Genomic DNA, 71298 nt, shown 5'->3' with positions numbered 1-71298 from the left:
GCGCAAAATAATGATTCCTCCACCTGACATCTGGGACCCCCTAAAGGGCCTCTGTATTTCGCGAAAAAAACATTACCGCCGTGTCAGGACCGGATTTTTGGGATATTAATTTCCCAGAAAACGGCCTTTGTGCTTACCAGCCCCAGGATTACTGTTAGCTGATGAGGCACCAACTTGATACAAGAATTCCAAGCAAAGTACAAAATATGTAGTACAAGACCATTGTGGCCTAGGAGTACAACAGTTGGTTTCTTAGTGGTTGATGGCGGAAGCGGTTTGTGGTACATCTGCGTCTATGGGACTCCATTTCCCACAAGAACAGCTGACCAGGATAACTCCTAACTTCGCGAGGCTGCTGACATCATTGCGTAGGTTCCGGGGCTGTCATCGCAATGGTTATCTCCATGCGCGAAATCTGGCCAAGACAATAGCCAGGGACAAGCCAGTGAGTATGTTTGAATGTACTCGCAAACATTATGAACACGGGTAGAATATAATAAGGGATCATCACGCTCCGAAATATTTTATGATCACAACGTCTATCACGAGATAAATGAAATCCATGATGCTCGCAAGCAGGTAAAAATATGAATATGCGATACGGGAGTAGAAATAGAATGCACTGATCGAGTGTCTGAAATGACTCCTCGAAAGGGTGCAAATAAATTAACAATGCCGCAGTCGGGCGTCTGAGCGACACCACTTAAAGGGCTTATAAAGAATAATTAAATAACAAGCATGCCGCAGTCGGGCGTCTGAGCGACACCACATAAAGGGCTTATAAAGAATAATTCAATAACAAGCATGCCGCAGTCGGGCGTCTGAGCGACACCACAGAGAGGGCGTATATAAGAATAATCACAGTGAATATCCAGGAGATAGAACCGTCCTAGGGATAGTCAATAATTCAAATAGTGTAAATGGTTAGTCCATAATAATAATAAACATAATCCTCATACGTCACAGGTCGTAAACAATATCTAGTTTAGCCGTTTCTCCATCCGAAGGCCGTCAGTAACATTCGTTTCTCCATCCGAACACCGTTACTATGATCCAGTTTATCCGTTTCTCCATCCGAACACCGTTACTATGGTCCATCTCAGACTGAAGTCCTTACCCATGGACATGGCTATCCGAATAGATATAACATCTGCAGAGGGTGTACTTTTTACCCACGAGTAACGGATTTATTTAGTCCATCGGGACTAATTCCGCCTACGGCCTTTTAATTGAAAACGCGCCTGACCTGCACACACCAGCTTAACTAACCGGTGTCTGGAATCACCCACGACACCTGCCAAGCAAAACTCTAAGTGGGGAGGCTACAACCTCGACGTAGCATGGGATCAATTATACCGCGCGCTCTAAGGGGTGCCCCCCTCTCGGTCCCAACCGGAAACACCCATGCCCCCGGACTAGGTGGCATTACTACCGGATGCATCCGGTATCTTCCACCATGGCCTCTCTGTACGGTGTGTGCTTTGGTAAGGGGTTGACAACTTACTGAACCATACCCTACCTGCGGCAGGGACAAGTGGTAGTACAAAACAAGGAGGGGAAGTTACTGAACAAGACTCGACCTACAGCCGACTCAGGAGGTCCAAGTATTCACCGAATGATTGCATAACCAAAATGTTCCATTAACAGACAGAATCACCGCTCATCAAACTCATCATGCCATACCGGACACACTCGTCTCGACGAGGAACTAGGGACAAGCTCGTGTCTACCCAAGACCACGACTCTCCCGGCTTCTTGCCGGTATGCATGAAAAGCTCGCCGAGGATGATTACTATCACCAGCATATCCATTTCTAACAGTAAAGCATCTCCGATATGCACTCATGCGTGTGACTTTATCGTTACATAGAAATAACGCATGTTCCAAGTCAAGGTGGTGTTGTAACTGTATCAAAACACCTCACGAAAATATTATGCCAGAGTTCAGAATGCTTGCCTTCAAGAGTATGCAAGGGGGATGCACTTTTTGAAAGTTTGCTTCTCTCTCCATTTCCTATTTTGAAAAATATTCAAATAACAAATATTTCAAAAATAGTACAAAAAGTTGTCCCAAATATTTTGAAATAAATCTTAAAATAAACTAGATGAAATTTGAGAGAGTTAGGAAAAAGAATCAACTCATTTGGAGTTTTATTTTTAAAGATATAGCCAGTCAAAGTTTGGTCAAAGTTCTATTTTTAATAAAACCAGAAAAAGGAAAACACTTCGATACAGAATACGCTTTCGGGGTAGGGGATACGTACTCGAGGATATATGCTTCCACTTAAGCCAGCGTGGGTGGCGCGGGGGTCACTGACAGTGGGTCCAGGGGGCCCACTGGTCAGGTTCGACTAGTCCCCCTCTCCCTCCTCTCTCTCTGCCCGAGCGGAGGCGGGACTCCGGCGATCACCGTCGACGAACGGCAGCTCCCCACGGGTATCCGAGGGCGGGGGTGGACCTGCCAGACCGGGGCGGTCCTCCCGGTGGTCGTTGGGTTGACGGTGGTGGGAGGAGTCGCCGGCGGCGAGCTCCGCGGCGGAGGGGGCTACGGGAGTGAATGGGGTTTGGGCTCCGGTGGTTTCCGATCGAGGCTGAGGCGCTGGGCAGCTCCGCAAGAACATGGGGAAGCGGGTGGTGGCGTTGGATGGGCGGGGGGATAGTCTGGTTGCGACGAACGGCACCGGAAGGCAGCGGCGGCCGAACCGGCCGGAGGTGGGGGAGATGGCCTCTTCCGGTCAATCCACGGCTAGGGGAGCACTAGGGGGAAGGGCCTGAGGTCGCCTCAGCGCTCGGATGGGCTCGGGGCCTCCTTTTATAGGCGTTCAAGGATGGTCCCGCGGCGGCCGTGGATAAGAACGCCGGCGACCGCCGTGCTGTAGCTGCAGGGCGACGTGGTGGCGACGAGCGCGTGCCGATGGGTTCCAGGATAAGCTCGAGCGGCTCCAGGGGCAGCTGGCGCGCTGGTGTGGCTTGGGCGGCGCCGTCCGTGGCAGGAGCTCACTGCCGACGCCGGCGTGCCGCCAAAGGACCTGACGGCGGCGCTGTAGGGCGCCAGGGCGGCTCTGCGACGCGGGAGGGGGCGGGCGTGCTGGCTGCGAGTGGGGAAGGCCAGAGCGGGCGCGGGGGAGGCGGCCGTGCGACGCGGCGGCTCGGGCGCCCACACGTGCAAAACATGCGCTCTGGGCGCGCCCAGAGCACGCACGGGACGTGTCGACGAAATGCCAGGGCAACCTAGAGTGCTAGAGGGAGGCCGGTAAATAACAAGACAGGGATAGGGATAACTAGGAGCTTAGTGGACAAGGTTGCTGGGTCAGTGGAACAAGATCATAATGCAAACTAGAAAACATGCCAAAACTGTCCATGAACACAAGGTGTTCGACATAATGCTAAGTGTACTTAGGCAACTCTTGGAGTGGCCAAAAACTCCATACCAGTGTCTCCCTAGATGTAGATGATGATGGCAAGATCATTTGGGCAAAACCAGAAACTTGCTAGTGCAAGTTTTGCAAAACTCAGTTTTGGACAGAAAGAAAAAGGTCTCATTGCATGCACTTAAAATCCTCCAATGGGTCCAATCTCCTGGACTTAAGGGTTTTGCAGGGAGGGCTACAAGTAGAAAAAGGCTCATGGGCACTAGAGCAAAATAAAATAGGGTTGTAGTACAAATCACCAAACTGGACCAGAATGAAAAAGAGGTTGATTCACTCAAAATTCCAAAGAGCATCCCTGCGTTTTAGCATAAAGCTGAATCATATGCATCTACTGACATCTCCAAACACTTGGAAGAATTTTTTAAGGGAATATTTAAATAGGTTGTAGTGCAAAAATGACTACTGTACCAGATTTGAAAAGTTGATGTAGAGCTCAAAATCTCCAATAACCAAAAGATATTTTTGTATAAAAGTGATGTGGAAACATCACATGACATCCCCAAATTTTGGTGAAATTTTTAAAAGCATTTATCAAATGGTTGCAGTGCAATAGAGACTCCAAATTCATGAAAAATTATTTTAAAAGAATAAAGCTCAAGAAAAAGCAAACCTTGCAATTAAATCCACTGATAAAGAATTGTTTCATAGAGAGAGCATACAAGTACAATAATACTTTAGGAAAGTTTTCCACTTGAGGTAAAAACCCACAATATCAAAAGGGTAAATCTTGACAAATGGAAAAGTTTAATTTCCTGGCAAAAGTTTTAATTAATAAAACAAGGTCAAAATTTTGGGGTGTCACAACACTACCCCCCTTAAGAAAAATCTCGTCCTCGAGATATGTTAAAAGCTGTTTTGAACAAACCTTGCTTTTATCAAAAGAAAACATTCTACTGTGCAATAAAAATGTGGCTACAGTGAGAGAGCAATAAGTGGTGTAAAACCACAGTGCGGTCTACTGGCGTTGCGCGGAAAAATCCATGGTTGGTGAAAAAGAGATATTTCTATGCGGATACAGTAATTTAAAAAAATTCTAAATTACTGAAATACGCTGGTCGTACCCGAGAGCACAGTGCTCTCTCTGGCTGACAGGTGGACCCGGGGCCCACTGTCGGCCTCTTCTTCTACCTCTGGCTCTCTCTTCTCTCTCGCGTGCTCTCCCGCGCTTCCTCCACCGGAGACGCCTAGCGCATAGGGCATCTAGGCCGTACTGCGGTAGTGCGCGGCGTGCTAGCTGCCGGTGCAGCGTGCACTCACCTCGCGGGCCAGTGCACTGTCGGCACTGCTCGCGGACTCGCCTCCGAACACCGGCGATCGAGCGACGAGTGGCGCTGGTGGACCTCGCCCACCGTACACCAATCTCGAGCTATAAAATGATCGCGGTGCTCCTCTCTTCTTCCTCACACCTGGCCTTGCTTCTACTTCTCCTCCCTTCTCCTCCATTGCTGTTAGCAGGAGCTCGAGACGAGGCTCTAATGGCGGAGGCGATGCCGGACTGGTACGTGGTCCTGGTGTGTGGAGGTTTGGCGGCGCTGCTGGGGCTCTCCATGCTCTTGTGCGCGATGATCCCGGATGATCGTCGTGATGCTGCCTCTCGAGTGTTAGCTCTTCGCGGTGGCGGCGATCACGAGGATTAGGTGCGGCATCGAGTGCTAACTGCTGTCGGTGTGCTGGGGCAACTCGCGCCCGAATGATTTCTCACAAATCTCTCTTACTGAGACTGTGGTGTCCTCGAGTGTGATCAGATAGGCGCAAAAATGTGTACGAGGATTTGTAATTGGCGCACGAGGTCGAGTGGTTGTAGTTATGAGTTTGTTGTTATGGTGCTGCGCGAATAAAAATCTATGCCGTGAAGATATATACGCTGCAGCCACTCGGGGAAAGAAATCTCATTACAAATCTTATCGCGAGTGAAAAAAATTTAGATAAAACAAAAAATTAACAGCAGTAAAACTGCTCACATAATCGAAACCAAAAATTTGATCCGTCGCACAAATTTTTGGATACCACGTACAAGTTACAGCACAAAATAAATACTGGGATAATAAACATAGCGGTGACGTCTACAAAGAAAACGGCAAAAGGACAGGGTCTTGAGAAAACGCCTCTGGTACTGGGGCACACTCCTCTTCTATCGGGGGAAGCGAGTTGACCAGTCGATGAATGCGCCTCTCCTGGTCAGGCCTCAGTGGTCTGCCAATAGCGATCCGAGGATTTAAATCAGCGAGGCTCTGGAGATAGCCCATTACCCGCTGAGTTAAACGCTCTTGAGCGACAACGTACTGGGCAAGGTTGGCCAGTACTGGATCTCTCTCAATTTGTCCACCAGGAAAAGATGCTACTTCTCCGGGTGCTGCACGACTCGGAAAATAATAATATCCTCGCTCGCTGGCATAGGGTACCGTGAATCGAAGACGAGCGAGCGCCTCGTACGCAGCAGCTTCTATGGCCATATGCGGAGTCGGCATGGATTTCCCCACGAAGGAGACTTCCGTTGGGTCTTGGTTTGGGTTTGAGGGAGGGATGTGCACCACTGCCCAATATTTCGAGGTGGAAGGGGTGATCCTCGATTTGAGCAACTCGTACTGGGGTGGATGGATGGCACTCATGGTACTGCAGGTAAAGTCCCACAATAATTTAACAAAACTACCCGGGGTGGCATCTGGGGTTCTCAGATAAATACTGGGGGTCGGCATGGCAAAGAAATGGCTGTGAGAGTTGTGCACAAGGTGAGGGGTACTTGGCAAGGTCACGAGGTGGCCTTTATATAGCATTGGGGCTGGGTTATCTACCGTGGTGAAGGGTAACTAGTTGTCGATCCTGTACTTGGGTCAAAGCCACAGATATACATATCTCCTAAATGTGACGCATTACTGTGGGCCCATCGGGGTTGGTCTTGGTAGTTGCGCCCGAAATTTAAAATTGCAACTGTACGCCAACGTACGCATGCATAGCTACTACTCCAAAATAGGGGCGCTCAAGCAGATAGCGTTTAATAAAAGCGGTACAGGACCACACAGTTACAAAGCGTAGGAATATTAAGGCTCGATACTACTTGAGCGACTTAGTCTACCACGTTAATGTCTAAGTGGGCTGGCCTGGTGGACGCCGAGGTTTCTCCACGGGTTTCACCGTCGGGATTTGCTGGTTGAGGTTGAGGGGCTGCAGGGTCGGGGTAGCGGTGATGACCATCGCGGGGGTTGCTGGCCACAATCCCGTTGGAACGGGTTCCCAAAAGGCGACGAAGCACTTCTGGGGACACCAAAGCACTCTGGTTGATGGCTGGGGCAGACCTCAAGGGATCGATCGGGTGTCCGAACAGCACGACTGGGTTGTCGGCGTCGGGCTCCACTTCTCCTCTCGCCGTGGCTCGGCGAACCAGTTCTCCACGAGCTGCGATCAGATCAAGGGTGATTTGATCGAACAGTTGCTCTAGTACGCTTACATAGCGCACCAGATGCAATAGTGCAAGATCTGTCTCGTGATCTCCGTTGGCAACCTGGGGCGGCCTACCATACCCGTCACGACTGGGGTAGTAGTAGAACGAGCGACAGTTAACTCTGGGCGACAAGTGCCGGAGTTGAACTATAGCTTCTCGAGCTGCCAGTTGGATGGCTTGTGGCTCAAAGGAAGTTGTCCTTCCAGTGAACCTGTAGGGGCGTTCTGGCGACAGACCCCTACCATAGATGTGCACAGTGGCCCAGTACTGTCGGCTCTCACCGTACATGGGTCCTTGGTACACAACATATTCAGGAGGCTCTTCTAATGCGTAGGCACGGCGGGTGAGGTTTGCGAGCACGGTCACAAAACCTCCAAGGTTGGTTGCTGTGGTCTCATTGTGAACAATGGGGCCAGGCATCGTGGCTTGGTTTGGGGAAAGAGGTTGTGCTGTGCTATGTTGAGGCTAGCGTGCCCTTTTTATAGGAAAAGGGGACGGAGTCTTCCTTCGCACGCCTGCGAATGAGACGTGTTAGGTATTGGTCACTGGCGCGCGATCGACGGGCTAGGCGGATAGGTTGGGCACCGTCTGCCGAAAGACGTCGGGTGTAACGCCCACGATGCGGCTATATCTCCCACGTGTTGAGGCACGACTTAGAGGCATAACCGCATAGTGGTCGTTACAAGTTGGTATCAGAGCCAGGCTCTACTTAGGAGCCCCCTGCTTGATCGAATCGCTGACGTTGTTGAGTCTAGAATAAAAATGTGTTGAGTCTTAGGGTTATATATATCGGAGAGTAGGATTCTTTTTACTTCTCAGTCCCTTCGTCGCTCTGGTGAGGTCTCCTGACGTAGAGTTTTGACTACCCTCTCCTCAAATTTCACTAAAAAAAAATTTAGGATCACGCGGGTATCTTGGAATCGTTCCGATCGATTTGTGACGAGAACATTGTTCTTGGTGCCTCCTGTCATTTAGGGGTTGTGGCAGTGTCCCGGGGAGTTGAGCTCCGAGGTGTTGTCGTCACAATTTTATCGTTGCAGTTCTGGAATACCTGAGTTTCGCCGACATCGAAATCTCTTTTATGCAGTTGTTGGTGAGATCACCTCGACGCCACCCAGTACTGGGGCGGGAGTTCGGGAGTATTGCCATAACTTGTATAACGGATGTTTTTCGAAGGTTGAGGTAAACGATTTCCGAAGGTTTCTTGGTTATGTGTTGACGGATGGATACAGCTGGATCTAGGGATTGTTAGTTTGGGTGATATATTTTGTGTCCCCTGTATCCCCTACACCAGATTGCATAACCAGAAAGTTTCGGGAGTTTATAAGTGGGAATTCTAGTAGCCTTAGGATATCTTTCCGACAGACGCATGATATGAGATTGGGGTTCGACGTCTAGTGGTCCGCCTGTATACGGTTGATTTTACAGTGGTCTCGTTGTGTCTTAAAGAGTCCATGGCTTTGCCGACTCGGGGACGCTTCGTATGTCATGTGCACAGCCTTGTACATGATGGTGCTGTACGATTGAGCCCGTGTGGGCCCCACCACGAAAACTTCGGACGAAATATCTATCATATGTTTGTTCCGGCTTATTCTGCAAGCCAATACTTTGTTTGTTTTGTATTGTGGTATTCGAGTTGCTTCGAATTCATATGTTCATTCCATATCTTTTTCAAGTGGCTTCTCAACTTATGGAAGTGTGATGATTTACTACGGAATTCATTCGTTCATCTTCGTTCGAATGTTTATTGTGAAGACTATATGTTGCAATTTCTATCCGTTGATTCTACTTATCTATTTGTCTATCAAGATGCTAACGGATGTCACCCTCTTCAGGATGGCTCCGCCAACGCGTCAGAATCCGGATCGCAATGAAGGGAGTCAAGCGAACCCTCCGCCACCACCTCCACCTCCGGAGGCATGGCAAGCAATCATGGCAGCCACCAACGCCAATGCTCAGATGATTCTGCAACTCTTGCAAGAACGTACTCAAGGGCAAGGCAATCAAGGCAATCAAGGTCAAGGCAACAATCAGTTTCACTTTGCCACTCTCAACCAGTTTCTCGCAAATCAGCCCAAGTCTTTCAGCTACTGTGCCGAGGCCACGGATGCCGATGATTGGCTCGTGGACATCAACAAGCATTTTGAATGTAGCAATGTCAGGCCTGAGGACTTTGTCAAGTTCGCTTCTTTCCAGCTCAAGGACCAAGCTGCTGATTGGTTTCAGCAATACAAAGATTCCAGAGGAGGTCGTGTGATCACTTGGACTGACTTCTGTCGGGACTTCAAAGCGCACCACATTCCACAAAGTGTTGTTGAGAGCAAGCGTGAGGAGTTCCGCAATCTCAAGCAAGGAAACATGTCTGTGTATCAATACAACATTCAGTTTCAGAAACTTGCTCGCTTCGCTAAACAAGACGTTCCTGATGAGAAGAGCATGATCTATCACTTCAGAGGTGGCCTTAAAGAGGATCTGCAGTTAGCTCTCGTTCTTGTTGAGCCTACTCAGTTTGATCAATTCTACAATATGGCACTGAAGCAAGAGGCTGCTCAGCTCAAGTGTGAGGCTTCTAAGAAGAGAGTCAGAGACGCAGTTCAGTCTTCTTCTTCCTCACTTGTGACAGCTAAGCAACAGAAGTTCTGGTTGCCTCCTCCTCCTCCGTTTCGTCAGCCTTACCAGCAGAAGAACAAAGGTGGCCATGGTTCTTCAAACTCTTCCAACTCTGGCTATCAGAACAAGTCTCAGAATCAAGCTCCAAAGTCCAATGCTCCTTATCACCGTCCACTCTCAGAGGTGACTTGCAACAAATGTCAGCAGAAAGGTCACTATGCTAACAAGTGCTTCAACCAGAGACGTCTTCCTCCTCCTCCTCCTGTCAGATCTTCCAGCAATGCAGTGGTCAAGCATAATCCAAAGTCTGCAAAGGTGAACATGATGAATGCAGCTCAAGCGGAGGAATCTACTGATGTGATAATGGGTAATCTTCCTGTTAACGATATTCCTGCAAAAGTTCTTTTTGATACTGGTGCATCGCTTTGTTTCATGTCAAGACCGTTTTTTGCCAAGCATGAATTCACTTGTTCTCATCTGAGTAAACCCATGGATGTCGTTTCTCCGGGTAAATGTTTGAGTTCTAGCATGATGGTTCCGGATGTTTCCATCAAGATGGGTGACTATAAATTCCAGTCTTCTCCAATTGTTCTTGGTGACTCGGATATTGATCTTATTCTCGGGATGGACTGGCTTTCTAAGCACAAGGCTCAACTTGATTGTGCTGCCAGGGAAATTCAATTGACACACTCGTCTGAGGATGTGATTATTTATGCCGCTCGTGATGAAACCATTCGGTTTTTCTCTCTCAATGAGAAGGGCGAATTGAATGCCATCTCTCAAATTCCAGTCGTTTGCGAGTATCAAGATGTCTTTCCAGAAGAGCTTCCGGGTATGCCTCCTCATCGGCCAGTTGAGTTCGTTATCGAACTAGAGCCTGGCACTGAACCCGTTTGCAAGCGTCCATACAAGCTTGGACCTAACGAGCTGAAGGAATTGAAGAAGCAGCTCGATGAACAAGAACGTCTGGGTTTGATCAGACCGAGTTCTTCTCCATGGGGTTGTGGTGTTCTTTTTGTCAAGAAGAAGGATGGCACGGACCGACTTTGTGTCGACTACCGTCCATTGAACAAGAAGACAATCAAGAACAAGTATCCACTTCCCAACATCAATGAGCTATTTGAGCAACTCAAAGGTGCTAAAGTATTCTCGAAGCTTGACCTTCGTATGGGTTATCATCAGATTCGCATTCGTGAAGAAGATATTCCCAAGACAGCATTCAGAACAAGCTTTGGTTCTTATGAATATACTGTCGTGTCTTTCGGCCTTGTCAATGCTCCTCCGGTGTTCTCTCGGATGATGAATTTCATCTTCAACCCCTATACCAATGAATTCGTTCTGGTGTATCTCGATGATATCTTGGTCTTCTCCAAGAATAAGCAGGATCATGCCAAACATTTGCGATTGGTGCTCGACAAGCTCAGAGAGTATCAATTCTATGCGAAGTTCTCCAAATGTGAGTTTTGGCTCGATGAAGTTCTTTTCCTTGGTCACATCATCTCTGCCAAAGGCATCGCTGTTAACCCCGAGAAGGTGTCCGCAGTTCTGGATTGGGAACCTCCTCAAAATGTCAAGCAGCTCCGCAGTTTTCTGGGTCTTGCAAGCTATTGCCGAAGATTCGTTGAGAATTTCTCCAAGATTGCAAAGCCTCTTTCCAACCTCCTACAGAAGCATGTGAAGTATGTCTGGTCTCCTGAGTGTGACGTTGCTTTCAACACTCTCAAACAGAAACTAGTCACAGCTCCTGTCTTGACTCCTCCTGATGAATCCAAGCCGTATGAAGTTTTCTGTGATGCTTCTCTCCAAGGTCTCGGTGCTGTGTTAATGCAAGAGAAGAAAGTTGTGGCCTATACCTCTCGGCAGTTGAAGCCCAACGAGAAGAACTACCCCACTCACGATCTTGAGTTGGCGGCAGTTGTCCATGCATTGATTACGTGGAGACATCTCTTGTTGGGAAGACAAGTGGACATTTTCACTGATCACAAGAGTCTCAAGTATATCTTCACTCAGCCCAACCTCAACCTCAGGCAGACTCGATGGGTCGAAATGATTCAAGAGTACAATCCGAGTATCGAATATACTCCAGGCAAGGCAAATGTCATTGCAGATGCTTTAAGCAGGAAAGCTTATTGCAACAGCTTAATTCTCAAGCCTTTCCAACCGGATCTTTGTGAAGCTTTCCGCAAGCTGAATCTCCAAGTTGTTCCTCAAGGCGTTCTTGCCAACCTCATAGTATCTCCTACTTTGGAAGATCAAATTCGTGAGGCACAACTCCTTGATGCCATGGTGAAGAAGGTGAAACGTGGTATCGACAAGGGTCTTTCCAAATACAAGTGCTATCGCATTGATGACAGAGACACTTTGTTCTTCGAGGACCGGATTGTGGTTCCTAAAGGTGATCTAAGGAAAGTCATAATGAACGAGGCGCACAATTCTCTCCTTTCCATTCATCCTGGAAGTACGAAGATGTATCATGACCTCAAGCAGTCGTATTGGTGGACTCGAATGAAGCGAGAAATTGCTCAATTCGTGAATGAATGTGATGTCTGCCGAAGAGTGAAAGCAGAACACCAACGACCAGCTGGTCTCCTCCAACCTCTTGCTATTCCGGAATGGAAGTTTGATCATATCGAAATGGACTTCGTGACTGGATTTCCCAAGTCCAAGCGCGGAAATGATGCTATCTTCGTTGTCATTGACAAGCTCTCTAAAGTGGCTCATTTCCTTCCAATCAAAGAATCCATCACAGCAGCTCAGCTGGCAGAGCTCTACACCTCCAGAATTGTCTCTTTGCACGGCATTCCACAATTGATTTCTTCTGATCGTGGAAGCATCTTCACCTCTAAGTTCTGGGACTCCTTCCAGAAGGCCATGGGCACAAACATTCGCTTCAGCACAGCTTTTCACCCTCAAACTAGTGGCCAAGTCGAGCGAGTCAATCAAATTCTTGAAGATATGCTCAGGGCTTGTGTCATTTCCTTTGGCATGAAATGGGAAGATTGTCTTCCATATGCTGAATTCTCCTACAACAACAGCTTCCAAGCGAGTTCGGGCAAGGCCCCATTCGAGATTCTCTATGGCAGAAAGTGTCGTACTCCTCTCAATTGGTCAGAGACTGGTGAACGCCAACTTCTTGGCAATGACTTAATCACTGAAGCTGAAGAAATGTGTAAAGTCATCCGTGATAATCTCAAAGCCGCGCAATCGCGTCAGAAGAGTTACTATGATAGTAAGCATCGTGATTTGGCTTTCGAGATCGGAGACCATGTCTACCTCCGCGTCTCTCCAATGAAAGGCACTCGTCGCTTCGGTATCAAAGGGAAGCTTGCCCCTAGATACGTGGGTCCTTTCAAGATCATTGGCAAAAGAGGCGACCTCGCCTATCAACTTGAGCTTCCTTCCAACTTCGCGAACGTGCACGATGTGTTCCACGTGTCACAGCTCCGCAAGTGCTTCAAGACGCCTGAGCGCACTATCAACTTCGAAGAGATTGACCTCCAAGAAGATTTGTCTTATCATGAGCACCCAGTTGCTATTCTTGAAGAAACTGAGCGCAAGACTCGCAACAAGTCTATCAAATTCCTGAAAGTGAAGTGGTCGCACCATTCCGACCGGGAAGCCACCTGGGAACGCGAGGACCATCTCCGTTCCGAATATCCGGAGTTCTTTCAGTCCTAGATCTCGGGACGAGATCCTCTCGTAGTGGTGGAGTGTTGTAACACCCCGCATGTAACTTGTCATATTTGTAACTCCGACTCTTGCCATTTCCGGCTATGTCATATGTTTTTCCCTCCGTTGTTGGGTTTTGTCTTTCGTTTTGTATTTTGTCATGTCATGCATTTTCATATCATGTCATCTTGTGCATTGCATTCGCATACGTGTTCGTCTCTTGCATCCGAGCATTTTCCCCGTTGTCCGTTTTCCAATCCGGCGCTCCTATCTCCTCCGGTGCACCCCTCTTGTTTTCGTTCGTGTGCGTGTGTCAAACTTTTTCGGAATGGACCGAGGCTTGTCAAGTGGTCTTAATATACCACCCGGAGTCTACCGGTCAAGTTTCGTTCCATTCGGAGGTCGTTTGGTACTCCAACGGTTAACCGGGCATCCGCAGAGTCCATTTGAGTATCCAGCAAAAAACCCCTCCAAAACCAGCCCAAAGCCCACCAAACTCTCTTCCATGCTCTAGGTCGTTCGATCACGATCGTGTGGGCGAAAACCGCACCTCATTTGGAGTTTCCTAGCTCCCTCTACCTATAAATGAGTGGGCATCCCGAAAAACGGAATCGCAGCCAAACCCTAGCGATTTTCCTACCGCGCCGCCGGACGCGTCCGTCCGCGCCGGACAACGTCCAACCGCCGCCGCCGCCGGCCCGCGGGCCCGTTCCCGGCCCCCGCTGCCCGAGCTGCGCCGCCGCCCGAGCCCGCGGCCGCCGCGCCTCCGCCGCCTCTCCCGCCGCCGGCCGGCCCACCGCCGCCGCCATCACCGCCGGCCGCCGCCGCGGCGCCCGTCCCCGCCGCCGCGCGCCCGTCGCCTGCCCCGCCGCAGGCCGCCGCCTCCGCCGCGCGCCTGCCCCGCCGCCGGCCGCCGCCTCCGGTCCGGCCCCGCCGCCGGCGACCGCCTCCGGCCCCCTCGCCCCTCGCCTCGCCGGCCCCTGCCTCGCCTCCGGTCGAGCCCGAGCTCGGGAGCTCGATCCAGATCTGTGAGCCCGTTGACTTCTCGCCCCTCTGTTTTTTTCTAAGTCTGAGAATTCTATCCGCAAGTACTCATGTTCCCGATGTGATAACTTTGTGCATGTAGCTCCGATTCGCGCGTATAATATGTCAAATTGTTTGTCTCGTGATGCTCTCCATTTTGTTCAATTGCACCATGTTCATTAGTGGTCATCTTGATACCCAAATCTTCGTTGGAAGAGGGCTAGTTGCTGTTAATCTCTGGTTCTTATCAGAACTTGGAGATTTGTCATTTTTGTATCATTTATTTTGTGCATCTTTTGAGCATGAGCTCTACATGTGTTTTGAAGTATGCCATGCCATCTTTCCAGTGGTATAGTCCATGTATTTTTGTGATCTCTGTGGTGACTAGCACAAGCATGCAAAGTAGGCCCCGCGATATTTCTGATTTCAGGGACTTAGTGATTTCTCCAAGTCTTTGTCTGCTGTAATTTTGTGCCATGTAAACTTGATGCTAAAGAGAGATCCATGCATATTTTGGAGATGTTCAGTAAGGATTTTTTGTAGCTATAGTTGTAATTGATCCATTCCTGCAATTGTTTGCAATTTTAGAGTACCATAGCATGACTCAATCTTGCTCTACTTTTGCTATAAAATATTTCTGGCAGATTCTTAACATGATATGCATTTTCGCCAAGCTTATTGTAGTTGATCCATACATGCTATGCTTTTGTTCTTGCCATTGATAGCTTCATAAACATGCCATATTGCTGTATGTATGCTTGTTTTGTCATGCATTGCTTTGTGGTGAGTGCATCAAGCTCACCAAGATGCCTTCATATTATTGTTTCTGCCATGCTCTGTTTTTCTGCCAAGTCTGAAACCTGTTAACGAAACTTGCTATGTTTACATGCTTGCCATCATATCTTTTGGTCCTTTTTGGCTTAAGGTCAGTAAGGGACTTTTGTCATGTGAATTTAGTAGAACACTACCATGCCTTGTTTTGCTATGTTAAGTTCCTGTAGCATGTTGACTTCATGCTCTGAACATTGCTACCTGATGCTGATCTCTGCCATGTCCAGTTTTTCACTAAGTCTGTGAACCTGTAATCTTTTGCACTTTTGCCATGCTTGTTTGAGCTTGATATGTTGTGAACTAGCTGTAGCTCAGTGTTCATCTTTTGTCAAGCATCTCCTGGAGATTACTTCCATGTGCTTTATTTCTATATTGGGGTGCTGTAGCTTTGTTACTTGTTGCATTTTAAGTGCTATCTTGCTGTTTATCGCAGTTTAGTGTCATCCTTGTTTTGCTTGCCATTTGCAAACCGTGCATCCGATTCCGGTGATCTTTATATCGATTTCGACCGAAATCATCCTATCTTTCCAGTGGCATGCTTGGTTTGCCAAGTTACTGCCATGTTCATCTTTTTCCTTCCGGAGCACGCATATGCATCACATATCATATCTTGCATATCATACATGTTTTGCATCATATTGCTTGCGCATTCCTCGTTGTTGATTGTGGTTTCGTTTGTTTGTGTTCTTGTCTTGGGTAGAGCCGGGAGACGAGTTCGTGAACGAGGAACCTGTCGAGTACGCTTACGAGGATCAAGCTTTCGACAACTCTGAGAATCTTGCAGGCAAGATGACCACCCCTTGAAATCACTTCTATCTTTGCTATGCTAGTTGTTCGCTCTATTGCCATGCTCGCTACCTATCACTTGCTATATCATGTCTCCCATTTTAGCCATGTCAGCTCTAACCAACCTTTCCTAGCAAACCGTTGTTTGGCTAAGTTACTGCTTTTGCTCGGCCCCTCTTATAGCGTTGCTAGTTGCAGGTGAAGTTGAAGTTTGTTCCATGTCGGAACATGGATATGTTGGGATATCACAATATCTCTTATTTAATTAATGCATCTATATATTTGGTAAAGGGTGGAAGGCTCGGCCTTATGCCTGGTGTTTTGTTCCACTCTTGCCGCCCTAGTTACTGTTATACCGGGATTATGTTCCTTGAGTTTGCGTTCCTTACGCGGTCGGGTGATTTATGGGACCCCCTCGACAGTTCGCCTTGAATAAAACTCCTCCAGCATGGCCCAACCTTGGTTTTACCAGTTGCTACCTAAGCCTTTTTCCCCCGGGTTTTCGCGAGCCCGAGGGTCATCTTATTTTAACCCCCCCCCCCCCGGCCAGTGCTCCTTCGAGTGTTGGTCCGAACCGAGCAGCCTGCGGGGCCACCTCGGGGATACACGAGGTCTGGTTTTACTCGTAGCTTGACTTATCCGGTGTGCCCTGAGAACGAGATATGTGCAGCTCCTATCGGGATTTGTCGGCACATTCGGGCGGCTTTGCTGGTCTTGTTTTACCATTGTCGAGATGTCTTGTAAACCGGGATCCCGAGACTGATCGGGTCTTTCCGGGAGAAGGTTTATCCTTCGTTGACCGTGAGAGCTTATGATGGGCTAAGTTGGGACACCCCTGCAGGGTATTATCTTTCGAAAGCCGTGCCTGCGGTTATGAGGCAGATGGGAATTTGTTAATGTCCGGTTGTAGATAACTTGTCACTTGACCCAATTAAAATACACCAAGTGCGTGTGTAACCGTGATGGTCTCTTCTCGGCGGAGTCCGGGAAGTGAACACGTCCTGTGTTATGTATGACGTAAGTAGGTGTTCAGGACCTCTTCTTGGTCATTGCTAGATGACGTCCGTTCCATTGCTTCTCTTCTCGCTCTCATTTGCGCAATGTAGCCACCATATATGCTTTTGCCGCTGCAGCTCCACCTCATTGCACCTCTTGTCCTATAAGCTTAAATAGTCTTGATCTCGCGGGTGTGAGATTGCTGAGTCCCCGTGACTCACAGATTCTACCAAAACAGTTGCAGGTGCCGACGATGCCAGTGCAGACGTTGGCGTCGATCTCAAGTGGGAGTTCGACGAGGAACGTGGTCGTTACTATGTGTCTTTTCCTGATGATCAGTAGTGGAGCCCAGTTGGGACGATCGGGGATCTAGCATTTGGGGTTGTCTTATTTTCATCTGGATTTTGACCGTAGTCGGTCTATATGATTGTATCTCGGATGATGTATGATGATATTTATGTATTGTGTGAAGTGGCGATTGTAAGCCAACTCTTTATCCCATTCTTGTTCATTACATGGGATTGTGTGAAGATGACCCTTCTTGCGACAAAACCACTATGCGGTTATGCCTCTAAGTCGTGCCTCGACACGTGGGAGATATAGCCGCATCGTGGGCGTTACATCGGGTCACTGTGGGACTATCTTACGCGAGAAGCTTGGCCGGGGTTAGGCTAAGGTCTGGTGGTTTGGTTAACCTAGGTTTTCTTTTGACCTGGCTAAGATAGGGTTAGCCAATGGTCAGCCTGGCTCTGATACCAAGTCTGTCAGGACCGGATTTTCGGGATATTAATTTCCCAGAAAACGGCCTTTGTGCTTACCAGCCCCAGGATTACTGTTAGCTGATGAGGCACCAACTTGATACAAGAATTCCAAGCAAAGTACAAAATATGTAGTACAAGACCATTGTGGCCTAGGAGTACAACAGTTGGTTTCTTAGTGGTTGATGGCGGAAGCGGTTTGTGGTACATCTGCATCTATAGGACTCCATTTCCCACAAGAACAGCTGACCAGGATAACTCCTATCTTCACGAGGCTGCTGACATCATTGCGTAGGTTCCGGGGCTGTCATCGCAATGGTTATCTCCATGCGCGAAATCTGGCCAAGACAATAGCCAGGGACAAGCCAATGAGTACGTTTGAATGTACTCGCAAACATTATGAACACGGGTAGAATATAATAAGGGATAATCACGCTCCGAAATATTTTATGATCACAACGTCTATCACGAAATAAATGAAATCCATGATGCTCGCAAGCAGGTAAAAATATGAATATGCAACGCGAAGTAGAAAATAGAAAGCACTATTCGAGTGTCTGAAGTGACGCCTCAAAAAAGGATAATAATATAAGTCATGCCTCAGTCGGGCGTCTGAGCGACACCACATAAAGGGCTTATGAATAATAAATAAATGACAAACATGCCGCAGTCGGGCGTCTGAGCGACACCACATAAAGGGCTTATAAGGAATAAATAAATAACAAGCATGCCGCAGTCGGGCGTCTGAGCGACACCACAGAGAGGGCTTATATAAGAATAAATAAATAACAAGCATGCCACAGTCGGGCGTCTGAGCGACACCACAGAGAGGGCTTATATAAGAATAATCACAGTGTGTATCCAGGAGGTAGAACCATCCCAGGGATACTCAAAAATTCAAATAATGTAAATGGTTAGTCCATAATAATAATAAACATAATCCTCATATGTCATAGGTCATAATCAAAATTCTAGTCTAGCCGTTTCTCCATCCGAAGACCGTTACTAGATTCTAGTTTAGCCGTTTCTCCATCCGAACACCGTTACTATGATCCAGTTTATCCGTTTCTCCATCCGAACACCGTTACTATGGTCCATCTCAGACTGAAGTCCTTACCCATGGACATGGCTATCCGAATAGATATAACCTCTGCAGAGGGTGTACTTTTTACCCACGAGTAACGGATTTATTTAGTCCATCGGGACTAATTCCGCCTACGACCTTTTAATTGAAAACGCGCCTGACCTGCACACACCAGCTTAACTAACCGGTGTCTGGAATCACCCACGACACCTGCCAAGCAAAACTCTAAGTGGGGAGGCTACAACCTCGACGTAGCATGGGATCAAATTTATACCGCGCGCTCTAAGGGGTGCCCCCCTCTCGGTCCCAACCGGAAACACCCATGCCCCCGGACCAGGTGGCATGCCTACCGGATGCATCCGGTATCTTCCACCATGGCCTCTCTGTACGGTGTGTGCTTTGGTAAGGGGTTGACAACTTACTGAACCATACCCTACCGGCAGGGACAAGTGGTAGTACAAAACAAATAGGGGAAATTACTAATCAAGACTCGACCTACGGCCGATTCAGGAGGTCCAAGTATTCTCCGAATGATTAGCATAACCAATATATTCACATGACAGACTGAATCACCGCTCATCAAACCTCATCATGCCATACCGGACACACTCGTCCCGACGAGGAACTAGGGACAAGCTCGTGTCTACCCAAGACCACGACTTTCCCGGCTTCCTGCCGGTATGCATGAAAAGCTCGCGAGAATGATCACTATCACTAGCATAACCATTTACTAACAGTGAAGCATCTTCAGAATGCACTCAGGTGTGTGACTTATCGTTACATAAAAATAACGTATGCTCCAAGTCCAGGTGTTGTAACCGTATCAAAACACCACACAAAAACATTATACCAGAGTTCAAAATGCTTGCCTTCAAGAGTATGCAAAGGGTGCACTTTTTGAAAGTTTTCTCCTCCCTCCATTTCCTATTTTGAAAAATATATTCAAATTTCAAACACAGTGCAAAAAGTTGTCCCAAATATTTTTGAAATAAATCTTAAAATAAACTAGATGAAATTTGAGAGAGGTAGGAAAAAGAATCAACTCATTTGGAGTTTTATTTTAAAAGATATAGCCAGTCAAAGTTCTGTTTTTAATAAAACCAGAAAAAGAAAATGTTTCGATACGGAATACGCTTTCGAGGCATTGGAGACGTACTCTAGGGTTTTACGCGACCATTTGAACTCGTGGAGGCGGGGCTGGGTCACTGACAGTGGGTCCAGGGGGCCCACTGGTCAGGTTTGACTATTCCCCCCTCTCCCTCCTCTCCTCTGCCCGAACGGGAGCGGGACTCCGGCGATCGCCGGCGACGAACGGCGGCTCCTTGAGGGCACCTGAGGGCAGGGATGGACCCGCCAGACCGGGGCGGTCCTCTCGGTGGTCGTTGGGTCGACGGTGGTGGGAGGAGTCGCCGGCGGCGAGCTCCGCGGCGGAGGGGGCTACGGGAGTGAAGTGGGTTTTGGGCTCCGGTGGTTTCCGATCGAGGCTGAGGCGCTGGGCAGCTCCGCAAGAACAAGGGGAAGCGAGTGGTGGCGCTGGATAGGCGGGGGAGTGTCTGGTTGCGGCGAATGGCACCGGAAGGCAGCGGCGGCCGAACCGGCCGGAGGTGGGGGAGATGGCCTCTTCCGGTCAATCCACGGCTAGGGGGGCACTAGGGGAAGGGCCTGAGGTCGCCTGAGCGCTCGGATGGGCTCGGGGTCTCCTTTTATAGGCGTTCGAGGCTGGTCCCGCGGCGGCCGAGGATAAGAACGCCGGCGACCGTCGCTCTGTAGCCGCAGGGCGACGTGGCGGTGACGAGCGCGTGCCGACGGGCTCCAGGATAAGCTTGAGCTGTTCACAGGGGCAGCTGGCGCGCGCGGGTGGCTTGGGCGGCGTCGACCATGGCAGGAGCTCACTGCCGACGCCGGCATGCCGCCAAAGGCCCTGACGGCGGCGCTGTAGGGCGCCAGGGGTGGCTTGGCTGGTACTGGCGAGTGGGCGAGGATAGTGCGGGGCTCTGCAGGCGAGCTAGGGCCAGGGACGGGACGCGGCGAGGGCGGCAGTGCGACGCGGCGGCTTGGTGCGCGCGCGTGCAAAACGTGCGCTCTGGGCGCGCCCAGAGCACGCATGGGACGTGCTCGACGAAATGCCAGGGCAGCCTAGAGTGAGAGAGGGAGGCTGGTAATTAACAGGACTAGGTTAGGAGCAGCTAGGGTCTTAGTGGACAAGGTTGCTGGGTCAGAGGATCAAGATCACAATGCAAACTAAAACTTATGTCAAAACTGACTGTGCACACCAAGTGTTCGACAGAATGCCAAGTGCACTTAGGCAACTCTTGGAGTGGCCAAAATCTCCAGATCAGGGTCTCTCTAGATGTAGGTGATGATGGCAAGATCATTTGGGCAAAACCAGAAACTTGCTAGTGCAAGTTTTGCAAAACTACAGTTTTGGACAGAAAGGAAAAGGTCTCATTGTATGCACTTAAAATCCTCCAATGGGTCCAATCTCCTGGACTTAAGGGTTTTGCAGGGAGGGCTACAAGCAGAAAAAGGCTCATGGGCACTAGAGCAGAATAAAATAGGGTTGCAGTACAAATCACCAAACTGGACCAGAATGAAAAAGAGGTTGATTCACTCAAAAATTCCAAAGAGCATCCCTGCGTTTTAGCATAAAGCTGAATCATATGCATCTACTGACATCTCCAAACACTTGGAAGAATTTTTAAGGGAATATTTAAATAGGTTGTAGTGCAAAAATGACTACTGGACCAGATTTGAAAAGTTGATGTAGAGCTCAAAATCTCCAATAACCAAAAGATATTTTTGCATAAAAGTGATGTGGAAACATCACATGACATCCCCAAATTTTGGTGAAATTTTTAAAAGCATTTATCAAATGGTTGTAGTGCAACAGAGACTCCAAATTCATGAAAAATTATTTTAAAAGAATAAAGCTCAAGAAAAAGCAAACCTTGCAATTAAATCCACTGATAAAGAATTGTTTCATAAAGAGAGCATACAAGTCCAATAATACTTTAGGAAAGTTTTCCACTTGAGGTAAAAACCCACAATATCAAAAGGGTAAATCTTCACAAATGGAAAAGTTTAATTTCCTGGCAAAAGTTTTAATTAATAAAACAAGGTCAAAATTTTGGGGTGTCACACGCCGCTGACAGCTCGGACCCTCCAGCTATATCTTCGCATGCAAGGAAGTGCGTCCTTATTACGCACAAAAAAATGAATACTCCCCCTGCTAGCTGGGACCCAGTATAATGGCAGGCTGACTTGTGGGCTTACTAAGTTGACGGGGGCGGAGGGCTTTGTCAACTTAGTCAATATGCACGATTCTAGCTCCAGTGACCGTACGATGTCCATCCAACGGCCGTAGTGCTTCTTCAACCTCTGGTCTTCTCGCTCCAGCCACCCAAACCAGCGCCGGTCGTGCCTCGTGCTCCTGCCTCCCGTGGCCGGCTGCGATGCGGCGGAGGCCTCACTGCCCCTACTACTCCCACCGCTGGCCAAGCCATCCCTCTACCCACCCACACCCCCTGTTATTCTGCGGCGACCACAGCCTCACACCGCAGCGAACCAGTGAACCCTCATACTCGTCTCCGTGTGGGCATCCACTGCTGCGTCTTCCCCGGCTCCGCATCGTCCCCTTCCTAGGCCTCGCCGTCATCCACTGCCCTGGTGCTCTCGGCGCGGCGTGGTCAACGTGGTCAAGGAACGACTTCCATCAGAAGAGTACTGTACGTGGAGAGGCTGACAGCTGGGTCCACGGCAGCCGCAAGGAAGTGCCTTCTTATTACGCAGAAAATAATTATTTCTCCACCTGACAGCAGGGACCTGACACGTCTCCAACGTATCTATAATTTTTTATTGTTCCATGCTATATTATATTCTGTTTTGGATGTTAATGGGCTTTATTATACACTTTTATATTATTTTTGGGACTAACCTATTAACCGGAGGCCCAGCCCAAATTGCTGTTTTTTGCCTATTTCAGTGTTTCGCAGAAAACGAATATCAAACGGAGTCCAAACGGAATGAAACCTTCGGGAACGTGATTTTCGGAACAAACGTGATCCAGAGGACTTGGACCCTACGTCAAGAAAGCAACCAGGAGGCCACGAGGTAGGGGGCGCGCCTACCCCCCGGGCGCGCCCTCCACCCTCGTGGGGCCCACGTTGCTCCACCGACGTACTTCTTCCTCCTATATATACCTACGTACCCCCAAACTACCAGATACGGAGCCAAAAACCTAATTTCACAGCCGCAACCTTCTGTACCCGTGAGATCCCATCTTGGGGCCTTTTCCGACGCTCCACCGGAGGGGGCATTGATCATGGAGGGCTTCTACATCAACACCATAGCCTCTCCGATGATGTGTGAGTAGTTTACCTCAGACCTTCGGGTCCATAGTTATTAGCTAGATGGCTTCTTCTATCTCTTTGGATCTCAATACAAAGTTCTCCACGATTCTCGTGGAGATCTAATCGATGTAATCTTCTTTTGCGGTGTGTTTGTTGAGATCGATGAATTGTGGGTTTATGATCAAGTTTATCTATGAACAATATTTGGATCTTCTCTGAATTCTTTTATGTATGATTGGTTATCTTTTCAAGTCTCTTCGAATTATCAGTTTGGTTTGGCCTACTAGATTGATCTTTCTTGCAATGGGAGAAGTGCATAGCTTTGGGTTCAATCTTGCGGTGTCCTTTCCCAGTGACAGCAGGGGCAGCAAGGCACGTATTGTATTGTTGCCATCAAGGATAACAAGATGGGGTTTATATCATATTGCATGAGTTTATCCCTCTACATCATGTCATCTTGCTTAAAGCGTTACTCTGTTCTTATGAACTTAATACTCTAGATGCATGCTGGATAGCGGTCGATGTGTGGAGTAATAGTAGTAGATGCAGGCAGGAGTCGGTCTACTTGTCGCGGATGTGATGCCTATATACATGATCATACCTAGATATTCTCATAACTATGCTCAATTCTATCAATTGCTCAACAGTAATTTGTTCACCCACCATAATACTTATGCTCTCGAGAGAAGCCACTAGTGAAACCTATGACCTGGCGGTTTACCGCCGGACGGGTCATGATGCCCAGATATATAGCCAGGGTTTATAACCAAGGCTGTAAAAAGATAATCAAATATGAAAATAATTGATACCTATGACCTTGAATCACAACGTTGGCTGACCAACGTTGGTAGTCAGGGTGATAACCCCAATCTTGAGGAATGATAACTCTTTTCATACCATGCCGGTTTATGATAAAACCGTGCCAAGTTGTGGTAACCACCAGTTTATTCAATGCTGGCTACTTAGAGTCGAAACTAGACTGGGTTAAGAAACTCCGGGTTATGAGTGATTACGTACTGACAACTCGTAGTTGACAGCCTAGCCGGGTTGATGAACACCGGTTCATCAAAAAATATCATAAGTCTTGTCAAAAGAGAGAAAACTTGGCAAAAAGCAAATGAAAACTTGTAGTCGAGGCTTTTCATGGGCTGCCAGGCCACTGAGTTAAACCATTTTACAAAGCCTTTTAAGATGGTCCTCAATCCTTAACCAATTGTCATTTTAACTTGACAAGTTCAGGGTCTTATCAGAGTAACTTGTCAAAGTTCGACGGGTCATACCAGGTTTACCTGGGCGGACTGACTTACTTAAGAAGGCAGGCTAACCCGGGGTTTTAGGTGTATACACCAGGCTTCCAAGCCGTGGCTTGATAGCCTATTACAAGTGTAGATTCTTTGTTCATTGCGACAGCAAAGAATCCCCAAGTAATATTTTGAGCTGTGCTCAGTGGGTGCCTATGTTTGAGTTGTTGGTGTGCAACACTCTCTTTGGCCCCGGAGTAATTTGGCTTTGAGCCGATCAAGAGGTGTGACTATGGTTCGAATACGACCAAGCCCCCAAGTGATATTGTGGCATTGCGCCGATCAAGTGGTGTAGCTATGGTTCAAATGCAACCAAGCCCCCAAGTGATTTTTATATAAAGCTTTAATAAGCTGAATCAAGGGGTAAACCGGACGCCGCTTTATGAACAGAAGCCCCCATGTAACCACACATGATATAAGAAAAACAACAAATACCCCGCTTTAGCTGAGGCTCCGGTTTATTATATTAATCATAATATATACATTGTCATAACTATGTACATGAGCAGAGCCTGTGGCTCAAGCATAGTAAGGCCGAAGATGAGCAATATTCCATGGCCGGTCGGTCTCCTCCTCCGATTTACGTGAGTCTTTGCGCTCTCGAACATCTATCAGGTAGTATGACCCGTTGTGCAGATTCTTGCTGACCTCAAAAGGTCCTTCCCAAGGTGGGGATAACTTGTGCATATCCGTCTGATCCTGGATGAGTCGGAGCACTAGATCGCCTTCTTGAAAAGTTCTGGTTCTAACCCAGCGGCTGTGATAACGCCGTAGATCTTGCTAATAAATCTCCGAACGGGCTGCTGCAATGTGACGCTCCTCATCTAACAGGTCAAGTGCTTCTTGTCGTGCCTTCTCATTGTCAGTTTCAACATACGCCGCTACACGAGGTGAGTCATGACGGATGTCACTAGGGAGAACCGCCTCCGCTCCATAAACCATGAAAAATGGCGTGTAACCCATCGATCTGTTGGGTGTGGTATTGATGCTCCATAACACAGAAGGTAACTCCTCTACCCAACAACCCGGCGTCTGTTGCAAAGGAACCATAAGCCGGGGTTTGATGCCTCTCAAGATCTCTTGATTGGTCCTCTCTGCTTGACCATTGGACTGGGGGTGAGCCACTGATGATACGTCAAGCCGGATGTGCTCACGTTGACAGAACTCCTTCATGGCACCTTTTGACAGATTGGTACCATTATCTGTTATAATGTTGTGTGGAAAACCAAACCGAAAAATCACCTTTTGGATGAATTGAACCGTCGTGGCTGCATCACACTTACTGACTGGCTCTGCCTCCACCCACTTCGTGAACTTATCAACCGCCACCAAAAGGTGGGTCTTCTTGTCCTTGGATCTCTTAAAGGGCCCAACCATATCCAGCCCCCAAGTTGCAAACGGCCAAGTGATTGGAATCATCCTCAATTCCTAAGCCGGTACATGAGCGCGTCGTGAGAATTTTTGACATCCATCACACCTTTTGACCAAGTCCTCGGCATCAGCATGAGCCGTCAACCAATAGAAACCGTGACAAAACGCCTTGGCTACCAGAGATTTTGAACCGGCGGGTGACCACAATCTCCTTCATGGATCTCACGCAAAATTTCGCAGCCTTCTTCAGGAGACACGCAGCGTTGAAACGCCCCTGTCACACTGCAATGATGTAACTCTCCATTGATAATAGTCATGGACTTGGACCGCCGGATTATCTGCCTGGCCAAAGTTTCATCTTCTGGTAACTCGCCCCGGTTCATATACACCAAATATGGAACCGTCCAATCCAGGATAATATGAAGAGCCGCCACCAACTGAGCTTCCGGATCAGGAACAGCCAAATCCTCTTCGCCAGGGAGCTTGACGGACGGATTATGCAGCACATCCAGGAAAACATTGGGTGGAACCGGTTCACGCTGGGAACCCAAGCGGCTTAAAGCGTCCGCCGCTTCATTCTTCCGCTGGTCTACATGATCGACCTTATAACCTTTGAAGTGACCTGCAACAATATCCACCTCTCGACGATACGCTGCCATGAGTGGGTCCTTGGAATCCCAAGTACCGGACACTTGTTGAGCCACCAGGTCCGAATCACCGAAGCACTTAACTCGGCTTAGATTCACCTCTTTAGCCATCCGAAGACCATGGAGTAGAGCCTCATATTCAGCTGCATTATTAGTGCAAGGGAACATTAAACGGAGAACATAATAAAACTTATCACCTCGTGGGGAAGTTAATACGACCCCAGCCCCCGAGCCCTCCAATTGCCTGGACCCATCAAAATGAATAGTCCAATAAGTATAATCCGGCTTCTCTTCTGGCGCCTGTAGTTCTGTCCAATCATTGATGAAATCCACCAGTGCCTGAGATTTGATCGCCGTCCGGGGCATATATTTTAACCCGTGAGGCCCAGCTCAATAGCCCACTTAGCAATCCGGCCGGTTGCTTCCCTGTTCTGGATTATATCCCCCAAAGGAGCAGAGCTGACCACAGTGATGGGATGACGTTGGAAATATTATTTAAGCTTCCGGCTTGCCATAAAAACTCCATACACCAGCTTCTGCCAATGTGGGTACCTTTGATTGGACTCAATAAGCACCTCACTGATATAATAACCGGCCGTTGAACCGGATACTCCTTTCCGGCCTCCTTGCGTTCCACCTAGCCACGCTAACAGCCCGGGCGTTAGCTGCCACATATAGCAACAATGGCTCCTTATCAACAGGAGCAGCAAGAACCGGCGGATTAGCAAGCTGCCGCTTTAACTCCTCAAATGCTTCATTGGCGGTGTTACTCCAGACGAAGTTATCCGTTTTCTTCAGCATCTGATATAAAGGGATGGCCTTCTCCCCAAGGCGACTGATAAACCGGCTCAATGCGGCAATCCGGCCTGCCAGGCGTTGAACATCATTGATACACTTCGGTTTAGCCAAAGAAGTTATAGCCTTGATTTTCTCCAGATTAGCGTCGATGCCTCTGTTAGGTACCAGAAAATCCAAGAGCTTGCCTGCCAGTACACCAAAGACACACTTGGCCGGATTAAGCATCATTTTATAAGCCCGGAGGTTATCAAAGGTCTCCTTCAAGTCATCAATCAATGTCTCCTCCTTTCTTGATTTCACCACAATATCATCCACATAGGCATGAACATTGCGGCCGATCTGATCATGAAGACAATTCTGCACACACCGCTGATAAGTCGCCTGGGCACTCTTGAGCCCAAAGGGCATAGACACATAGCAGAAGGCTCCAAAGGGAGTTATGAAGGTTGTCTTCTCCTGGTCCTTAACCGCCATTTTTATCTGATGGTAACCAGAATACGCGTCCAGAAAGCTCAAACGCTCGCAACCTGCCGTAGCATCAATGATTTGATCAATACGAGGGAGGGCAAAAGGATCTGCTGGACAAGCCTTATTGAGATCTGTGTAGTCCACACACATACGCCAAGTGCCGTTCTTCTTGAGTACCAGCACCGGATAAGCTAACCACTCAGGATGAAACACTTCGATGATAAACCCCGCCGCCAAGAGCCTGGCAACTTCCTCATCGATAGCCTTGCGCCTTTCTTCATTGAACCGGCGAAGAAATTGCTTGACCGGTTTATACTTGGGATCAACATTGAGAGTGTGCTCGGCGAGTTCTCTCGGTACACCTGGCATGTCAGAAGGCTTCCACACAAAGATGTCCCGATTCTGACGGATGAACTTGATGAGCGTGCTTTCCTATTTCGGATCCAAATTAGCGATGATGCTAAACTGCTTGGATGAATCGCCAGGAACGAAATCAACAAGCTTAGTCTCATCAGCCGATTTAAACTTCAAGGCCGGATAATGCTCTGTAGTTGGTTTCTTCAATGAAGTCATATCTGCCGGATCAACATTGTCCTTATAGAACTTCAACTCTTCTGTCGCACAAACCGATTCAGCATAAGCCGCATCACCTTCTTCACATTCTAAAGCGATCTTGCGGCTCCCATGGACCGTGATGGTCCCCTTATGGACCGGCATCTTGAGCTGCAGATAGACATAACAGGGCCTTGCCATGAACTTATCATAAGCCGGCCGTCCAAACAGGGCATGGTACGGGCTCTTGATTTTCACCACTTCAAAAGTCAATGTCTCTGATCTCGAGTCATGCTCATCTCCGAAAGCCACCTCCAGAGCTATCTTAACAACCGGGTACGCCGATTTACCAGGAACCACACCATGAAAGACCGTGTTAGATGGTTTAAGATTTTTATCTGTTAACCCCATGTGACGGAAGGTTTCATAATAAAGGATATTGATACTACTCCCCCCATCCATGAGTACTTTGGTGAACTTATAACCTCCAACCTGAGGTGCCACCACCAATGCCAAGTGTCCCGGATTATCAACCCGAGGTGGATGATCCTCTCGACTCCACACAATAGGCTGTTCAGACCAGCATAAGTAACGGGGCACCACCGGTTCAACAGAATTCACTGCCCTTTTATGAAGCTTCTGATCGCGCTTGCACAGGCTAGTGGTGAAGACATAATACTGCCCACTATTCAACTGCTTCGGGTTGCTCTGATAACCCGACTGCTGATGTTGCTGCTGATTGCCCTGATGATTATAACCACCTTGGTTGCCCTGATTACCTTGATTGTTATGTCCGCTCTGATTACCGTGAAAACCTGAACTAGAACTGCCTCCACCATAACCCAGCCCATGAGATCCGGGGCCTGAACCGCCACCCGGTCCATGATCATACCGAAAAAAATCAGAATTTTTGAACTCCTGCATGATATAACAATCCTTCCAGAGGTGCGTGGCCGGTTTCTCCTGTGACCCGTGCTTTGGGCAAGGCTGGTTTAACAGATAAGACAAGCGCTCTGGGTTAGGACTTGGTCCTCCACTACGCCGGGGCGGTTTACCCTTACGCCGCTGGCCCTTATCCTGCGCGTTGGTATTAGCCACGAAATCCAAACTGTTATCCTCTTTACGCTTACCGTTGTTTCCATGACCCACCGGGTTATGCTGCTGCCCCTTGGTGTTGTCGCTCTTCTTTCCCTTCCCTGTCTTGTCATCGTCAGACTCGGGATCCTTGGTACTATCAGAGTCGACATACTTCACCAGAGCAGCCATAAGAGTCCCCATGTCATTGCAGTGGCGTTTGAGCCATCCCAATTTCAATTTCAGAGGTGTAAACCAGCAATTGCCTTCCAACATCAAAACTGCTGTGTCAGCGTTGATGCGGTCTAATGAATGCAAGATTTCTGAAACCCGACGCACCCAATGGGTTGTTGATTCTCCTTCCTCCTGAACACAGGCAGCCAAGTCCACAATTGACATGGGTTGTTTGCATGTATCCTTGAAATTCTGGATAAACCGGGCTCTGAACTCAGCCCATGACCCAATGGAGTTAGCTAGCAAGTTTTTCAACCAAGTGCAAGCCGTTCCTTCTAACATCATGGTGAAGTATTTAGCGCACGCCGCATCATCCACATCCAGCATCTCCATTGCCATCTCATAGCTTTTGACCCACGACTCAGGGGATAAATCGGCGGTGTAATTCGGCACTTTACGTGGGCCTTTGAAATCCTTGGGCAGGCGCATGTTGCGCAGTGCTGGGACGAGACACGGCACTCCCAAAGAGCTGGAAGTAACCCCTGGTTCCACCGACGTGGTTGGACGAACCGGAGTAAGTTGGCGGGCCTCATGCCGCGCCGCTAACTCGGCTTCTCAACGTGCCCTAGCGCGATCCACCACATCCTGAGCATCACCACCGCCACCCACCGGGTTATGACCACGGGGCGGATCACGGTTTCGCGCACTGCTTGACACGGCCGGTTCATCAATTCGCCTGCTGTAATTCCGGCTTGGGCGGGGAGTAGAATGGATCCTTTCGCAACTATATGAATAAGCCTGCTGCTGAGTTAAAGCTGTCTGAAGGAGCTCCCTAGCCCGTCGTGTCTCGATCACTACTGGGGACTCGCCTTCGATCGGGAGAGCCGCCAGTCGTGAAGCGGCAGCGACAATGTTATCCATCGGGTTAGAATAGTGACCCGGCGGCGTTGGGACATGCTGCGACGGAACGTTGTTCTGACGGGGCGGATGTGTTGGACGCAGCTGAACCGGCGCTCCCGTTTCAGGTGCCTCTGCCCGGTTTACCGCCGGCGAATTACTGGTCCCTGCTCCTGGGGTATTAAAGAGGTTCCTGGCCTCATAAACCGACGGTAGGTGAGACCGGTATCTTCTCCTCATGACATCATTTGACGCACTCTGATCCAACATAAGCCGGTAAGCCTGTGCATCCAATGCGGCCCGTTCCGCAGTCATCCTGGCATCCTCAGCTGCCAGGTCGGCCTTGGCCTGAGTTATCTGATCTTTCACCTTTGCAATTTCCGCATTATGCTCATCCCGATTGGCCGGATTAACCTCCGCCATCAATGTTGCCAAAGCGTCAAACAAGTCAGATAAAACCTGAGCTGGCGGTCGCACAAGGCCTCCTGCCCCGGCCGCTGTCGCTGCTACTGATCCAGAAATCATCGCCGCTGCTGTCGAAGAGTGGAGCGTTGGCTGTGTACCGGCCATGAAGATCGCGACCCGGTTTGGCAGATCAAAGGGGTCCAGAATATTGTCGCCATCGGAACAGCCCTCGATCCGGTCATCTTACAACTGGTACAATGACTCAGTCTCTCCGGTCGATGACTCGTCGCCGGAATAAACGACGGTTTCACCACCAGACTCCGATCTATCCTCAGATTCCACTCCGTGGATGACTCCCACGAAGGCACGCTTCATGACAGGCTTAACCCGGGCAGATCTCGCACGCTGAGCCGTTTCGACGATGTCGGTGCAGATGTCCGGCTCAGGGCCCGGTTCGCCGATCTTGCCAATGAAAATGTGTATGCCGCCGAAGGGGACCCGGTACCCGTACTCGATTGAGCCGGTATCGGGGGCCCAGCCTGCGTCGTCGATGTAGAGCTTGCCGCGACGACTCTTGGTCATCCGGCCCACAGCGTAGCCCTTGGGTCCTTCGAAGCTGCCCTCTAAGAACTCGAAACCATCGTGCGATAGCCCCACGGTGGGCGCCAACTGTCGTGGTTTTGTCACGGCAGATGTCCTCGTGAAGGGACTTAGTCATGGAGCCATCGCAATGGGTTAGCTTAAAGGGGTTAAAGCGGACAAGGGTGCTGCCGGCAGAGCTCTTGCATGTAGGCCTCGGCGGCGGCCTCGGCCTCGAGGTGCTCCCACACCTCGCGGTCCTCCTGCGCCATAGCCGAGCTCACCACCCCTGGCTCCGGCGGAACGAGGTGGACCAGACGTGTGCCGAAGGGGAAATTGAGCCTAGCCGCCGCGCCGTGGTAGCGGACCTGCCAGTGGTCGTACTCCATGGCCGCGAGCTCGGCCGTGTGGAAGCTACCGAGCCACCAGCGGGTGTGGGTCTCTCGATCTGTAATCTCGGCGACCCACGTCCCCCACCGCCACTGCCGGACCCCGAGGTAGGACTTCGTCGGTTGCCGGGTCCGAGGGAGGACGGGGAAGTCCTCGAACCGGCGTAGGGGCGCGGCGGCGGGGGGATCGGGGGACCAGCGACGGCGGATCGGGCCCGCGGAGGACGACGGGGACACCTCGGTGGCCACCTCGCTGGCGTCGGGCGAAAAGGCCGCGATTAACCTCTTTTTGGCCATTGGCTCCTCGAGCTCCCCGGCACACAGGCACAGGTTGAGGATGGAGGCGCTGACGATGGCGGCGACGTACCAATGGTTTCAAGGATTGTGTGTGTCTGTGTGAGCGGATGTTTGGGTGTGTGTGTGGAGGGGGGGCAAGGTTGTGTTTGAGGAAATACTGCGGCAATTGAAAATTTTACTAGGCATGAGTAACAAGGCGGGGCTACTGAAAATTTGGATCAAGAGCGAGCAGATATTTTTGAGATTGCGAAGGATGAAGAGGCGGGAGTAAAATGCCGGGGCTACTGAAAATTTGAATCAAGGGACCGAAGCAGAGCGGGAGTAACAGACGTCGCACACGGTCCGCACATACTAATCGTGTGCTATCAAACATTAAAACCTTCTAGACGGTAGATATTTTCGAGATTGCGAGGGATGCAGAGGCGGGAGTTTTTGGGGAGTGAGCTAGTGTGCTTGACACGCCGGCTGTGGACTGTAGCCGACGCACCTTCTCGCGTAAGCCATAGGCGTACTATACACCGACGGTGCTCCAAGATATTTTGTACTACATCTCACACGGTTGGTGATAATAAACTGTGTGGGATCTAAGTGATTTGAATTACAAAATGGGGTCACAACGGCAATAGACGCTGTTTGAATTGCAAGACCTTTTATCTGCAGTGAACATGCAACTATATGTGTGTCGTAAAAGAATTGGAATTATTCAGGGTTCATTTGGACATTTTATACATTAAACTGGTTTTCTAGCCATTTCACGTGCACAATTCAAAATTAAACTACATGCACATGCTCCGGTGCATACAAATTGGTTGAAAAAATCAAATCGGTGTCCTTCAGTGCATGCTTAGGTCCCATGCAAGAAATGGGAATGAATTTTTCGGGGTTCGTTTGGCCTTTTTTATACATTAACTGGGTTTTCTAGGCATTTTATGTGCATAATTCAAATTTGAACTACAAGCACATGCTCCAATGCACTAAAGTTGGTTGAAAAATCTAATATGTGTCCTTGGGTGAATTTCTAGGTCCCATGCAAGAGATGAGAATGAAATTCAAACACCAGGGCACTGTTGATTGCCGGCAAAACGTTGAGATGCCTGGTTTCTAAATTCTAGTAAATCCAAAACGTCTGAAATTCATGAAACTTGGCATGCTATCATGGAGCGGCATCAGGTAAAAAATTGTCCCATTTGGGGCAGGTTCTGGTATAAGCTTCTCACAACCCAGAGCTTCTCACAACAAGCATGATGGTTTCGATAAGGAACGTACCACCTTTGGGGACGGGACGATATCCGTTGCCTCTTATTGCTTTCAAAAATATTCTAGTGTCAATATAGAACAACAGGACTGTTGTGTTTAATCTTGGAATTTTTCGAGGTTCGTTTGGCCTTTTTTATACATTAACTGGGTTTTCTAGGCATTTTATGTGCATAATTCAAATTTGAACTACAAGCACATGCTCCAATGCACCAAAGTTGGTTGAAAAATCACATGTGTGTCCTTGGGTGAATTTCTAGGTCCCATGCAAGAGATGAGAATGAAATTCAAACACCAGGGCACTATTGATTGCCGGCAAAACGTTGAGATGCCTGGTTTTTAAATTCTAGTAAATCCAAAACTCATCTGAAATTCATGAAACTTGGCATGCTATCATGGAGCGGCATCAACATGCTGTGGTAAAAAAATTGTCCCATTCAGGGCAGGTTCGGGTATATGCTTCTCACAAACCAGAGCTTCTCACAATAAGCATGATGGTTTCGGTAGGGAACGTCCCACCTTTGGGGACGAAACTATATTCATTGCCTCTTATTGCTTTCAAAAAAAATTCGTGTCAAGATAGAACAACAGGAGTGTTGTGGCAATTTTTGGGATTTTTGGGGTTCGTTTGGACATTTTTATGCATTAACAGAGTTTTCAATGCATTTATGTGCATAATTCAAATTTGAACTACATGCACATGCTCCAATGCATATAAATTGGTTGAAAAAACAAATATGTGTCCTTGGGTGCATGCTTAGGTCCCATGCAAGAAATGGGAATGAATTTCAAACACCAGGGCACCGTTGATTGCCTGCAAAACATTGAGATGCTTGGTTTTAAAATTCTAGTAAATTCAAAAGTCGTCTGGAATTTATGAAACTTGGCATGCTATCATGGAATGGCACCCGACATGCTGTGGCATTTTTCGTGTCCATTTTGAGAGAAGGCGCACTCGAATAATGACAGCCAACAAAGGCATTTTGAAAAAATAGCTGCCAATTTAATATCTCAAACGTTTGTAGAATTCAAACCATGTGCGTTCTGTTAACCATTCACGTGACGCCACGTGTCTTGGTTTTAATGGATGTAGGAGGTGACGTGCGGACAGCTGCTTGACCTTGACTGAACGGGAGGCGTGCGAGCGCAGTCCGGTGCATAGGCTGACCGAGAGGCGTGCAAGTTGTCCTCGAATGCGCAGGCTCACCGGGAAGCGTGCGAGCTGTACGCTGCGCAGGCTCATTGGGAGCGAGCCCTTTGACTTCCATGGCCGCCCGCCTTCCACTCCATTAATGGCACCCGAGCCGCTGTTTAATACGGGCGGCCTTACTGTTCGCCTCCCATTCCCCTCCCTCCCGCAGACCTCCACCAACGCCATGGCGCAGAACGATCATCTGCCACTAGTCTTCAAGTTTGGTGAAGTCGACTCCGAGCTGGAGGAGATAGAAAATAAGGAGGAATGGGGCCTCATGGACATGGCCCAGAACGAGCTGGCCGCGGCGGTTGCTGCCCCCGCTTCCATCCCAGCTCCCATCCCCGCGCCCGCGCCAGCGACCATCCCCGTAGCATTAACGGGCTGGTCGCCGAGCACTATCGCAGAGCTGGAAGCCGCGGGCATCAGCAAGGTCTTCGTGGACCCGCCCGAGCTCGTGTACATGCCAGCGCCAGCGCCCGTGCACGTGCCCGTGCGCGCCCCTACACCCACCGTGGCGCTGGCCCCCGTGCGTTTGGCTGCACCCCCCGGGCCCGTGCCCGTGCGCGCGCCCCCCTCAGCGGCATGGGACGCTGCCATCGACCGCTACCTCTCAGCGGCACCAGTTGCCGTCCTCCCGCTCCCCGCTCGTCGATCATGCGACGACATGATGTTTGATTTACAAGTGAAGAACATTTTGTGCTGCCTTGAAGACATCAACAATGGCGTCCCGGAGGACGACAACGACGGCGCGGCACGCCGCCTCAGCCGCCGCCGGAAATAGTTTTTTTGGGGTTTAATACTGTATCTCGAATTCTCGATCATATGAATATAAATTCGCAGTGTGACTGAATGAAGGATATGGTTTGAATGAACTTGCCTTTTTCTCTCTTAATGTACAGACTTATCAAACAATTTTCTTTTGAAAAAAACGTCAATGGTTTTAAATATAAAACACTCATCGCAAACGCTTTAGTTAGAACACCCGTATGCAAACCGACAGCTTCCCTAGGAAGCCAAGGGAAAATGTGCCGAGCAGGATTTCTGCATCCCTTCAACGCAAACAGTTGTTTTGCATGACCCATGTGCAATCACGTACAAGCAATTGGGTAAGATTTGCATATCTGTCATTTTGGGTATGTTGCCATTTGTCAAACTGGAAAGATTGACGTTTGTTTATCTAGTAACATTGCCATTTGTCAACCTTGTAACACTGCGATTTGTCAAAATATGTAGCTAAAAATCACTAGCACTATCTAATTTTTGCAACTAAAATCACTAGCACTGTTCATATGGACACCACTAGCAGGCGTGAGTTGATGGACGCATATGCAAATTTACCATTGATTACATACAATAAGTCATCAACCCACAATGACAACGAGGATACACTTTGAATTATAGATCATTTCCAACAAAACATTCTAGTAAAGTAAGGTTTTTCTCACACAACAAATAACAAAGCGATGAAATGAACTTCAGCTCAACCACTCGTTGGCGTTGGAAACGCTTGCTTTGAACCATAAGTGATTCTCTAGGAAGGGCCAGCTACTGTCAATCTCGAGACCAACGCAGGACTGGTCATCCAGGCTGAAGCGGCCTATGTCAAGACCCATATTGGGACGATAGGGAAGCATAGCAATGTCCGAGGTATAGATACAGTTGCTTCTCATAAATGGTAGTAACGTTGTGTCAACAGCAGCTGGATGGCCTTCCACCATCGTTGGATAGTTTTGTCCAAGGAAGAGCGAGTTTCCTCCAAGACTTTCAATACCGAACCATGGAGAAGGTGTTGGCGCTAGTACACTAGTATCCATCCCGAATACCCTGCAACGGATGTTGGAATAGGTTCGGAGAGTGCGACCATGCGAGACAACACCTGCTTCCTTAGTAACATCAGCAGTGCCTTGTATACAGACAAGAAGAGGTGATCCATCAGAAAAATTTGCCAGGCGCCACTGAGTATATGGGTCCTGCTCGTGATCATCAGCATCGTCATCTCCCCCTTGGTTATAAAAATTTTCAAGTATAGGTGGTGGAATGTTCACAAGACCTTGGAAACACAAGAAGGTTAATTAATTAGTAAAGGGAAACTAGCTAACCCGCATGCATGTGGATGAAACAATAATAATTATGGTGGAAGACAAACGTACCGAAAGCATCAGGATTCCATGCAAAAACAGTGCCACGAGTGGTGGCAGCAAACACAAGACCCTCGTATTGAATTGCATCACAGTACTCATCCATGTACAGAAATTGATTTTTGAGCAATATCCATCGAGGCGTGGAAGTATGGATGGCAACAAGCTTGTCGAAGATAGCAACAACTTCATAGTTCGTGTAATCCCAAGAGCGATTATGGCATCGCACACAGTTTCTTGAAGGGTCTCTGATCGTAGTGTCGCGTTAGCAGCATCCTGCAGTAGTGTTTGAAATTTGGGGAAAGTTACAAACTTTCCCCCCATCTAAAATTTTGGACATATTGCGGGTCGGGGGTAGGACAGTAATCTCAGGTGTCCCAAATGGTGGGCGGGATAGATTTTGGCTGAGTGCATGGGTGTTTAGGCACCCACGGCGTATGAATGCTTCTCGGAGGTGGTTGAGACTAGCGTCTTGGTGAAGTTACAAACCTACCCCGGTTTAGACCTTTGGACATCGAGCCGATAGGCTACAGGGCCAGAGTCAGGACAATAATTTCCTACCACCAAACATTAGTCTCGCGCGGTTTTGGGTGACCAGAGGCTTATTTGGCGCTTCGTTCAATATTTGGGAGCAGAAGCATTAACGTTTTCGGTTCTCTTGAATTGAACTTTCAGGATTTGTCAAACTTCACAAATCTTGACTATTGAAAAATCCTAAAACTATGATTATTTTGGAATGGAGGCAATGGTACACATCGGTGTTGTACAAATGTTTTTTAACCCCTTTCCGCAACGGCATTTGGAACCATCGCCATGTGAGTGTGGGCGATAGGGGGGTCCTTCCCACACGACCCAGAAATCGTCGGGGATAGGCCCTCCTAGGACACCAAATGAGCTCTTGTGCGATCGGGCGAGGCATCGAAATCCAATCATTTCGGTAGGTATGTACATCCCACACGGTGAATCCTAGAAAAACATTTCCGTAGGTATGTATATCACACACAGTCAATCCAAGGAATACGTTGCGTTCTTATGTACATCCCACACAGTCAATCCAGGGAAAATGTTCCCGTTCTTATGTACATCCCACACAGTCAATCCAGGGAAACGTTTCCGTTCGTATGTACATCCCAGACAGTTTTATGTGTAGGCTCGTGTGTGAAAGGTGTAACTATCACACACGCTCTGCCTTGGTTAACAGTTTGCTTTTATCAACTACATTACACACGATTTGATGAAGAAAACTGTGTGCCATTGGGCTATCCATCACAAGGGCTTTTACTGCTAGAACCGTTTGCAAAGTTCCACGACACATTTAGCAGGTATCACACAAATTCACATTTCATATTGAACAGCTGTTTGCAAATTTCATATCAGGCACATAGGTATATTATAACATCACAGTACGATAGCTACATGAAAACATCACAGTACAACATATAGCTAGTTCAACTTCATAAGAACAATATATTCATTTCCCTAATCGAGATCATCCAGGCTCGTCTTATCCACCTCTGCTTTCAGTTCAGTAAGAACCTGTTTTGCACTGGCCAACTGGGAAAGTGCCTCCTCCTTCGCCAACACCATCTTAGCAAAGTCTGATTTAAAAAATCAGAGCTCATTCTCCACCTTCCTTTTTAATCCCGCATCTTCAAATATTCTTCAGCGTTGACAACACTTTCTCTGTTCTCTTCCTCATACATGCTCTAGAGCTTCGCTAGGCACATCTTCAAACACTGTGGCCACTCTTGATCAATCCACTCCAAGTAAGAACACTTCCGCTCATCCTATAATATTTAAAGCTAGATCAAGAGTGGCCACAGTCGTGGCTGGAGTGGAACCCGACGAGGTTGCTCAAGCAAGGCGGTAGCCCTTTGTGTCGTTTGTCGATGTAGCCGAGAGCGTGGGTGGAGTAGCCGTGGTCGAGGTAGCCGGGCGAAGAATGCCGCGGTCGATGTCGGGTCGGGGTAGCCGGTGTCGAGGAAGCCGTGGAGCCGCGGGCGCGAGGAGGCACCGAGTTAGCATGGGCGCAGTGATGTCGAAGTAGTGGTGCGCCGGGAGGAAGACGGTGTTGACGACGCGTCGCGGCGGGTTTGCCAAGCCCGGGGACACATCATGGACGAAGGCACGCACCGGTGTTGCCAGCATCGGGCATGCGTAGACGGACGAAGAAGTTGACGAAGCGCCGCACCATGCTTGCCAGGCCCGGGGACACGTCGTGGACGAAGACACACATCGGTGTTGTCAGCACCGGGCATGTGTAGATGAGGGACCTGCACGAGCTGTACGCCATGTCGAAGAAGTCGGAGTGGCCAGCAGAGAAGAACTCAACGACGGTTGCGGCGCCAATCGGCGCGGGGCCGATGTTGCCCGCGGTTGTCGGAGTAGACGAAGTGGTCGGGGTAGATGACAGCGACACTGGCAATGGACTGGTGCTTGGACGAAGACGAAGGGGGTGGACGGGCAGCGGCGGCGGCCAAAGAAGAGCGGCGACGGCGGCTAGGTTAGGAGTGCGGCGGCGGTGCTCGAAGTAGGCGAAGAACCCTGACAGCGTGACGAAGACCGGCGCGGACGGTGGCGTTCCCGCGCCAAGGGAGACGGCGTGGCGCATACCACAGGAGGTCGACGCGCGGCGACGGCAGGAAGACCTCGGGGCGGCGGTAGGGACCGCGGGCCGCGGCACTACGGCCCGAGGGGCCGGTGCAGCGACAGAGCGCGGGTCGGTGCAACCGCGGGGACGGCCTCGGGGCGGCGGCGTGGACCGCGTGCCACGCTCGCTACGGCCCGACGGGGCGACGCAGCGGTGGCACGAGGGTCGGTGCAGCCACGGTGACGGCCTGGAGCGGATGGCCCCGGGGCGGCGGTGGACCGCGGGCCGCGACACTACGGCCCGAAGGGGCGATGCAGCGGTGACGCGGGTCGGTGCAGCCGGGAGAGGAACCATGGGGCGGCGGCGCTACGGCCTGATGGGGCAACGCAGCGGCAGCCCGTTGCTCGATCGGTAGAGGGGCGCGCTGAACTCAGGACGGTCTTCACAGGGCATGCAGAGGCGCGCGCAACCGACGGTCCAGGTCGATCGCACGGCGTAGATGAGGCGGATCGCGGCGGCGGGCGGGTGATCAATCCGATCGCGCGCGAGGTCGGGGACGCCGCTAGGTGGAGGCGCGGTGCCGGCGGAGTCCGAGATGAAGCTGGCGACGGCGGGTGGCAGGGCGGCTATGATTGGCCGCCGCATGGCGCGAGGCCGCCGAGTCGGGGTGATGCAGGAGTCCCGGTCGGAGCAGGGTGGTGACGGCCGGCGTAGATCGACGGGCGGGCCGGCGCGCGAACGGCGGCGGTAAAGGGACACCGCATGACGCGAGGCCGCCGGGTCGGGGCGGCCGGCGGGCAGATGCGCGAATGACGCGCGAGGCCGCCGGGTCGGGGCGACCAGCGGACGACGCGCGAGGCCGCCGGGTCGGTGAAGAAGTCGGTCGATCGCGTCGGTGTTGGAGTAGAGGCGCACGGGATCGACCGCGGCGGTGGGCGACGCAAACCGATCAAGATTAGATCGGAAAACTAAAAAAACCGCCGATTAAGATGACTGGCGGGAGAGAGAAAACCCCGGAGCAAGGGCTCGGGGAAAAGACTCTTTAAGGCAGCCGGTCAACACGACCGGCGGAAAACCCTAGATACGGGCGGCGCGGCCCCTGATGGCGGTCATGGAGGCCCACCGCCCCGGGGACGGCGCGCGGGTGCGGAAGCGGCGGCGGCTAGGTTTTAGAACCCGGAAACTGATATACCATGTTAAAGGGCAGAGAGAATTGGTGGAATGGTTGTTGTATTACTTGAGCCTGGTGAGCATATATATAAAAGTACATGATTTACTTAGAGTACAAGGCAAGTGAGAAGTCTAATCTATATTTTCAATCTAATCAATATACTCAACCTGCTCCGCTCTGCTCCGAGGAGGCTGCCGCTCCCAGCTGCTCCACTCACCCTCGACTGATCTCCAACTCCAAGGTAGGTAGGCGGCCAACCTCAGCCGGAGGAGTGGAAATGGCCGGAGGCTTTTGGTTCTTGGCTGGTCGGAGCGGGGAATTGCGTTGATTTTGCAGCTCTTTGGTCGCAGGGGAGACGAGGAGCAATGGGGGAGAGCGAGTACCGGTGCTGGGAGGAGCTGCTGCCGGACGCGCTGGAGCTCGTGTTCCGGAACCTGCCGCTGCAGGAGGTGCTGACGGTGGTGCCGCGGGTGTGCAAGTCCTGGGGGCGCGTCGTGGCCGGGCCCTACTGCTGGCAGGAGATCGACATCGAGGAGTGGAGCCAGCAGCGGCAGAGCCGCCCGGACCAGCTCGTGCGCATGCTCGACCTGCTCGTCCGCCGCATCAGCGTCTCCGGCCTGCCCTGCGACCCGCTCTTCTCCTTCATCGGCGACCAGTAAGCATTAAGCATCTCACTCACTCACCATCGCCGTCGATTGCGTGGTAACAATCAGGCTGGAACTGACGAATTTCGTCTGCTTGGCAAGCGCGCGCGCCCTGAGGACGCTGGAGATCCCGCGGAGCGAGATCAGCGACGCCGTGGTGGAGGCGGTGGCGCCGGGCTGCCCAACCTCACGTTCCTCGACATCAGCAGCTGCACCAAGATCGGCGCGCGCGCGCTGGAGGCGTTCGGCCGCCACTGCCGGTCCCTGGAGTTCGTCGACCTGCGGGGCTGCTGCGGGAGCGGCACCCGCGGCTCAGCGTCCTCGGCCCGGGCGTCGACGACTGCTTCGAGAACAGCTACTGGGATGAGTGCTCCGACGACGACGACGACGAGGTCTACTCGTGGGAGCTCATGGGCGACGACGAGTACTACGGCGTGGTCGGCAGCGACGACGACGAGGCGGTGTGAGGCGACGGGCCGGGCCTCGTGGAGAACCTCGAGGTGAGGTTCTACGGCGGCGGGTTCAGCGAGAGCTACGCCGGCTTCGATTGGCCAGCGTCGCCGTGACAGCCTCGGCCAGCCGTTCGTGCTCGCCTTGACCGCAAAAGAAGTCAAGTATCCTTCTCGTTCTCGATATTCCTATGGTCGTTCAGACATGCGTTTGCGTGCGTGCCAGTAGCTTAATCTGGGTGTGTGATGTAAACTTAATCTGATGCTAAGTTTTAAAAAAACTTAATCTGGTGTTTACATGTCCAGCGTCAGTGTCAGTGTCATTCTACCCTGGTGTACATTATTTGGCACGGGGAGCCAGTCTGCGACGTTGGTTGGAGTTTCGTGGTGCTTTTATTCACGCTGCGCGGTACAGACATGGACGTACCGGCTTCTCCATGCACGCTCCTCGCCATGCATCCATCCATCCATCTACCGGACGGGACGCGCGGCGACGTGCCGCACCGCGCACCACGCACGGAGAGAGGGGTGCAGTGCACTGCTGCAGAAAGAGACGAGTGCGACGTCGCTCTCGTTTACAGTTTTACTACTTTACATGTCAACGCAGTGCATGGTCGGTACGCCCTCGATTGATCTCATGACAGCGCAGGCCAGCGGTTAAAAGCGGCCCGGCTTTTAGGCCGGCCGGACCACGGTGACCACCGGAGCCAGATTTCGTCGAGATTTCGGGGTCCAAAATCACGGTGAGCATCAAATTTGGAGCTGCACGGCACGCTTAGATTCTGCTTGGGCGGTAGCGAGTAGCGACGGTGCCTGCAGCGAGCTTACTATTGTAGCATCTGCGTCGAGGTATGGTCACTGCTGGTCAGGTCTGGATGATGATAGAATACCTCCGGCTCTGGCCACAAATATTTGATGCTCTGAGCTGCGATCATCCTGTGCTAACTTTGAGACGGTTGCTCTGAACCAGTACGATTTCTTTGAAGAAGCAGTCGAGATATGGCGCCGTGCCATGGCTACGAGGCGATCTTTCTTTCTTAGGATGGTCTCGACAGACAGAAGAGATGAAGGGATAAACTCTACTCTACTCTTATGGCGCTAATCGACAGGGAGCACCAGCATTAGGGATTGTTAATGCGATCCTCTGAACGGGATGTCTGTCCGTGCTGCAGCTAACCCATGTCCCCTTTCACTTTCGGCTCTTTTCCATGCGTCGTCGCCCTCGCGCTCAGCTCAGCTGCCCTCGTTTTGTCCCCTTGCTTTCTACCGCCAACTTTGCGAGATTCTTTCGTCGGAATTTGCACTTGACAAATTCTGCTGGTCGCCCGAGCCTATCCATCGGCCTGCTGCCGCTCCGGTAACACAAGCTAGCGGAGACCAGCGTAGCCAACCGCGACGGCCATGCCCATACCCATCACTGTAACCGGAGAGGAACTTGGCGAGGCCGGTAATGGAGAAGCCACCCTCGGGTGATAGATGGGTAATGCATTATGCTTATGCATGCACACGACGGCGACAACGGTGCCGTGTGTAAGGGATCCGGGGGAGCACGTAGCGGCGATGCAAACGGCGGCGACACCGCCGCTGTTGCCTTTGCTTCGCTCTGGCAGCCGAGTCGGGACCGTTGCGCAATCTGCAGGCCAGATTGGATCTAGCCTACTTATACTGTGCTCATGGACCGCTGACGATGGCGGGGACAAAGGCCTCGCCTGAAACAGAAGCGGCGGCACAGGAAGATTCCGGGCGGAGTCATGTGCTCCGGCTGATCGCCGCAGCGGGCCGGCGTGACGCGGGTGGAGCCAGACGGGCATGCTGTCTCGAGGGTCGTCACGTACAGGGGCTCAGGAATCGTAGTGTTTTCGTGCTGAATTTTGTGATCAGCAGCAACGTTTAGAACCTGGCATCGTGGCTGCATCCGAGACAGCAAACCAACGTCAGGTAACTGAATCCATATATACTTCCACCGCGCGCGCACACGCAACAACTGTTACTCATGCTTAGCATCTCTCCCTTATTAACAGGTTAACCAACCCTTGTAAAAAAAAACAGGTTAACCAACCTGAAAAACCCTACCCCTATGATTTAGTCACGTGCCGCCAGTCCATTACAATTATAACTGTGTGTTCGAAAAGAAGAAAAACAGTTTATGTGATGCCATATATAGAAAGTGTTAGATAAAACGAGATCAACGAGACACAGTAGACACGGTTTTTACGAGAAAACCCTTGTGGGAGAAAACCACAGACGCACGAATGCGCAATCACTATGATGGAGAAGTATTAGAAGCACGAGACGACACACGTCTTTAGTGCGGCCACATGGGGTTATATATGAGGGCAATACATAAGAGTTTTTGGAGGACAAGTAAACAAGTTGTACTCGTACGCGCCGGCATTAACGCCACGCCCCACACCGGTTGTACTACGTCTAATCTGTCAGGTACTAAAATTTGGATCACAGTTTAACAGAAAGATCTTTGGCCACTATCACTATCAACGTCTTTCTCGCATCGGTTCTCCGTCGGAGATGGTCATCACATTGAAGTGGTGGAGAAAACTTACAAGCTCAAGGAAGAAAATAGGCATTATTATTGCAGCTGAAACACCCTACGAGTGCCGGATATCGACTAACAAATCTAAAAGCTGTTCCTGTGACAATGGAAGCCGAGCCTTTAAGATACTTATGCATATACCTCCATTCATCTGCATGTTCTATAGCAGACATCGGGCAACCAAACATCCTTAGTGCCAGTGGCAATCCTCCACAGGCTTCAGCCATCTGCGCATGCATGCATGGAACTCGATCAAGTCAGTTCATGCAGCAGGTTCAAATCTAGCCAGAAAAAAAAAAGGGAGAAGGATTTGCATGCATGCACGGTGATTCTACTCGGTGGGCTGTACGTACGTACGTACCTCCTTGGCGAGCGGCCGAATCCGAGAATTTTGGAGGATTTTATCCCCCACGCAGTCTCTGAAGAGGCCCGACGCGTCGTCTTCCCCGAGGCGCCCGATCTCGACGACGTTGTCCGCGGCACACCCCATGAGGGCGCACACGTCGGGGGTCTCCGAGGCCACGACGACCTTCTGCCGCCGGCCGCTTTTCCCGAGCGGCACCGGGACGCCGGCCGCCGCCAGGTCGACGGGGGCCCCCAGCCCGTCCAGCAGCAGCAGGAAGCTTCTGCGCGACAGGTCCCGGCGGATGAGGCGGGCCAGGGCCCGCTCGTCCGCCGGCGTCAGCTCGCCGTGGCTGTAGTAGCCCAGGCAGATGCCGATGCAGCGCCGCACGTCCGCCACCGAGGAGCTGCCGCCCAGCGCGAGGTAGAGCACGCGGTCGAAGAGCGCGTGGTACGGCCTGGGCTGATGGAGCGGCGTGAGGAGCGACGTCTTGCCGGCGCCCCGCCGGCCCCAGATCCCCAGCCGGTCGTCGCCGGGGAGGTCGCTCTCGAGGAAGTCGTGCATTCTGCTGAGGTGGCTGTCCACGCCTGTCAGGTGGTGGCAGGCCGATCGCAGCTGGTCCAGCCTCGCCGGACGGTCGTGGGCGCGCGCCGCCGCCTCCTCGAGCTTCGCGATGGCCCCTTTGAACTTGATCATGTGGTGGATGATCTTGATTAGGAGCCACATGGTGATACATACGTACGGGGTTCAACAATCGCGCACGAGAGAACCTCACGCCGCGAGAATCGACTCGACTAGCTATAGCGTACTACAATCTCAGAATATGTAGAATTCGAACTTCAAAAAAAAAAGAATATGTAGAATTCTCGACTCGACTAGCTATAGCGTACTACAATCTCAGAATATGTAGAATTCAAACTTCAAAAAAAAAAGAATATGTAGAATTCGTATCAGGAGGGGATCGTGTCCAACACGGACATGGCTTCAACTTCAACTTGTATCACACATGACTTGAATTGCTCCTGAAGCCCTGGTGAGTCGAACGCGCGGACGATCAGCCAGATATGCTGTCGGGCTCTACTAGCCTGAAGAACTAGAGAGGGGAGAAATTCAGACAAAATCACTCAGAGTAGCACACTTTGTGGGATGATTGCGAGGAATTTAGAGCGAATTAGAATACGCACTTAGGCCAACCAGAACATGGGGGCTAGGGTTTATACTCGGGGCATGGATGTCTCTTCCCCTCGGTATACTGGGCTTTTTATAGCCTTACATTATGTAGAAAGTAAAGAGAAACAGAGACTGAAAAGTAAAAAGTGCCCCAGTGCTCTTCTCGTGGTTCAAACAGACACAGGAAGACCAGCATTAGCCGCGACGGAGAGCTGCAGTGCTTCGAGGCAGCTCAACAAAGCCGTTAGATGCAGATCCAACAGCTGGGAATGTTTGGTTTCTTCAGCTAAGCATACCGGATAGTCGATTTCTTCAGAAATCAAAGGGGATGGGGCCTGACATATGCTATACTAAAGATTCAGAGGGTTATAGGCCCATCGCATACAGGTACAGAATTGCAGTTTCTTTTAAAGTTTGACATCAGAACATGGCATCATAACTTCATTCGGGCCAACATAATAACCACGTCAGACAATACGACTACCAAGTACAGCAAACCAACTTCACCACACGACTGAACGCATACTGCAAGCCCACAGGTACAACAGAGCTTAAGATGACACGATAGGGGCATTCGACCGTCGTCAGATTATGTCTACCAGTCAAACAATGTAACTGAAACAGCGGCAGCTAGATTATTCCGCAGTATGGCTACTGGCATTGCGTTGAACTTCATGAAAGCCTTGTCCTCTCAGAAGTACGGCCTGTAGCGTGTCGGCCGGCGGAATCTGGGAACTCTCCTGAAAAGAGCACAAAGGTAGATGTTAGAACAAAGGATGCAACTAGACGCCCGCATTTGTACATGCTCCTGAACTCACCCATATCCATACGGCGGGAAATACGGTGCCCCGTATGATCTATAGGGGTAGGCATGATAGGGATTGAATCCGCGTGGAGGACGCTGCTTCATCCCAGGGACGTTAGTCCTCTTTGGTGACACCTGTTGAGCACAACAGAATGAAGGTTGATTCTAAATTCAAGACATTATTAAACAGAGGTAGTACTGGAAACTCGATGTCTGAATGAAAAGCTGTTAATATCTCTGCACCTTGATCTGGCGACCATGCAACTCAGATTCATTCAGATTAAGAGCCTCCTGAACAGCTTCTTGTTCTAGAAATTCCACGTAAGCAAAGCCTTTTGGCTGTCCAAACTTGTCGGTCAAGATTGTCACTCTGTTGACAGTTCCGCAAGCTTGGAAATGCTGCTGCACTTCCTCTGGTGTACACGCATAATCAACCTGCAGTACATGATAATATCAGAAAAACAAATGTCAACCGAATGAACATGAAAGATTAAACAATGGATTATTCAGCTAAAATTAACTGACACAATAAGATTATACTAGATATTGTGTCCACCAGGTTTGCACTTGTGAACTTGAAGGGTAATCATATACTACCTCTGTTCCTAAACATAAGTTGAACTGCCAAAACGCCTTATATTTAAGAACAGAGGGAGTAGTTATAAACGGATGTTTACAGCTATATTAGTAAATGGCAAATATAGCTGGTCTTTGCGTTACTACACAAGCTCAAGATTAAAACAAATGTGAATGAGATTGTAACCGAGGGAAGGTTAAATTAATATATGGCCATGGGGAAAACCATCGCTGATATAGAGATTAGTAAATAATATTGAAGATTTAAATGGTTATTTCTCAAAAGTCAATATGGAAAATTACTCATTTTGGAGGTACAAGAGAAACTTCACTAACGTAAGTCCAATACGAACAATAAATGAGATTACATAATCCATAGGGTAGATAAGAAGTCGTGAAAAAGTATGATTCACGAGGACATTTGTGGGACGATGCTTTTGTTGAGGAAAAATAATGATAGTTAACAATCTGAGAATGGTAAAAGTAGAAGCGATGTGGCGGATGACATATGAAAAGTTACAAGTTAAGAAACACATTTGAAGGAAAACTTGAAAGCCTGTTAAGAGCATAAACTTGCGTGTCGAAGATGAAACTTCTAGATTCTTGTGTGCCCTACAGTCTATAATGCAAGCATTTCAAGAAAAGCAGTTCAAGAAAAGTTCTGTTAGCATCAATGTTTGGTTAATCTTTTGTCTAATTATGCTCCCTTCAAGAATCTTAAGGTAACAAGTACCTCAACAGCAATTTGTTGAAGTAAAGTTTTGTCTTCGGCAATTCCGTATATAAACCCAGCCCTATGGAAAGCACAGAATGTTGGGCAACTTTACTTGCATTTAGAGTTACATGTAATCCTCCAAAACCATTAGAAACACTTTTATGCCAACGTAGAAGGAGACATCACGTTTAGAAAAAGATCAACAATAGACCATAAAGAGAGGGTGCAGGAGCAGCATGATTATGGGTTTCGGTAGCACATGGACAGCCCTGAAGTGAAAAGAGGGAGAAGAAAGAGGGAGAGGAGCAGTAGGCAAGCGCACATTCAGAATGAGCAACATAAGTCTCCATTCTGATGATACACTTACATGTCATACCTATGCACCGTTCAGGTGTTTCTCACTGGACCAGTGGTTTAGAATCACACCACATCACACGCACGTCCGAGTCTCAAGCGCCATTTGCAAGTCTGTACAGCTGATTTCTAGACTTCCTTTGCTTCTTCAGGGAGGTAACTAATCCTATGCTATGTAAACTCGTTTTTCTTTTTTCCTTTTTTTTTTCTTTTCCCTTTTTTCCCTTTCCATTTTTCTCAGGATATATGTTTTTTTTTCAGGGATTTTTCTCTATCTGCTAATATAGTAAAACACGAGATGGTATTGAACCATCGGCAAGTACTTGATATCAAAAGCCTACCCCTGCGACCATCACATTGTACAGTTAATGCACCAGAGCATTAGAACAGAAGGACATTGCAACATAAAAATAATAATATATACCTTTTCTGAGGTTTTAGCAAACTAGCAAATGATGGTGACAAAGGCAAAAACAAATCTAAATAATAGTGCAAAATTGCAAATGGAAATTATCCTTTGCTGTGAGGAACGGCATTAAGCATGAACTACAGTTAGGAATGGCATTAAGCATGAACTACAGTTAGCATGAACAGCACTGACTGCCTGCAGCAAACATAGGCAGGAACAGAGCAATTTCAGTATTCACTCCATACTAGGTATTGAACATTTGAACAAAGAGAAGTTGAGAATAAATCAGACCTTTTGGCGCAAGTATCTATTATCTAAGTTAAGTGCACCAAAGACATTTTCGACTAACTAGCAGTCAGTATCCAGTATCTAATGAAGTCCATATATCCACACTTTTTATGCTACATAGCCCAATAACTATAAGAATACCTAGACAAAGCAAGTGTAAATCTATCATAATACCGACCCAACATTTGGCATGTGTGCGGCCACCGGCCATGCGTGTGTGACAACTGACAAAGAGAGAGATTAGGAAATCTTACATTTCCAACATAAACAGAGCGAGCATCCACCTGCTCCTTTGCCTCAGCTGTAGACGCATTGGCATCTCCTCCTACAAAAGAAAATGAGTAACTGCATAAGACAACTGGTAGCAGGTAAAAAATAAGGCACTAAAACACTGATACAAATAAATCACGTTGTGTTAGTAAACTTTCTGTCAGCACTAACCGATCCATCATAATTAAGAAGGCAGTAAACCCTAAATCAAAAATCTAAAGCTCATCCTGACATATATTTAATGAGAAAAATGTCCAACATTAGACCCAAAAAAACATATGGGTAATCATGGAAAATATTCTGAAAGACAGTTTTTACCACAAGCTCCAAATAAGTATCAATGCCAAAGCAAAGGTAATCCAAGGCAAGCAACACAATTGTGCCACTACTTGAACTACAGAAGCAAGACACCGCAAGGCAATCTTCATTGCACAGACCTAAATTCACTGTTGGTGATATTATGAAAATTATGAAGGAATAGAAAGATTGGAGATGAGTGAGTATTATATATAGAGAGAGAGATAAAAGAGCAAGGGTCCCAATACGGTCTAAAATACTGAAAAATAAGAGAAGAACTTTGGAAGATGGCGACAGTTTAAAATTAAAATGTTAGCACAAAATAATTTTGAAGTGCATATCCTGGATATAGTACATGGCAAAGTGCCTGGAAGAACCAGATCTCTAGAGTCTATGCCAGGATTACAAAGAGTAAAGTAGTCACGAAAAGTTAAGATGCATGTAAGTCAATAGTTGTGCAGAAGGAACTTAAAACATACTGCTAGTGTAAGGATGCATGCAAGGATCAACCAATTTATTTTACCTACTCAACACAGGCCATAAAGTTACAAACAACACCTACAATAGTTGCAATTTCACAGTGTAAACAAAAACAGTAATCTGGTCAGATTTATGAGTACCAATCTCAGATTCATCAAATTGCCTGATAGCCTACTGCGCGTGGGATTACAAGACCCTCACGAGGCATCCCCAAATAGATCAGAAGCGGCTAAAAGCAAACTACGCAAATCGCGGCAAATAGAAGGAGGCGCATGTAGAAAGAAAACCTTGCATCTCCTTGGCGACCTTGGCCTGCATGTCGCGCAGGGCGGCGGCCTCCTCCTCCATCTCCTTGAGCCTACGCTTCATCTCGTCGAGCTCCTGCAGGTAGCGAGAAAGCGCACGGTCAGAACTAAACTAGGTTTAGGGTTTAGCGCGGAGACAGGGATCCGAGGGATGGGGATGGGGCAGGTGTGGGGGGAGGGGGGGGGGGGGGGGGGACCTTCGCTGCGTCGTCTCCGGCGGCGGTCATGTCGACGTCGGCGCCTTCCATGTCGCCGTCCACGGGGATCTCCTGGCCGTACACCTCGTGCTCCTCCTCGTCCATGGCCGTCTCTCCCCGATCTAAACCCAATTCGGTGGATTTTTTTTTTTTTTTTTGAGTTCATCCAATTCGGTGGATTTGGGGTCGGAAGCGGAGATGGAGCGGGTGGGCTCGGTCGGTACTCCGCGTATGCTTCAGTTGGGCTTATGGGCCTCGTACCACCATCGGTGCTCTTGGGCTTATGGGCTTATAAATGGACTATACGCCCATTGGGCCTGGGCCTGGTAGGTGGGCCCAGGCATCGCGGGGAAAAGCGCCTGACGCATTCCCGTGCCTTCTGGACTGTTCGGAGCGCAGCTGCGCGGCGGGGGCATTCGCGAAGCTTCTAAATCCTTCCCCAAGCAACGCCGTGTATAAATCTCCACAGTCCCCGGCGATCCGCGTCGTGCTCATCGCAGCAAAGTCCAGAAACATCCGACGAAGACAGGCAACGAGAGGCGAGAGCGTGGATAATGGCATTAAGGGTGGTGTTCTCCAACAGGATCCCGCTGGTGCGCGCCATGGAGAACCTCCTGGCCGCGTCCTCCGGGTCTGCTCTCAGGCCGGCTGCCGTCGCCGGCGGCGTCCGCGGGTACAACGCCGGCGCGCCCCTCCGTAGCTACGACCGGGACGAGGCGGTCGAGCGCAGCCCCCGCGGCGGCGCGCGCGAGCGCGACGTCGGCGTGCCCAGCTTCTTCTCAGGTAGTCGTCATCTCGCACCATGCTTGTCACTCCGATGCGTTGGATTCATCTCTCCGCTGCGCGATCTGAACCAGATTCCAATTGCGCCAGCGTGCGTGACAGAGCTGTGCTGACTGTTTTCGTGCAGATGTGTTCCGTGATCCGTTCAGCGCGCCGCAGAGCCTGGGCCGGCTGCTGAGCATGCTGGACGACGTGTCGGCGGCGTCCCCCGACGGAGCCGCGCGGGCCGCGCCGATGCGGCGCGGGTGGAACGCGAGGGAGGACGCGGACGCGCTGCGGCTGAGGGTGGACATGCCGGGGCTGGGCAAGGAGCACGTGAAGGTGTGGGCGGAGCAGAACAGCCTGGTGATCAAGGGCGAGGGCGAGAAGGAGTCGGAGCAGGAGGGCGCCGACGCGCCGAGGTACAGCGGCCGGCTCGAGCTCGCCGGGGACGTGTACCGGATGGACCAGATCAAGGCCGAGATGAAGAACGGCGTGCTCCGGGTGGTCGTGCCCAAGGTCAAGGAGGAGGAGCGCAAGGACGTCTTCGAGGTCAACGTCGACTAGACAGGATCATGCCCAAGTTTCGCGTCACGGAATAGCCGAGTCGTCTCGTGTTAGCAATGTGGAATAACCAAAATGTCACGAGTTTTTTTATATTTTTGTTGGTCCTGTCGAGTCTGGTTGTGATGGTCTCGTGTTGTGCACGTACGACTTCGGTTTTATTGGTATCAAATTATTTCTTTCCCAATCAAATTTACTGATCGTACGTGGGGCACGGCCACGGCGCCCGAGTAAGACACGTACGGCCCTTCACAAATAGCCGAGCCCACGCGTGAAACCCCTCCATCGAGACAACATCGGCTGTTGGCGAGCCGTCAGGTATGGCGCAACTGCCAGACCACATTTCGGGCAGCGATGCGATCACTAGGTATGTTCGGCTTACATGGTTCGGGTTTATTTGGTTTTTTATGATTTCAGTACATAATAACCAAAATTGATGTGAATTTAAAAATAATGTAATAATAATTACAAATTTATGACTCAAAACACATATTATTTTACACATGTTGATGGTAATGGACGTGCTTAGCATTTTAATTAATTAAAAAGAAAAAAATGACTATGTTACAAGAAAAAAATTACGTGCTTAGTAGTGAATTTGACTCATGTACAAGAAAAATGATAACTTGTATGGTTGTTCATCTAAAAATATATAAATTTATTTTTTACTTCGGTTTGTTTGGTTAACCATTTGATTCATATAAAAACAAAAGTTCAAAACGGTACAAAAAGTTCTTACTGGAACCAGAAATCATAAAAACCGTAAAATTAGTTGGGTTTGGTTTATTTTTGGTTCGGTTTTAAAATGCACATAGTGAGATGCGCACGCCGGCCTGTCCCTCCTACAACACGTCAAAGCTCACTTCGAGTCCAATCCGGCCGTTCACGTGGAGTTCTTCGCCCTCCTCACGCGCTTCGGCAAGCCCTCCTCGCGCGCTTCGGCAAGGGCGAGATCTCCAACATCCGCGACGTCGTTGACAACACGTATGCGCTCCTCCAGGGCCATCCCGACCTCATCCAGCACTTCGATGCCTTCAACCCATTTCTCTGTTGCCCCGGCCAGCACGAAGCCGAGTCCGCCCACAAGGATCCGCCGACGCGGCCCAAGAGGGAGCGTCGTCGCTCGGTTGTCGTCGACGCCGATTGTGCCGGACCATGCAGTTCCTCGAGCGGGTGAAGCTGGCTGGCGCCGGGCTGTATGACAGGGTCCTGGCGATGCTCATTCACGTGTAGGCGGAGGAGGCGCTCAACGCAAACAAAATCTACAAGGACCTGGGTGGTTTTCGGCTCCACGGACAAGAATCTCCTGCGCAGTTTCACCGAGTATCTTCTGACGGGACACAACTTTCTGAGGCGTCACACGATGAAGGAGCCATTGGAAGAGCGTCGTGCTCCGGCAGCAAAGCGCAAGGCCCCCGCCGGTGCAGCGGCCACGAACCCAGTCGACGACGGTGGCATGAAGAAACCTCGCACCGGCGGACAAAAGGTGACGAACCGCCGCGCCTCCCCTCTTGTTGTCGACACCTCGAAGAGGGACAAATCCTCTAAGTGTAGGAAGGCGTGGGAGTTTGAGACCACGTACTCGAAGCTTGTGGTCACACTAAGACGCACCAAGAAAGCACTAGAAGAAGAACCGCTAGGACACCACGGACGGCCACAGAAAATTGAGGAAATTGAGGAACTCTACCCTTGTCGCGAGTGCCAGGGGGTTCTCCAGGAGATGTATGGCGACATGTTCGGAGCGATGCAGGAGGCACTCGAGGACGAGGTGCGCACCGAGCTGGCGCTAAAGACGATACTACGCAGGATGAGGAAGCTGGAGCATGTGCATTGAAGATGGCGATGGAGCGGTGGGATCCCGCCCGAGTTAAGGACCGGGTGTACAAGTGTGTCGTACATCGGGTGGTGGACCTAAAGAAAGAGCAAAAGGATGGGGGCACGCGATCAATTGTGGTGGCGCGTGAGCATCTCCGGCCGACATTTGGCATGATGGAGCATGAGAAGATCAGTGCACTTGTCTTGTTTGTCGAAGTGGTCTACGGTGTTGAAGTATACGAGAGAAGTATACCATAGGGGATGGCACGCTCCGCCGCGCGTGGGCCATAGGCGTGTACTTTTTAGGCAAATTTAGGCGAGCGTGGAGTAGTGTCGTTGATGGGGTATAAGGGCCATGTATCTGCACGGGCTAACTTTTTTTTTCCTATCACATGCTCAGGGTTCCTTTGATTCAAAGGAATTCTATAGGATTGTTTCGAGGATTGAAATCCTTACTAAATTTTTCTAAGTTGGTCATTTGATTCATCGGATTGGATCCTATAGGAATTTTCCGTATGAAATCTTTTGTACTACATTTCATAAAAAATCTAACATCCACTCCAACCTCTTTTTACAATTATGAATCCTATAAGATTCAAGTGAACGTGCTCCAATCCTATACTTTTTCTATTCTTGCATTTTCAAAATCATGTGAATCAAAGAGGCCCTAAGTTGTGCGCAAATGCTAGGTATCACTCCTTGCGGTCGTTTCTTCCCTTTTATGTGTTTCTCTGTCATCTTTTGGGCTTTTAAAATTTGAAACATGTGGGCATTTTTTCAAGTTCATGAATATTTTTTATTTTTTGTGCACATTTTTTAATAATAAAGGAACCGACAAAACAAAAATAAAGTAGAAAATGGAAAAAAGAAACTCCACAAGCTTGCGCTAGCTCGTGGGGACTGCGCCTGCTTTCTCTCACCATAGGCTAGACTCATGTAGGTAAGACATGTGAGCTACCGCGGTCCTTAAGGACCGCAAGTGGCACTGCATATCATCAATGCGGAGTATGTGGTTTGAGGTGTTAACGCGTGGGGAAGGGGCGTGTATTGGTTTTGTGTTGCTCGGGGTGTTGGTGTGCCCATATGTGGTTGTTGCATGAAGTTTTGTTTTGTGCTGTGGGACGGTGTGATACCTTAGTGCTGGCAAGTTGTATAATGGTGGCCTCGGTATGTGCGGTGTTCCCTATGTTCCTCTATTGTGTGAGTCAGTGATGGACCTAGAATCTCAATACCGAGGTGTTACGGCTCAAACTTCTGAAAAAAGTACATAACTATGCTCAATTCTATCAATTGCCCAAAGTAATTTGTGTTGGGGATCGTAGTAATAATTCAAAAAAATTCCTACGTGTCACCAAGATCAATCTAGGAGATGCTAGCAACGAGAGAGAGGGAGTGCATCTTCATACCCTTGAAGATCGCTAAGCGGAAGCGTTACAATAACGCGGTTGATGGAGTCGTACTTGCGGCGATTCAAATCACAGAAGATCCGATCAAGCGCCGAACGGACGGCGCCTCCGCGCTCAACACACGTACAGCCCGGGGACGTCTCCTCCTTCTTGATCCAGCAAGGGGAGAGGAGAAGTTGAGGGAGAACTCCGGCAGCACGACGGCGTGGTGATCGAGCTTGCGGTTCTCCGGCAGAGCTTCACTGAGCACTACGGAGGAGGAGGAGATGTTGGAGGAGGGAGGGGCTGCGCCAGGGGAAGGGTCACGGCTGCCCTCCCACCCCCTCACTATATATAGGGGGAAGGGGAGAGGGGGAGGCACCCTAGGGTTTCCCCTAGGGGGCGGCGGCCAGGGCAAATTGGATCTCCCTAGGAAAACCCTAGGGAGACTTGCCCCCCAAGCCAAGCCAGGTGGAGGCTTGCCTCCCAAGCCAGGTGGAGGCGCCCCACCTCTCCAAGTTACGTGACATGGGGTGGGAGGGGCGCACAGCCCCTTAGTGGGCTGGTTTGCCCCTTCCCCTTGGCCCATGAGGCCCTGCAACACTTGCCGGGGCCCCGAAACACCTTTCGGTCATGCTGGCCATAGCCTGGTACCCCCGGAACACTTCCGGACTCCAATACCCTTCGTCCAATATATCGATCTTCACCTCCGGACCATTCCGGAGTTCCTCGTCATGTCTGGGATCTCATCCGGGACTCCGAACAACCTTCGGTAACCACATACTATTTCCCATAACAACTCTAGCATCACCGAACCTTAAGTGTGTAGACCCTACAGGTTCGGGAACCATGCAGACATGACCGAGACATCTCTCCGGGCAATAACCAATAGCGGGATCTGGATACCCATATTGGCTCCCACATGTTCCACGATGATCTCATCGGATGAACCATGATGTTGGGGATTCAATCAATCCCGTATACAATTCTCTTTGTCCATCGGTATGTTACTTGCCCGAGATTCGATCGTCGGTATCCCCATACCTCGTTCAATCTCGTTACCGGCAAGTCTCTTTACTCGTCCGTAACGCACGATTCCGTGGCTAACTCCTTAGTCACATTGAGCTCATTATGATGATGCATTACCGAGTAGGCCCAGAGATACCTCTCCGTCACACGGAGCGACAAATCCCAGTCTTGATTCGTGCCAACCCAACAGACACTTTCGGAGATACCCGTAGTGCACCTTTATAGCCACCCAGTTACGTTGTGACATTTGGTACACCCAAAGCATTCCTACGGTATCCGGGAGTTGCACAGTCTCATGGTCTAAGGAAACGATACTTGACATTAGAAAAGCTCTAGCAAACAAACTACACGATCTTGTGCTATGCTTAGGATTGGGTCTTGTCCATCACATCATTCTCCTAATTATGTGATCTCGTTATCAACGACATCCAATGTCCATGGTCAGGAAACCATAACCATCTATTGATCAACGAGCTAGTCAACTAGAGGCTTGCTAGGGACATGTTGTGGTCTATGTATTCACACATGTATTATGGTTTCCGGTTAATACAATTATAGCATGAACAATAGACAATTATCATGAACGAGGAAATATAATAATGACCATTTTATTATTGCCTCTAGGGCATATTTCCAACAGTCTCCCACTTGCACTAGAGTCAATAATCTAGTTCACATCACCATGTGATTAACACTCATAGTTCACATCGCCATGTGACTAACACCCAAAGAGTTTACTAGAGTCAATAATCTAGTTCACATCGCCATGTGATTAACACCCAAGAGTTTACTAGAGTCAATAATCTAGTTCACATCACCATGTGATTAACACTCAATGAGTTCTAGGGTTTGATCATGTTATGCTTACGAGAGAGGTTTTAGTCAACGGGTCTGCAACATTCAGATCCGTGTGTTCTTCGCAAATATCTATTTCATATTGTAGATGTTGCTACTATGCTCCACTTGGAGCTATTCCAAATGGTTGCTCCATTATATGTATCCGGTTTGCTACTTAGAATCATCTGGACAGGTGTTAAAGCTTGCATCGACGTAACCCTTTACGCCGAACTCTTCATCACCTCCATAATCGAGAAACATTTCCTTATTCCTAAGGACAATTTTGACCGCTGTCCAATGATCCACTCCTGGATCACTCTTATACCCCCTTGCCAGACACGTGGCAAGGCACATCGCGGTACACAACATGGCATATCGTATAGAGCCTATGGCTAAGGCATAGGGGACGACTTTTGTCCTTTCTCTTTCTTCTGTCGTGGTCGAGCTTCAAGTCTTAACTTCACACCTTACAACTCAGGCAAGAACTCCTTATTTGACTGATCCATCTTGAACTCCTTCAAGATCATGTCAAGGTATGTGCTCTGTGAAAGTCTTATCAGGCGTCTTGATCTATCTCTTATAGATCTTGATACCCAATATGTAAGCTGTTTTACACAGGTCTTCCTTTGAAAAATCCATTCAAACAACCCTTTATGCTTTCCAGAAATTCTACATCATTTCCGATCAACAATATGTCATCCACATATACTTATCAAAAATGTTGTAGTGCTCCCACTCACTTTCTTGTAAATACAAGTTTCTTGCGAACTTTGTATAAACCCAAAAACTTTGATCACCTCATCAAAGCGTATGTTCCAACTCCGAGATACTTGCTCCAGTCCATAGAAGGATCGCTGGAGTTTGCATACCTTTTAGCATCCTTAGGATCGACAAAACTTTTTGGTTGTATCACATACATCCTTTCCTCATGGAAACCGTCAAGGAAACTTTGTTTTGACATCCATCTGCCAGATTTCGTAAATGAAAATGCAGCAACTGCTAACATAATTCTAACAGACTTTAGCATCGCTATAATTGAGAGAGTCTCATCACAGTCAACTCCTTGAACTTGTCGGAAACTTCTTTGAGACAAGTCGAGCTTCATAAATGGTGACATTACCATCAGCGTCTGTCTTCTTCGTAAAGATCCATTTATTCTCAATGGCTTGCCGATCATCAGGCAAGTCCACCAAAGTCCATACTTTGTTCTCATACATGGATCCTATCTCGGATTTCATGGCTCCTAGCCATTTGTTGGAATCTGGGCCCACCATCGCTTCTCCATAGCTCATAGGTTCATCGTTGTCCAACAACACCTTTAAGACAGGGTTACCACTCAGAAGTTGTACACACCCTTGTCGACCTACGAGGTTCGATAGTAACTTGATCTGAAGCTTCATGATCATCATCATTAGCTTTCTCTTCAACTGATGTAGGTGCCACAGAAACATCTTTCTGTGATGCGCTACTCTTTGGTTGAAGTGAAGGTTCAACAACCTCATCAAGTTCTATCTTCCTCCCACTCAATTCTTTCGAGAGAAACTCTTTCTCGAGAAAGGACCTGTTCATAGCGACAAACACTTTGCCCTCAGATCTGAGATAGAAGGTATACCCAATCGTCATGTTTGGGTATTCTATGAAGACACAATTTTCCGCTTTGGGTTCGAGCTTTTCTGGCCGAAGCCTATCGACATAAGCATCGTAGCACCAAACCTTAAGAAACAACAACTTAGGTTTCTTGCCAAACCATAGTTCATACGGTGTCGTCTCCACGGACTTAGATGGTGCCCTATTTAAAGTGAATGTAATTGTCTCTAATGCATAACCCCAAAATGATAGCGGTAGATCGGTAAGAGACATCATAGATCGCACCATATCCAATAAGGTTCATTATGACGTTCGGACACACCATTACGCTATGGTGTTCCAGGTGGCATCAACTGTGAAACTATTCCACCTAGTCTTTAGTGATTGCCAAACTCATAACTCAGATACTTTTCCCTTGATCAGATCGTAGGAACTTGATCTTCTTGTTATGATGATTCTCAACTTCACTCTGAAATTGCTTGAACTTTTCAAACGTTTCAAACTTATGCTTCATTAGGTAAATATACCCATATCTACTCAATTCATCGGTGAAGGTGAGAAAATAACGATATCCACTGCGTGCGTCAACACTCATCAGACCGCACACATCAGCATGTGTGATTTCCAACAAGTCACTTGCCCGTTCCATTATTCTAGAAAACGGGGTTTTAGTCATCTTGCCTATGAGGCATGGTTCGCATGTGTCACATGATTCAAAATCAAGTGACTCCAAAAGTCCATTAGCATGGAGGTTCTTCATGTGCTTTACACCAATATGACCTAAGCGGTAGTGTCACAAGAAAGTGGTACTATCATTATCAACTCTACATCTTTTGGCATCAATGTTATGAACATGTGTATCACTACGACCGAGATTCAATAAACCATTCACATTGGGTGCATGACCATAGAAGGTATTATTCATGTTAACAGAATAACCATTATTCTCTGACTTAAATGAATAACCGTATTGCAATAAATATGATCTAATCATGTTCATGCTCAACGCAGACACCAATGCAAACAACATTTATCTGGGTTCAATACTAATCCCGAAGGTAGAGGGAGCGTGCGATGGTGATCATATCATCCTTGGAAACACTTCCAACACACATCGTCACCTCGCCCTTAGCTAATCTCCGTTTATACCGTAGCTTTTGTTTTGAGTTACCAATATTAGCAACTGAACCGGTATCTAATACCCATGTGCTACTAGGAGTACTAGTAAGGTACACATCAATAACACATATATCAAGTATACTTTTGTTGAAGTTGCCAGCCTTCTTATCTACCAAGTATTTGAGGCAGTTCCGCTACCAGTGACCATTCCCCTAATAGAAGCACTTCGTCTCGGGTTTGGGTTCTTGGGTTTCTTCACTGGAGCGGCAACTGGCTTGCCATTCATGAAGTTTCCCTTCTTGCCCTTGCCCTTCTTTGAAACCAGTGGTCTTGTTAACCATCAACACTTGATGCTCCTTCTTGATTTCTACCTTTACGGCCTTAAGCACGACGAACAGCTCCGGGATCATCTTCCATTGCATGTTATAGTTCATCACGAAGCTCTAGTAGCTTGGTGATAATGACTGGAGAATTCTGTCAATCACTCTCTCATCTGGAAGATTAACCCTCACTCGGTTCAAGCGATTGAAGTACCCAGACATTCTGAGCACATGCTCACTGGCTGAGCTATTCTCCTCCATCTTGTAGGCAAAGATCTGTCAGAGGTCTCAACCTCCCAACACGGGCATGAGCCTGAAATACCAATTTCAGCTCTTGGAACATCTCATATGTTCCATGGCGTTCAAAATGCTTTTGGAGCCCCGATTCTAAGTCGTAAAGCATGGCGCGCTAAACTATCAAGTAGTCATCAGAACATGTGAAAGGATCGATATAGTTGACTAGAGGGGGGTGAATAGGCAACTAACAATTTTTAGCTTTTCTTTACCAATTTAAACTTTGCATCAAAGTAGGTTGTCTAGATATGCAACTAAGTGAGCAACCTATATGATGCAATGACAACAAGCACACAAGCAAGCAAGGGATTTAACACAATTAAGCTTGCGAAAGTAAAGGGACGAGATAACCAAGAGTGGAGCCGGTGAAGACGAGGATGTGTTACCGAAGTTCCTTCCCTTTGAGGGGAAGTACGTCTCCGTTGGAGCGGTGTGGAGGCACAATGCTCCCCAAGAAGCCACTAGGGCCACCGTATTCTCCTCACGCCCTCACACAATGCGAGATGCCGTGATTCCACTATTGGTGCCCTTGAAGGCGGCGACCGGACCTTTACAAACAAGGTTGGGGCAATCTCCACAACTTAATTGGAGGCTCCCAACAACACCACAAAGCTTCACCACAATGGATTATGGCTCCGCGGTGACCTCAACCGTCTAGGGTGCTCAAACACCCAAGAGTAACAAGATCCGCTAGGGATTAGTGGGGGGAATCAAATTTATCTTGGTGGAAGTGTAGATCGGGGCCTTCTCAACCAATCCCGAGCAAATCAACAAGTTTGATTGGCTAGGGAGAGAGATTGGGCGAAAATGGAGCTTGGAGCAACAATGGAGCTTTTGGGGGAAGAGGTAGGTCAACTTTGGGGAAGAAGACCTCCTTATATAGTGGGGGGGAACAATCCAACCGTTACCCCCCAAAACAGCCCCGCAGAGGGCGGTACTACCGCAGGAGGCACTGGTACTACCGCTGAGCACAGCGGTACTACCGCTCCCCCAGGCGGTACTGCCGTGAAGTTTGGAGGGAAGGAGAGAGATGGACCCGAGCAGTACTGCCGTGGTGGTAGGGCGGTACTACCGCCCATGAGCGGCACTGCCGCTCTACTGCTGCTGCAAAGTACCGCACAATCTGACACGAAAAACGACCCCCTCGAGTCAATGCGGTAGGGGCCTGGTACCGCAGCGGTACTACGGCTGACGACCCACCGGCGGTACTACCACTATGGAGCGGTACTGCCGCCTGTGACCCCTAAGCGGTACTACCGCTGGGACCAGACAAAGCCCAAAAGAAAAGGGGAAAGAGCTCTCCATTGAAGCGGGAAGGCTCAGAGGGTGTGAAAAGGATGTGTACGTGTTGATTCCACCCTAGCCTTACCAAAGCGGACCCCCTCTTGATAGTACGGTGACTCCTATGGAACTAATCCACCAAAATAGAAGCGAAAGAGCTACACCGTCTTGAATGACACTCCGAGGGGAAAGAAATCGTCTCGTGCCAAAGGATGAATCTCTGAAATGCTCAAAGCACACGATTAGTCCGCAAACATGTTGTCATCAATCACCAAAACTACATCTAGAGAGATATGCCTTAACAATCTCCCCCTTTTTGGTGGATTGATGACAACCAGGGATTTGCACAAGGATATATCATGAAAGTAAAGATACTTAGAACTACAAAATATAGACGGGCTCCCCCTGAATGTGTGCACCTAGTTAGTAGTGCCTTTGGAATGTAAGACACACACATTAGGATCAACACTCCCCCTATATTTTATAGTCCAACAACCTAAGCATAGGATACATGAGAGCAGGAAATATAACAGGATAGACAAGCAACTCATAAGATACCAAAGTACTAGAAAGACATAGATAAAGATAAGGTAGCATATGTCTTACACCATATGACTCGAACTTAGGTCTCTCTGGCACAAAACCAAACAAAGCAAATGGCGAGAAAACACAACGACACTACAAAGAAACAACGAGAAACCATGACACCACAAAGCACAAATCCCTAAGCTCTCTCCCCCTTTGGCATCGAGACACCAAAAGGGCAAACAGCAACGCTATGGCGCCAGGTGAAAGAAAACTGAGGAGCTCTCTCATCACATCCTGGCAGGTTCATCTGCACTGCCATCCTCAGTCGGAAACTGCTCGGTGTCAGAATCGGTCCACAGACAGTGCTGCTGAATCCACTCCTCCTCCTCAGTGATCTGGCCCTCAGACCCACTGACAACGGTCGCACCCAGCTGACGCATGAGATCCTGGTGACGCCCCCTGGCCTTCTTCTCAGCCATATGAGTCATGTACTGACCATGAGACTCCATGCAGAAGAGCTTCTTCATCTTGCGCTTGAGCTTCTTTGCCCAAGAGGGCTCTGTCCCAGAAGGCTCATAGTCCTCATCGTCATTATCGGCCTCAGCCCCGTCCTCGGTCTCCATGTCAGCAGCAGTAGATGGACCCCCGGATTTAGGGGCTGGGGTGCCCCAATTGTCCTTCTTCCTCAGACGCTTGATCTCATGAGAAACCAATTCTCCAGTTTCCAGCATAACCTTGGGATAAACACGTGCCCAGGCCTTCTCAATGAGCAGCATGATGAACGGACCATAGAGCGGGCACTTGCGCTCAGAAACGACAGTAAGAAGTTCAGACCACATAACATGAGAAATGTCCAAGGACTCGCCAGTGTTTGCTTCCTTCTCATCCTGGCAAAAGAGAAGCATATCCACGAGATAGGAGTGGACCATATCTAGATTCCCGATGCGAGGGAAGAGGGTCTCGCGAAAGACACGATGAAGGATGTCCAGAAAGGTAGACAGCTCATAGGTTTCCTTCTTAGTCACAGGGTTAACCTTCACAGTGTAGTAGGGCCAGAGGGCTTGCTTGTGAGTGGAGTTGGCATTGCGGTGAGGGCGAAAGCCGACAGGAGTCTCAAGCCCGTGATCTTCCACCTCAAGTAACTCCATGAAGGCCTTCCACTTGACAGAAAGCAACTTGCCATTTGTCATCCAGGTCAGAGTCCTTTCTTCATCAGTTCCAAGATGGACAGTAGCATAGAATTGAGCCACCAAATCTGCATCAAAGTCCTTGTTGAACTGCATGATTCTGAGAATGTTTAGCTCAGAACACATCTGGAGGGCTTCACCAAAGTACTCAGGATCCTTTTCCATGGCATCCGTGTCGATGGAGCGAACATCAACATAGAGATTCTTCTTGGCCTTGATCACATCAAAGTAGATGGCAAACTGAAAGCGGTTCCAGAACGGGCGGTTGACCAAATTGGGTTCTTGGGCTTCCGCATAGGGGTTGCGGCGACGCCTTTCCCAGAACTCCTTGGCAGTCAACTCAGTCACAGTCTTGCCCCTTGGCTTCGGCCTGTTGGCAGGTTTCTTCTGGAGTTGAGGCGGAGGTGGTGCACTTGAGAAAGCACCTGCTGACTCAGAGGTGCGGTAGCGCTTTGATGTTGCACGTCCGGGGTTGACACGGCGGACTTGCTGCTCAGGATGTTCATCACCTGGAACCAAACACACGAACAGAAGAACCAACACGAAAGAAAGAGCATAAGCCTCCAAACAAAACAACATGGATCAAACAGTGGTAGGAAAATGATGGAATCGGGCAAGCAACGGTAGTACCGCTGGCCATAGGCGGCAGTACCGCTCCAGTGGAGCGGTAGTACCGCTCAAGACTGGGAAACAGCGGTTCCCACTGCCGTGGTCAGAACCGGCACTACCAGACTGCCAAATTCAAAAATACTCCTACCAAAACTTAATCCACACAGTCTAGACGCCTTCTCCAAACTACTCAAGCCGAGATTTAGCCAAAAATTGAAAGATGCAACCACTATTTCCCCCAAAGACGCTAGATCTGAGAACTAGACAAAAAGAGAGGAGGAACGAGGGCAATACCGGCATCCATGGCAAGAGGACGAGGTGGGGATCGACTCCACCAAAGGGAATGGAGAGGGATGGCCCGGAGACGGCGACCCGCCGGAGCCCTCCCGCGGCGAGGCGACGCTGGAGAGAAGAAGAGGAATGAGGAGGCGGTGCGAATGGGTATGGGAGAGAAGAAATCTCCCCCCCGGCCCCGACATAACCCCCTGGTCCCGCCCCCCAATGGTAGTACCGCTCGGGTGGGCGGTAGTACCGCTTGTCAACATAAGCGGTAGTACCGCGCACCACCAGCGGTAGTACCGCCCAGCGAGATGCAACTACTAGACAAGAAGGCTTGGCTCAAAAAGGAACTGAAAATAAACGGCAAGAGGAGGAGACTAAGACAAGGCAAAGAGAAAGAAAGGCAAGAGACAACGAGGACCAACCACAAGACACAACCTCTCCAAGGAGAGGGAGGTGGCCGGAGCCACCTATGTTTGAGTCAATTGGTATGGCACCGCGAAGAATTATCCTTGGGCCCATGACCAAAACTCGTCTTTGAAGCACAAGTACCATAAAAAATGGCTAATGTGAAAGAGTTGATCAATTTATGCATAATGGGGGGAGGGAGAGTTCATTGAGAGAACAACACTCCCCCTATTTCCATGCCTACACCTAAACAAGATAACCAGTTGAGTATGGTGGGGAGTCATGTGTTCAAGCAACATTGCTCGAATCAATGATATTTAGCTCATGCCTTAACTCGCGAAATCTTGCTTCATCCAAAGGCTTCATGAAAATATCTGCAAGGTTATCATGAGTGTTGACATAGTTGAGCTCGATCTCCCCTCGCCTAATATGATCCCGGACGAAGTGATATCGAATCTCAATATGCTTCGTCTTGAAGTGTTGCACCAGGTTGAGAGAAATCTTGATGGCACTTTCATTGTCACACCAAAGAGGCACTTTGTCACAAATGACACCGTAATCCTTTAAAGTTTGCCTCATCCATAAGAGTTGTGCACAACAACTACCGGCCGCCACATACTCCGCTTCGGTGGACGAGAGAGATACACAACTTTGCTTCTTGGAAGACCAGCTTACCAAAGAGCAACCAAGGAATTGGCACCCTCCGGAAGTGGACTTCCTATCCACTTTGTCTCCCGCCCAATCGGAGTCCGAATATCCTACAAGCTTGAAGTTTGCTCCTCTGGGGTACCATAAGCCAAAGTTTGGGGTATGAGCCAAATATCGAAAGATTCGCTTGAACGCCACAAAGTGGCTTTCCTTAGGTGCGGCTTGAAACCGTGCACAAACTCCCACACTCAACATGATATCCGGTCTAGATGCACAAAGGTAAAGCAAGGAACCAATCATGGAGCGATATACCTTTTGATCCACCGCTTTACCATTGGGATCGATGTCAAGTTGGCACTTGGTGGGCATTGGAGTGGACGCCGACTTGACATCACTTAGCTTCAATCTCTTGAGCATGTCTTGAGTGTATTTGGCTTGGTTGATGAAGGTTCCTTCTCTTCTTTGCTTTACTTCGAAACCGAGAAAGAACTTCAACTCTCCCATGGAAGACATCTTGAACTTTGAGGTCATGAGTGCGGCAAATTCCTCATTGAAAGCTTTGTTAGGGGAACCAAAGATAATGTCATCAACATATAGTTGGCACACAAACAACTCCCCTTTGACCTTCTTAGTAAAAAGAGTGGGGTCGATTAGCCCAACTTCAAACCCACGATCTTGTAACAACTCGGTAAGGTGGTCATACCACGCACGTGGGGCTTGTTTAAGGACATAGAGTGCCTTATCGAGTTGATACACATGATCGGGAAAGTAGGGATCCTCGAACCCGGGGGGTTGCTTGACATAAACCAACTCATTAATAGGACCATTAAGAAAAGCACTCTTCACATCCATTTGTTGCAACTTAAAGTTGTGATGAGAAGCATAAGTAATCAACAAACGAATAGATTCAAGGCGAGCAACGGGAGCAAAGGTTTCACCGTAGTCGATACCCTCGACTTGGGAGTAGCCTTGTGCCACCAATCGTGCCTTGTTGCGGATGATGGTCCCATGAGCATCTTGCTTGTTCTTGAATATCCACTTGGTTCCAATGACATTGTGGTTCCCCGTTGGCCTTGGCACTAATCTCCACACCTTGTTGTACTCGAAGTTGTTGAGTTCTTCATGCATGGCATTAAGCCAATCCGGATCTTCGAGTGATTCATATACCTTTTGGGGTTCCACACAAGAGACAAACGCGTGATGTTCACAATAGTTTGCCAATTGTCTACGAGTGCTTACCCCCTTTTGAATGCTTCCAAGCACATTCTTCATGAGATGACCCTTGGTGGAGAGCTTGGATGCAATCTTGGCGGCACGACGCTCCAATTCCTCCTCGGTGGTGAGTTGAGGAGCGGTCACTTGATCATCTTGAGCGCCGTCTTGAGCTTGTTCTTGATCTTGAACTTGCTCGGAGGAGAGAACTTGACCTTGGGCATCACTTGGTGTGTCAGCACAGTCTTGAGCATGATCTTGCCCTTGGTCTTGTTCATGAGGTTGAGGGCCTTCACTTTGTTCTTCGGAAGCGTGTGGGCCTTGGGTTGGTGATGGTTCCACTTGAGTGGAGCATTGTCCTTCTCCTTCGGCCACAAGGGGTTCCTCAATGGGTAGGATAAAACCAACACCCATTCTTATTATGGCTTGAGGAGGAATTTCATCACCTACATCACAAGTGCCACTTTGCTCCACTTGGGAGCCGTTATTCTCATCAAACTCCATGTTACACGTCTCCTCAATAAGTCTCGTGGATTTATTGAGGACATGGTAAGCATGAGAGTTTGTAGCATAACCAATAAATATGCCCTCATAAGCTCTAGCCTCAAATTTAGACAAACAGACACCTTTCTTGAGAATGAACACTTACACCCGAACACCCGGAAGTACTTGAGGTTGGGCTTGTTGCCGGTGAGTATCTCATATGGAGTCTTGTTCAAGCCTTTGCGGAGGTAGAGACGGTTAGATGCATGACACGCGGTGTTGATGGCTTCGGCCCAAAAGTTGTAGGGAGACTTGAACTCCGCCATCATGGTCCTTGCCGCATCCATCAACGTCCGGTTCTTCCTCTCCGCTACTCCATTTTGTTGAGGGGTGTATGGTGCGGAATATTGATGTTTGATCCCCTCATCACTAAGAAACTCATCCAATGTGTAGTTCTTGAACTCGGTGTTGTTGTCACTTCTTATAGTCAAGATCTTTGCATTGTGTTGACGTTGGGCTTCATTTGCAAAGTCAATGACAGTTTGTTGGGTCTCGCTCTTCCTCTTGAAGAAGTACACCCAAGTGTATCTTGAATAGTCATCCACAATCACCAAGCAATACTTCCTACCCCCAAGACTATCAAAGGATGGAGGCCCAAAGAGATCCAAATGAAGGAGCTCCAAAGGCCTCTTCGAGTAAATGATAGTCGTGGGAGGGTGAGCCTTCTCATGTAGCTTTCCTTCGATACAAGCACTGCAAGCACGATCTTTAGCAAAACTAACATTCGTTAGTCCATGGACATGGTCCCCCTTGAGAAGACTTTGCAAAGATCTCATATTGACATGGGCTAAACGGCGATGCCAAAGCCATCCCACGTCAACTTTAGCCATTAGGCATGTCACGGTCTTAGTGGGTCGCTCCAAAAAGTTAATCACATATAGACCGTTCTCGACATGCCCAACAAAGGCTACTTTAAGAGTCTTGCTCCACAAGAGGGCCACAGTATCGATATCAAAGAAAGTGGCAAAGCCCATGATTGCAAGTTGACGAACGAAAAGTAAATTGTATGCAAGGGACTCAACAAGCATGACTTTCTCGATCGTGAGATCATGAGAAATGACAACCTTGCCAAGTCCCAATACCTTAAAAGACGAGGCATCACCCCACTCGACATTGGTGGGCATAGATGAAATCTTGTGCACGTCCACCACCAAGTCCTTGCTTCCGGTCATATGATTTGTAGCTCCACTGTCGAGCAACCATGATCCCCCACCGGAAGCAAACACCTACAAGAGATCAATGCTTGGTTTTAGGTACCCATTTTGTAATGGGTCCTTTGATGTTAGTAACAAGGGTCTTAGGAACCCAAATAGACCATTCAATATACTCATGAGGAGAACCAAAAAATTTGGCATAAACATGCCCATCACTAGCACGACATAGCACATAAGAAGGGTTAAAGTCGCCGGCTTTGTTGGGAGGGGTGGCATTGCCCTTCTTGGCACCGCCACCCTTCGCATTGTTCTTCTTCTCCTTGAAAGCACCCTCTCCCTCCTTCACAAAAGTTTGCTTGAGAGGAGGAGGTCGTTTGGTCTTGTCATTCTTCTTCTTGTTCTTGGGCTTGGGTGCGAACCCAATCCCCTCCTTGGCTACAACTTCCTTTTGATTGCTCAAAAGGTTGTTGAGGTTCTTCTCACCTTGTATGCATGACACAAGGCCTTTCTCAAGTTGCTCCTTCAACTTGGCAGTCTCCTCAACAAGATGCACATGCTCACAACAAGGGTTAGTAGCATTTGCATTATCAATTAACATCATATGAGGAAAGGTGGCTTTCTCCTTGGTTAGCTTCACTTGGAGTTGATCATGAGACTCCTTGAGGCGAGCATGAACAGCCTTCAAGACTTTGTGAGCCTTGTCGAGAATGTCAAAATCCTCTTTGAGTCTAGCTAGATCAACCCCAAGCTTTGCCTTCTCAGAGTTTAGCACACGAGAAACAACAAGAGCATGATCGAGATCTTTCTTTAGCTTAGCATGATCATCGTTGTGTGACTCCTCAAGAGCCAAACGAAGACCACACTCTTTCTCAAGCGCATTGGAAAGATCCGAGATCTCATCGGCATAGTCACGACTATGCCCCTCCATCCTAGAGATGGTATCTTCGTGAGCCTCGATCATGTCATTGGCTTCACCAAGTTGTTCCAAGAGAGCAACGAAGTGCTTCTTGGATTTACCCTTGAGTTTACTCATAAAGGTCTCAAACTCATTCTCCTCCACATTTGTTCCCTCATGTTCATCAATGCTATCCATCAAAGAAGGATGATTAATGATGCTAGTTTTGATGTTGGGAGTTACCTTGTTGGTAGCTTTAGCCATGAGGCACTTGGCGGTCATGCTCTCGTTGGGTGAGTCGAAGAGAGACACCCGTGGAGTCGTCGCAATGGCAACGGAGGCCATGGAAATTAACTCACCATCATCATCATCATCATCATCATCCTCATTGTACTCTTCTTGTACCACCAAAGCCTTGGGAGGAGTCTTCTTGGTGAAGTTGCTTTTGTTGGGGAAAGACTTGGCCTTGCCCTTTTGGATGAGCTTGCCACCATTGTCTTCTCTCTTCTCATACGGGCACTCCGCAACAAAGCGGCTCACATTGCCACCATTGAAGCAAGTCCTCACTCGTTGCTTGCCCTTTGCGCCACTTGAATTGTTCTTGTTGAAGTTGGGCCTTGAGTTCTTCTTGCTCCAAAATTGCCTTGAAGCAAGGGCCATGTGTTCATGATAGGCATACTTCGTATCTTCGAGATTACTCTCCTCTTCTTCCTCTTCATCCTCTTCCTCCATACTAACCTTGGCCTTTAGAGCAAGGTTGGGCTTCTTTACTCTTTGAGAACGAAGAACCGCATTGTCGGCGGTCTTGTCCAAGATGCTCATAGCAACGAACTCATCCAACACTTCACTTGAGCACAAGGTGTGGAAGTCCAGCCTTTGACGAATGACGCAGGACATGGCTTTGTGGTAGGGCATCATTGCCTTGAGGAATTTGCGCTTGATCCAATTGTCATCCGTGTCCTTACTTCCATGATCTCGGAGAGAGACCGCGAGTTTGGTTACTCTCCGAAAAAGCTCACGAGGTTCTTCATCTTCTTTCATTGCAAACTCATCGGCTTCATCTTGCACCACTTCATAGTTGGAGCGTTGAATGCTCGCGCTTCCCCGATAGAGGGAAACCACTTGGAGCAAAGCATCTTTGGCCATGGTGTAGGGCCGGAGATGAGGAAGATCTTCGGGTGGGATTGCTTCTTGGATGATGAAGAGAGCATTCTCATTGAATTGATGATCCATGACTTCTCTAGGAGTGAAGTTACTTCGGTCATGCGGATAGAAACCTTCTTCAATGATTCTCCAAAGATTAGTGTTCACATGATTTAAATGACGCTTAAAACGATAGACCCAAGAATCAAATACTACATTCTTCTCAATCTTAGGGGCCGGGCCAGCATGATTCAAATGAGTGGAAGGAAGCGGTCCACCATAGACAAGTGGAGGTTCCACATGGGCAAAGATGCCGGTGCCATTTTTACCACTAGAAGAAGGAGCTTTCTCGCTAGTAGCTTCCCCCTTGTCGGAGGTAGCATCCGTCGCCTTGTTAGTGGGATCACCCACTTTCAACGGTGCGGTGGAAAGTTTAAGCCCTTCTAAGAATTTATTAAACATGCTTTCGACCTCGGTCGTCATGGAGGTTTTCAATGTGTCCAACGCCACATTGAATTCCTCACGCGAGACCGCGGTTCCCCCATCTCCCGTAGACGAGACCAGATTCACACCGGAGTGCTCCTCCACACCGTCTGCGACGTCAACCATACTCTTCGGACGGTAAAGTCCTTAATAAAGAAACGAGGCTCTGATACCAATTGGAAGGATCGATATAGTTGACTAGGGGGGGTGAATAGGCAACTAACAATTTTTAGCTTTTCTTTACCAATTTAAACTTTGCATCAAAGTAGGTTGTCTAGATATGCAACTAAGTGAGCAACCTATATGATGCAATGACAACAATCACACAACCAAGCAAGGGATTTAACACAAGTAAGCTTGCGAAAGTAAAGGGACGAGATAACCAAGAGTGGAGCCGGTGAAGACGAGGATGTGTTACCGAAGTTCCTTCCCTTTGAGGGGAAGTACGTCTCCGTTGGAGCGGTGTGGAGGCACAATGCTCCCCAAGAAGCCACTAGGGCCACCGTATTCTCCTCACGCCCTCACACAATGCGAGATGCCGTGATTCCACTATTGGTGCCCTTGAAGGCGGCGATCGGACCATTACAAACAAGGTTGGGGCAATCTCCACAACTTAATTGGAGGCTCCCAACGACACCACAAAGCTTCATCACAATGGATTATGGCTCCGCGGTGACCTCAACCGTCTAGGGTGCTCAAACACCCAAGAGTAAAAAGATCCGCTAGGGATTAGTGGGGGGAATCAAATTTCTCTTGGTGGAAGTGTAGATCGGGGCCTTCTCAACCAATCCCGAGCAAATCAACAAGCTTGATTGGCTAGGGAGAGAGATCGGGCGAAAATGGAGCTTGGAGCAACAATGGAGCTTTTGGGGGAAGAGGTAGGTCAACTTTGGGGAAGAAGACATCCTTATATAGTGGGGGGGAACAATCCAACCGTTACCCCCCCCCAAAAACAGCCCCGCAGAGGGCGGTACTACCGCAGGAGGCAGCGGTACTACCGCTGAGCACAGCGGTACTACTGCTCCCCCAGGCGGTACTGCCGTGAAGTTTGGAGGGCAGGAGAGAGACGGACCCGAGCGGTACTGCCG

At 49.1% G+C, this 71298-nt stretch overlaps 3 protein-coding genes and 2 pseudogenes across 4 annotated transcripts; 3 read left to right on the top strand and 2 right to left on the bottom strand.

Annotated features, from left to right (window-relative positions):
* The first annotated feature begins 40410 nt into the window (after window positions 1-40410).
* On the top strand, window positions 40411-41655 carry LOC123142656 (F-box protein FBW2-like; annotated as a pseudogene).
* Window positions 41656-43735: 2080 nt separating this feature from the next.
* Window positions 43736-45148, bottom strand: LOC123145574 (putative disease resistance protein At5g05400). The gene is made up of 2 exons (XM_044565026.1): window positions 44281-45148; window positions 43736-44146 (listed from the first exon to the last, which is right to left on the bottom strand). The coding sequence occupies exons 1-2, from the start codon at window positions 44986-44988 to the stop codon at window positions 43934-43936; spliced, it is 921 nt and encodes a 306-aa protein (XP_044420961.1). The 5' UTR covers window positions 44989-45148; the 3' UTR covers window positions 43736-43933.
* Window positions 45149-45820: 672 nt separating this feature from the next.
* LOC123145576 (polyadenylate-binding protein 2) lies at window positions 45821-50305 on the bottom strand. The gene is made up of 6 exons (XM_044565030.1): window positions 50129-50305; window positions 49914-50007; window positions 48834-48904; window positions 46481-46672; window positions 46251-46372; window positions 45821-46172 (listed from the first exon to the last, which is right to left on the bottom strand). Exons 1-6 carry the CDS (start codon window positions 50231-50233, stop codon window positions 46124-46126), a joined length of 633 nt encoding a protein of 210 aa, XP_044420965.1. The 5' UTR covers window positions 50234-50305; the 3' UTR covers window positions 45821-46123.
* Window positions 50306-50567: 262 nt separating this feature from the next.
* On the top strand, window positions 50568-51641 carry LOC123145575 (24.1 kDa heat shock protein, mitochondrial). 2 transcript variants are annotated; one of them, XM_044565028.1, is made up of 2 exons: window positions 50568-50914; window positions 51039-51641. In XM_044565028.1, exons 1-2 carry the CDS (start codon window positions 50683-50685, stop codon window positions 51455-51457), a joined length of 651 nt encoding a protein of 216 aa, XP_044420963.1. In that variant the 5' UTR covers window positions 50568-50682; the 3' UTR covers window positions 51458-51641. The 2 variants fall into 2 exon arrangements, with proteins under 2 accessions (XP_044420963.1, XP_044420964.1); XM_044565029.1 differs by having other exon boundaries at window positions 50601-50911.
* Window positions 51642-52259: 618 nt separating this feature from the next.
* Window positions 52260-53527, top strand: LOC123142655 (uncharacterized; annotated as a pseudogene).
* Window positions 53528-71298: the final 17771 nt, after the last annotated feature.

This window comes from Triticum aestivum, chromosome 6D, assembly GCF_018294505.1.
Source record: "Triticum aestivum cultivar Chinese Spring chromosome 6D, IWGSC CS RefSeq v2.1, whole genome shotgun sequence".
NCBI lineage: Eukaryota > Viridiplantae > Streptophyta > Magnoliopsida > Poales > Poaceae > Triticum > Triticum aestivum.
This window is presented reverse-complemented; position numbering and strand designations above follow the sequence as displayed.

What these genes read in the sequence shown, in the direction of transcription:
- LOC123145574 (XM_044565026.1), bottom strand. Translation starts at nt 44,988, where the DNA reads ATGTGGCTCCTAATCAAGATCATCCACCACATGATCAAGTTCAAAGGG. An exon ending in TTCGGCCGCTCGCCAAGGAG is followed by an intron (nt 44,147 to 44,280) that starts GTACGTACGTAC and finishes ATGCATGCGCAG; the next exon opens with ATGGCTGAAGCCTGTGGAGG.
- LOC123145576 (XM_044565030.1), bottom strand. Translation starts at nt 50,233, where the DNA reads ATGGACGAGGAGGAGCACGAGGTGTACGGCCAGGAGATCCCCGTGGAC. An exon ending in CCGGAGACGACGCAGCGAAG is followed by an intron (nt 50,008 to 50,128) that starts GTCCCCCCCCCC and finishes CGCTACCTGCAG; the next exon opens with GAGCTCGACGAGATGAAGCG. An exon ending in GGTCGCCAAGGAGATGCAAG is followed by an intron (nt 48,905 to 49,913) that starts GTTTTCTTTCTA and finishes TTTCTTTTGTAG; the next exon opens with GAGGAGATGCCAATGCGTCT.
- LOC123145575 (XM_044565028.1), top strand. Translation starts at nt 50,683, where the DNA reads ATGGCATTAAGGGTGGTGTTCTCCAACAGGATCCCGCTGGTGCGCGCC. An exon ending in GCCCAGCTTCTTCTCAGGTA is followed by an intron (nt 50,915 to 51,038) that starts GTCGTCATCTCG and finishes GTTTTCGTGCAG; the next exon opens with ATGTGTTCCGTGATCCGTTC.